This window comes from Zingiber officinale, chromosome 8B (genome assembly GCF_018446385.1).
Source record: "Zingiber officinale cultivar Zhangliang chromosome 8B, Zo_v1.1, whole genome shotgun sequence".
In the NCBI taxonomy this organism is placed as follows: domain Eukaryota; kingdom Viridiplantae; phylum Streptophyta; class Magnoliopsida; order Zingiberales; family Zingiberaceae; genus Zingiber; species Zingiber officinale.
In genome coordinates, this window is record NC_056001.1 from 948,621 (window position 1) to 1,020,709 (window position 72,089).

At 35.2% G+C, this 72,089-nt stretch overlaps 2 protein-coding genes and 3 pseudogenes across 2 annotated transcripts in view; 1 reads left to right on the top strand and 4 right to left on the bottom strand.

The window, feature by feature from the left end:
- Positions 1–3,223: 3,223 nt before the first annotated feature.
- Positions 3,224–5,266, bottom strand: LOC122015578 (equilibrative nucleotide transporter 3-like). Its single transcript, XM_042572553.1, has 9 exons — positions 5,225–5,266; positions 5,039–5,143; positions 4,811–4,966; positions 4,582–4,725; positions 4,377–4,482; positions 4,113–4,291; positions 3,855–4,015; positions 3,522–3,780; positions 3,224–3,445 (listed from the first exon to the last, which is right to left on the bottom strand). Exons 1-9 carry the CDS (start codon positions 5,264–5,266, stop codon positions 3,338–3,340), a joined length of 1,260 nt encoding a protein of 419 aa, XP_042428487.1. The 3' UTR covers positions 3,224–3,337.
- Positions 5,267–7,685: 2,419 nt separating this feature from the next.
- LOC122015579 lies at positions 7,686–27,423 on the bottom strand (annotated as a pseudogene).
- A 1,382-nt stretch (positions 27,424–28,805) lies between these two features.
- On the bottom strand, positions 28,806–33,243 carry LOC122015583 (annotated as a pseudogene).
- Positions 33,244–36,611: 3,368 nt separating this feature from the next.
- Positions 36,612–41,531, bottom strand: LOC122015585 (annotated as a pseudogene).
- A 21,507-nt stretch (positions 41,532–63,038) lies between these two features.
- LOC122016416 overlaps positions 63,039–72,089 on the top strand; it is a 17,130-nt gene continuing 8,079 nt past the window's right edge. Inside the window, exons 1-4 of the mRNA XM_042573712.1 lie at positions 63,039–63,477; positions 65,610–65,783; positions 65,897–65,989; positions 66,095–66,163. Coding sequence (XP_042429646.1) covers positions 63,223–63,477; positions 65,610–65,783; positions 65,897–65,989; positions 66,095–66,163 — 591 coding nt within the window. The 5' untranslated portion in view covers positions 63,039–63,222. The remainder of the gene's footprint in view (positions 63,478–65,609; positions 65,784–65,896; positions 65,990–66,094; positions 66,164–72,089) is intronic.

Consider the following 72,089-nt stretch of genomic DNA (forward strand, 5'->3'; position numbering starts at 1 on the left):
TTTTAAATAAAAATTAATTCGATTCATTTTTATCAGTCGATTGATTATGAATAAAACATAAAATTGTACATAATTTAATCATTTTAAAATAATTTTATAATTTTACCTTGATTATAAAAAAGCTGACCTACAAATATATAAAAAAAATCTAAACAGAAAATAAAATATATTCTCTCTAAACAAGCGAATATTTCAGCTAATCAGACAGTAAAGTTATTCTCTTTTCCTGAAACAATATCACAAAAACCTGATGGGTCTAGGCACGAAAGTATTTACAAATAATAAGATTGATTAGCCATATAAAAATAAAGGTGACTGATCTCTTTATGCTGAAACTAAGAACGCCGCACTTTAATCCTAAACCCTAAAACAAAATGACCAAAAGGAAAGAACTTTCAATTTGAAAGAGAAAGACAAAGCAGTAAAGTGAGACCTTCAAAACGTGTGTAGAGGAGGACAAAATAATCTTCCAGGAATTCAAACCGAAGTGAGGATTCAAGAAGAAGATACGAATAGAGATGAGCAAAAGTTCGGTTAAACCGAATAAATCGATTAAATTGATCAAATTTAAAAATTCAGTTCGGTTTATTCAGAAATTCGGTTTTTTTCTATAAAAAATCGGTTAATTCGGTTCGGGTTCGATTTTAATTTTTTTATTCGGTTAAACCGAATAGACTGAATTTTTGAAATAAATCAGTTTTTTACATCATAAATTTTTGACCGAATCAAATTTTTATTAAGCCAAACCAAATTTTTATAAAAAATCGATTTATTCGGTTCGGTTTGTTCGATTTTATTGAAAATTCAGTTCGATTCAATTTGATTTTTATCAAAAATCGGTTTGGTTCGATTTGTTTGAAAAAAAATTAGTTCGATTTAGTTCGGTTAATTCGATTCAGTTCGATTTGATTTTAACCGATACTCACATGATTAATGCAATTGTCTTGTTGCTACACGTTAACCATCCAACAGCTGGTTTATTTCATTGTAAATTTTCTTCGGATATGAATTAACAACACTAGTGTTTATTGTAATATCTTGCCAATGAGGATGCCCTGGCTTTATCAATCCCAGGCACAATTAGCGGGCTTGATCTTTAAAATCAAACCCGATCCATGGCACAATTAGTTCTTGCATGCTCAGCCAATCTTATGATGAATCCAATCGATTAACATGCATGATGGCTGGGTCGTATCGGAGAGCAGCGACAAGTGTCGATCAGCAGTACTTGCTCTCCTCTGCATCGTCCATCCGTTCATAAATTTCATGCAGGCATAGATTCCCTCTCCATTCACTTATGTGTAGGCTACCTGTTCGACATGCTATGATGCCTGCAAGAGCTACATATGAAAATTAAAGCTAGCTTGCACTAGTGTTCCTCTCGTTCCATCTATATATCTGTCTTAATTTTGCATCTTTAAACATGCCAAGCTCCTTTTTGTATTCACCGTAAGTCAAACATAGCATTTCCCAGACAAAATCCACTGCTCCCATATTTATTCCTGCCCATGCTCATCAATTCCACCTCTCTACTGTTTCCATTACAACGTGCGCCATGCGCCTCACTTTGTAATATTTTTTATAACGTTGAGTGTGCCCAAGACATAGCATAGACGGTAAACGCATGACATTTCTCACGTAATAGTCAAGAATCGATTTTCAAGAACTGATGACCTGAAATTTATTCCACCATGCGCCTAATGTCTATGTATCTGTATGTATCTCCCTCTATATATGTGATCGTTAATATAACGGATCTACATTTATAACGTTGACTGTGGTAGTTTAGTAAATTGCGATAATTTATTAATGTCTTTTAATCTGATTGTCACTTGGTTTAATTGGAAAACATAAACTTGTTATTTCAATAAAAACTTTACTGAGAAAGGATTTATTTTATCATTATTTTACAATTTTTGTATTCAAATTAAATAAAACCAAAATTAAATTGCCAATTACTATTCAACTTAAAATTTAACTAAAATGATTTCTCCTATTTGATGCACTAATGTTCATCTCTTAAAAGGAATCTTATGATCATTTAATTATTATTATTATTTTAAAAAACTATTGTGTTCAAATTTTTTCCATTTCTGTTCTTCCTTTGTTTCAAAGAAGAAAGTACAACTCATCCTCATCTTCTCACTCAACCATCATACCTTTGGGCCTTCCTTCACTTCGTATCTAGGGGCAGTATTGACAGAACAACTTTTACTTTAGAAAAGATAACAGACCAATTTTACAAGTGGTACAAAAGATCATGTATAATATATGTCGAGCCAGCTGAATTATAGCAGTCTCTCTGCATCAATTTATAACGAGCATTAGCAACTAGTAAAGATGATTATGTCTGAAATGAAGGTTAAGGAATTTGCAGAAAAAATCAAATAAAAGCAATAATTCTATGGTGCAGCTAAGTCTAGAAAGTTACACATAGACAAGATGAACATCTTTTCAAAATTCTTGTTTTGTTCGACATAGTTACCACTGATAAGGAACATAAATGAACCTAAAATTCCGAGTCTCATGGTCATATAAAGAAACTTCCTACAGTAAGGACTGCACACACAATTCATTTTATGCTTGCGATGCTCCTGGGCTATGGAAGAAGCCAGGTTTTCCAGGGGTTGTTGCAATCTCTAGAGACTGCCAGTTGCATCAAAAAATGCTTTTAATTGTGCAGCTATCATTCAAAGTCTGGTAGGAAATTTAAATAAAATACCATCTGACTCAGTTAGTTGATTTGGTGAAAATCTGGCACTTCAGTCTTGGTGAAAATCTTTCAAGCCTTCTGTGACATGATTTTCTATGATGAGTGTGTTTCAGTCTGGCACATGAACTAGCCTGCTTCTTAAGCTGCAAAAAGTTATGAGATATGACAAAGTTAAAAAGTATTTTTCAGTAAAATTTGGTCTTCATAATGAGTGAGGCTTGCGGACGTACAGGTTCAGTTTCAAATGTTATTCTTGTGCCTCTAATGAGTACTTCTCAGAAGTATCTAAAATAATTTATTTCTTTAGGAAGGAAAAAAAAACATGCTGGTTTTAATAATACTTTTATAATTTAAAATAATAGAAATTTAACCTAAAAAATCTCTAGATCACTGCTTTGTAAATTTTATTTGCTCGTATTATTTTTCCATTCAATCGTAAGAATTCCTTTCTAGACATGAATGAAACTGGAAATGGCATATGACGTACATAACCAAGATACGAATCATCGCTAATCAAATGTTTAAACATCCACATAACATCACTACAGAATTTCTAGGTAGGATAATGTACTCCGCTACAAAATTTTTAGGTAGGATAATATTGGTACTTCACTATAGAATTTATTACAAACCTTTGCCAATTAGCCATAACCAGCTGAGTCCAATGCCTAAGAAAATACCTGCAGTCAGAACTGCAGACAACAAATTCCCCAATGCATTTTGTTCCGGACCCTGCATTATCACAAGGAACAACAAATAAGAATTCATGAATGTATATGTATAATGATCTTGATTGACTAGTAATTACCTTGTATCCTTTTGGTGCTTCTGAAAAAATACAAACACTAAGGTAGCCATGGCTAAGTCCCAAGACGGACGTCAACATTATCATCCACCCTTGATCTCCATGCTTCGCTGTGAAATAGAATGCTGGGATGAAGAGGAAACGCGAGAGACTAGCAAATATGAGGCCTTTCCTTGATACCAACTTGACCGGCTTTAGAAGAGGTACATATCCACCCACAAGGTCCCAAACATGGTACATGGTAATCAAAACGAGTGTATACCTGGGTCGAATTAAATTTATCATTTTATTTTTATGATAAATTCTTCTCTGAATAGATGATGCTCAAGTACTTACCATGATCCCAAGCTATGTGATCTTGTATCTTCGGCTATGAAACCAGGGAAAATTGACAGTGTCAAGACATATATTAGGAAGATGTCAAGCACGTAATCGATATTTTGAAGTAGAAGCTCTTTGTTACTTAAGCGCTCAAACTGATTCGGATCCTCCATCGCCTGCAAATGCAAGGATGTATTCACATCCGAGACAAACTAAACTGCTTACTGGAGACTGAAGTTAAGCAATGTCATAATTTTATTTTATGAATCTTACAGCTGCAACGTTTGTCGATAATTGAATACCAGCAGCAGCAAGGTCAGCAGTAACCGTCTTTGATCCCTCAGAAGCAGCTTTTGCTCGGTAGTATTTGACCATCGGTAATTTAGGAAATATAAATGCGTAAAGAAAGACGCAAATCAGCTCAAAGGATGTTGAGATTGTAAGAAACAACACTGAAAAAGGAGGATTTATATCTCTATTTAGGATAAAATAGATCTTAACGTATTAATCTACTTAGCTTGTAAATATTCTACGTACTTGCCCCCTTGCGAAGGCCATCATCTGAACTCTCAAATGCTGATTTTGTGACTAATCTTAAAGTAGCCGTCAGAGTCCCAGCAGCTGCAAACCCAGCCATGAAGGACTACAATAGTTGTTTTCAGAAAAAAAAAAAAGTTTATATTATTAACTAATCCTACACTCTGCTAGTGAACTAAAAAAATCAGATGACAAAGATACTCACAATAATAAGCTCTGGGCACATCAAAGATATATCACCAACCATTCCTCCTGCAACATAACCGCCGGCAACACCAAACACTGCACTCGCTATGCAGACACCAATGAAGATGCCCAACCCACCTTTACCCATCGTCGCTAAGTCTAACTGCGCCCAATCAAGAATTGAATTGAATAAAACATGCAGTTTGAAAAAAAGAATGTTTTAGAAAAAGTCCATTCCTGATACTAACCACAATTAGGCCAAGTGAGCTTGAGAAGAAGAGTGAGTAGCCTAACAGATTTCGACATCTAGTATTAAGTCTTGCTTCGTGATATGCTAGTATGGCTGTTGTTACCAGGGCAAAAGATTGGTAGACAAACGTGAGTGCTTTCATTGGATGGTACATCTGAAATAAAATTAAGGAATAATTAAACAACATATGTAAGAAGTCATTCTGGATGAAAAAGTGATTGCTTACTGGAAAGAGAGAAGCATAGTAATCCCCAATGGTTATTATGCTGTTCCAGGCGAAAAGAGTTCCATTTCCAAGCAGCCAGATTGTAAACAACGCAGTAAATCTTCCCTGTTTCAAATAAGAGTTTGGTGAAGTGATCGAATAAACACAATTATGGATCTGGTGGAAACTATATTTGTAAGGAAGAACCTTCGTTTTGTCGAATTCCAAGTTTTGCATGTGGTTACTCATGGCCGCTCCACTTCAGCCGTTTTAATTCGCGTGTTAAGCAAGCCCCATTTAGATATAAGAATTTTGGGAAAGCGTAAAACAGATAAAAGTAATCTCAACTTTATTAATTGGAAGGTGAAATATGTACATGAACTAATCTATCTCAAAATTACTCGGTAAACAAATAACTAACTATCAGAAGAATTTGTATATAAATTTTGTTACTTTATCTTAACTAAATTTAAAATACAAGTTCCAACTTAAAATCATCATTTTACTGACCGCATAGATAAAGTATAGAATTTATCAAATCACGTAGGATAGTTTTAAAATGACAAAATCATGTACTCATTTTCCGTTTTATCCCTAATCAGTCGAATCGATTTCTCTCTGTGCTGAAATTTTGAGTAAATCTTGACTGATTTGCTTTTGTATCAAAATCGATTTTGGACAAATCGGTTGATGGACCAAAGATCTCGAATTGATATGAAACTAATTTCTATCTATTTATCTAATTTTCTTGATTATATTCACGCTCTCAAACATCAATTTAACTTAATATACTAAGGAACATGAATGTGTTCAAAATTTTTTTTAATTCATATTAAAAAAATCTCTTAATATATTGAGTCAAATTGAAATTTGAAAGCATAAATATAATAAGGAAAATTAGATGAACATATAAGAATTTGTTTTTGTCAATATGAGATTATTTGGTTTATTAGTCGATTTTAGACAAAATTGACTATGGATCAAACGATCTCGGATTAATATGAAACAAATTTTTATGTGTTCGGCTAGTTCTCCTGGTTATATCCATACTCTCAAATTTCAATTTGACCCAATATATTAAAAACAATGATTTTTTAACATGAATTATATTTTTCAAACATATTCATGTTTAAAAAAATCAATACTCTCAATATATTGGGTCAACTTGACGTTTGTAGGCATGAATATAATTAGGAGAATTAGTCGAAAACATAAGAACGTGTTTATGTCAATCTGAGATCATTTGGTCAATCAACTAATTTTATTCAAAATTGACTTAGTTAAAAAGTAAATTAGTCGAGTTTTTTTCAGTCGACTGATTTGTTCTGATCTTTAAACAAAAATTAATTCGATTTATTGATTAGAAATAAAACATAAAATTGGTACATAATTTAGTCATTTAAAAATAATTTTATAATTTTACCTTATAAAAAAACTGGCTTACAAATATATATAAAAAATCTAAACAGAAAAACAAATATTCTCTCTGAACAAGCTAATATTTTAGTTAATCAGACAGCAAGGTGTTCTCTTTTCCCGAAACAATATCACATATACCTGACGGGTCCAGGTACGAAAGGATTTACAAAGAGTAAGATTGATCAACCATATAAAAAAAAGGAGACTGATCTCCTAATCTTATTATCTAAGAGCTTATATGCTGATACTAACAACGCCGCACATTAATCCTAAACGCTAAAACAAAATGCCCAAAAGGAAACAACTTTCAATTTGAAAGAGAGACAAAGCAGTGAAAATGATACCTTCAAAGTGTGTGTGTAGAGGAGGATAAAATAATCTTCAAGGAATTCAAACCGAACTGAGGATTCAAGAAGAAGATACGAAGAGAAGGAAGGCCCAAAGGTACGGATGAGAAATAGTTGAGTGAGAAGATGAGGATGAGTTGTACTTTCTTCTTTCAGGAAATAAACGAAGAACAGAAATAGAAAAAATTTAAACACAATAGTTTTTTAAAATAATAATAATAATTAAATGATCATAAGATTCCTTTTAAAAACATATGTACAAGTTATTTTTCTATAGAATTCTAAATTAAAATTTACCCCATAATCTTTCTATAATTCCGGCAGATTTATATTCTTTCTATAATTCCGTCTGAATCAGAATTGGTAAATATATATATATAGTAAATGGAAAATGGAAAATTAATGTCTAGTTTTTAAAATAAAATATGCAAATCCCACTAATAAAACTAATAGGGCATTAAGACCAGATGCAACATTAATGCATCAAATAAAGAGAAATCATTTTAGTTAAATTTTAAGTTGAAATTTAATTTTGATTTTATTTAATTTGAATACAAAAATTGTAAAATAATGATAAAATAAAACCTTTCTCAGTAAAGTTTTTATTGAAATAACAAGTTTATATTTTCCAATTAATCCAAAGGACATACTTTCCACTGATAAGAAACATAAATGAACCTAAAATTCCGAATATCATGGTCATATAAAGAAACTTCCTATAGTAGGAACCGCACACACAATTCATTTTATGCTTGCGATGTCCTGTGATATAGAAGAAGCCAGGCTTTCCTGGGGTTGTTGCGACCTCTAGAGACTGCCAGTTGCATCAAAATGTGCTTTGAATTTTGCAGCTATCATTCAAAGTCTAGTAAGAAATTTAAATAAAATACCATCTGACTCAGCTAGTTGATTTGGTGAAAATTTGGCACTTCAGTCTTCGGAGGTGCACTCATTTTGACAAGCACTTCATCTGGGAGGGCAACAAAAACCTGTTTAAAAGAAACGCTCATAGTAGAACCAAAAAATTCATTTAGAATTATGTCAATTAAAAAAAAAAAGATTAATCAGGTTGGATAACGTCGAATCTGGGGTGACCGGTCCGGTCTCACGGAAGTTTCCTACCGACCACCAGGATAAATCGGGAAGCGCTCGCAGCGGGCAGTTCAGAAACTCAGCATCCTTTAATTGCGTGTCCCATTTGGAGGAAAAATTTCTGCAAATTTATCATAGCTGGGGCTCGAACCGCGGGTGTCTGGGTGACAATCTGAATACCCTGCCACTTTACCATAGCTCCGGGGATGAATTCTGTCAATTAAAGCACTTAAGCCTAAAGGTTTGATTCAAAATAATATGTTTAGTTGGGACATTACTTGCATCTTCTGCCTTTTAATACCTTAAGTTCTGGCCTTCTGCACCTTGAGCAAAGTTTTAGACACTATACCCCAGTTTAGCTTAAGGTATTGTCTCTCAACAAAGAGATGGTTAACTGAGGTGATGAAGAAATAGAAAACATGGGGAGGTGGAGGGAGGAATGACAAGAAAATTATACTTTATCAACATGTGTTAATTAACTTAATTTTTCCGTCTGATTTTGGGTGGATGAGTTACAAAGGATGAATGCTTAAATTTATTTTCTCAAATATCTATATTCCCTCTTTGTTTGTTAAGGGAAATGAGAAATAGACAAGGCTTTATCACCTCAAGGTAGAATAGAGAAAATGAGTTTCAGATAAGGGGAAGACATTTTTTTGGTGAAGGAAGACAGAATTCAGAATTCAAGAGGAGTTCCACTCTCGATCAGTCAAAGCAACATAGTGAAGTGAAAAAAAAACATAAAAGAAAGTTCCTTATGGACAAAATATTACATGTGTGGCAAAATTACCATAATTCTTTTGAGTGTTATATGATAAAAAAAAAAAAATCAATTTTCTGTTAAAAGAAAAACCTGATATCATACGCTTTCTACAATATAAATTGTAAATATATATATATATATTCACCAAAATATAGAGAACATTTTGATGGCCAACTATGCAAAAAAAAAAAAAAAAAAAAAAAAAACTCGTAAAATGTGGACAAAAGATAAGGAATTTAACTTTTTTTTAAAACTTATATATATATATATATATAAGTGAATTTGCATTTCCAACAAGTGAATTTGCATTTCCAACAATAATTCCAAGCAAACTTGTGATTCCAAAAAGTTTAGTTCCCACAAATCAATTTACATTTAGTTTCAAAAAATCAATCAAAATTTTACTAAACTTTTGTTATCTTTGTTAAAGTTGATTGGTTGTCACTAACCCTAAAATCTCAAGCTAATAAAAATAGGATCAATTTATACATTAAAAAAAGATAGCTTGTGCGGTACATAAAACTCCCGTCAAAGTCCCGAACATCAATTTTATTTTTAAAATTTAATGCTTAACATAATTCGCAGCCCAATATTTAATTTGCTTAGTCTTGAAATAGGATTGAGAATAATGATAAATTAATTTTTTTTTTAATTCAATGCACAACACTGTGATCCTTCACTAAATCTTTTCCCTTTTGGATAGTGGGCGTTCCAATAATTGTGCTCTGCCCAAACATACATTCAAATGTCTCGTGAATGTTAATGCGTTTGATGAATTTGAATGTTGTGGATGTGAATATGTATTGGTTTGTTTATCTAAAAAAAGTGGTAGCAAAAATTTTTAGAAAAATAATGATGGAAATAGTATTTCAGTCGCTAATGTTAGCAATGGAGATCAATTTCCGTTGTTATATTTAGGGACCAGATTTTAATGTCGTCGTTAATTTTAGCAATGAAAATTAGATTCCATCGCTAATGAGTAACGAAAACAAATTTTGCTCTTAATGTAGCTAAGTATCCTTTTAATATATGTTACGTGTGACTCTTTTGCACATGATTGGTATCTTGCGCACATACCTACTGCAAATAAAATATTGGGTCGACTTGCAGTTAGGTAGAGTAAACTACCTATTATACTTCTATAGTACTTTGGGTCTACTGGTTTTCCTTCTGGGTCGGAATCAATGTTGCTATTTGTTACCATTAGAGTGTTTATAATTTTTGAGTTTTCCATGCCAAATTTTTTAATTAGTTCTTTAGCATATTTGGTTTGATAAATATAGATTCCATCTTTGGTTTGTTTAATTTGTAAGCCTAAGAAAAAATTGAGTTCCCCTACCAAACTCATCTCAAATTCGTTTTCCATCAAATTAACAAATTCTTTTAAAAGTTTAGTGTTAGTTGAGCCAAAAATTATGTCGTCAACATATATTTGGGCAATAAAAATGTCTTTTTCTATGGTTTTGACAAATAGGGTCTGATCTAGGGCTGTAATCGAGCCGAGCCGAGCCGAGCCGAACTCTTGAATGTTTGAGCTTAACTCGTTTATAATCGAGCCGAGCTCGAGCTTTATTTAATGAATATATTCATGGCTCACGAGCTTATTCGAGCTTTTATCGAGCCTAAACGAGCTTAATAAATATAAATCATAAATTTAAATATTCATTAAAAACTAAATTATATATTTAGAGAAAATTATAATAATATTATTAAAATTTATAATTTTATTCTAATAAATAAATTTAATATATTTGTATATATTTTTCATAAGTAGAGTAAAAAATCTATAAATTCAATATCAAAACTATTATTTTTTTTTTAAAGTTGCTTAATGAACTTAACTAATGTGTTCACGAGCTAACGAGCCGAATATTGCGAAGCTTGAGCTTGGTTTGTTTATCTTAACGAGCCTCATTAAACGAGCTCAAGCGAGCTTTTATCGAATCGAGCTTCGAATAGCTCGCGAACGACTTGATTCATTTACACCCCTAGTCTGATCTATTTGACCTTGGTTAAAACCCTTGGATATTAGGTAATTAGATAACCGTTCATACCATGCCCTAGGTGCTTGTTTTAGTCCATATAAGGCATTTTTTAGTCTAAATACATGGTTTGGATGATCTAAGTCCTCAAAACCTGAGGGTTTACCTACATATACCTCTTCCTTAATAAATCCATTCAAAAAGGCTGACTTGACATCCATTTGGAATAATCTAAATCCTTTATGTGCTGCATAAGCCAGCAACATCCTAATAGATTCGAGTCTAGCTACTGGTGCATAGGTTTCGTCATAATCTAAACCTTCAACCTGACTGAAACCTTTTGGCTACTAGTCTGACCTTGTTTCTAACTATTTCCCCCTGATCATCCAATTTGTTCCTAAATACCTATTTGGTGTCAATTATGGACTTATCTATGGGTTTAGGTACAAGTTCCCAGACTTGGTTTCTATCAGATTGGGTTAGCTCTTCCTGCATAGCAATGATCCAGTCTGGGTTAGGTAGGACTTCTTCTATCGTTTTAGGCTCAATCTTAGAAATAAGGGCAATTTGACTCAGGTTTCTATAAGAGGATCTAGTTCTAACTCCTAGGTTTGGGTCACCCAAAATTTGGTCAGGTGGGTGAGAAATACTTATTCTCGTTGGTCTTATATTTGTGTTAGGAGTTAGTTCCTCTGGTTTACTAGTATTAAGTTGAATTTCATCGTCTTCTATAATTCTTGGATTAATGTCTGCATTTTTACCTATATTTGGTAGATGGTTTTCTTCATCAAATATTACATTAGTTGTTTTTTCAACTTTTAGTGTATTTTGGTTGTAGACTCTATAGGCCCTACTGGTTGTAGAATGTCCTAAAAAGATTCCTTGGTTTGATTTGACTGTAAATTTTCCTAAGTAGTCTTTGGTGTTTAAAATATGAACTTTACATGCAAATACTTTTAAGTAGTTTAAGTTGGGAATTTTATTATAATATATTTCATAAGGGGTTTTATTATAAAGTTTGTTAATTAGAATTCGATTTTGAATATAGTTTGTCGTATTTATTGCTTCAGCCCAAAATTGATGATTTAAATTATATTCGTTTAGCATGGTTCTAGCGGCTTCTTGTAAGGTTCTATTTTTTCGTTCTACTAGCACGTTCTGTTGGGGGGTTCTAGGGCATGAAAATTCATGTTTGTATCCGTTGATGTTACAAAATTGGATAAATTTATGATTTTCAAATCTCCCCCCCTGATCACTTCTAATCCTTTTAATTTTAGTATCTTTTTCATTTTCTGTTAATTTACAAAAAATTACTAAAGACTTTAAAGGTTTCATCTTTTGTTTTTAGAAATTTTACCCAGGTGAACCTGGAGTAGTCATCAATTATAACTAAGCAATACTAGTTCTTGCTTAGTGACTTGGCCCCATGTGAATCAAATAGGTCTAGATGAAGGAGCTCAAGTAAAGAGTTAGTTCTATCTTGACTGGTTGATTTGTGGGTTGACTTGGTTTGTTTTCCTTGTTGACGGGATGACAAATTGTGTTTGCTAGGTTTCTTAATTTGGGCAATCCTCTAACTAAGCCGTTTTGACTCATTTTTGAAATGACTCTACTATGAGTGTGACCCAGTCTTCTGTGTCACAAGTTGGTTTCCTCTTGTTGTGTCAAGAGGCACTTTATTGAGGGTAGGTCAATTGTATAGATGTTATTTTTCCTAAGTCCTTTAAATCTGATTTCGGGGTTGTCGACGTTTTCAATTAAGCATCCAGAATTATCAAAGGTAACTAAGTATCCACTATCATATAATTGGCTAATACTCAATAGGTTAAAATTAAAATTTTCAACTAATAGCACTTTTTGAATGACAAAATTGGAGTTAAGTTCGATATTACCTCTTCCGATTACCTTAAGTTTATCGTCGTTGCCGAACGCAATTGACCCTAGATTCTTCAGTTTAAGCTTAGTGAACTTTAACCTATCTCCAGTCATATGTCTGGAGCATCCACTATCTATTATCCATTGATCCAATTCCTACACATAAAGTAGTTGATTTGGATTCTTTTAATGAATTAAAAGATAGTTTGATTGAAATAAGCTCTCTATTTTTTCATTTCACCCATACTAGGTTTCAATAGTTATTAGGTTAGTTAATTTGAAAAATATTTTAAGTTGATACAATTATTTATTTATTTATTATTATTATTAAGTTGATTTGTTTTAAAAGTTAGGTTAATTAAGAAATAAGTTAGTTAAATTTTGAAAAATATTTTATCAGTTAAATTTTTTTAAAAAATAATTTTAAGTTAATTAATTTTTGAAAGATGATTTTAAGTTAATTAAATTTGAAAAATGATTTTAAGTTAATTAATTTTTGAAAGATAATTTTAAGTTAATTAATTTTTAAGTTAATTAAAATTTTAAAAAATAATTTTAAGTTAATTAATTTTTGAAAAATGATTTTAAGTTAATTAATTTTTGAAAAATGATTTTAAGTTAATTAATTTTTGAAAAATGATTTTAAGTTAATTAACTTTGAATTTGAATTAATTTTAATTATGAATTTAATTTTGAATTTGAATTAAATTTCGAATTTAATTTTGAATTTGAATTAATATTAATTTCTATTCCTTAGTCATCTCACCCGATCTAAATTTTCAATCAGGGAATCCTATAATTTTTGTGAGATGAATTAGATTCAATTTTAGGATTTTATTTAACTTTGTGTTAGATTCAGGTTCAGCTTTGGGTTCAACAAGTAGGCGTTCTTCGGATAAACTTCTGGGCTATGGTGAGTCACAAGGACCTCATTAAAGTAACCATGCCTTCGAGATTTTCCAAATAATACTACACATTGAACTTAGTACAAAACCTTGGTCTAACTGGTTAGGATCCATAAAGGGTAGCTTCGGTCAGTTCCACTTAGCCAAATGCACCAGGTCGAAGCCATATCTTCCTAGACATGCGATGACTAAGCTTCCCCAACGTACTATCATCCAATACTTCACCAGTACCGTGGGTCAAGTTAAACCTATCCCATTTTGATCTAACCTTAATTACCCTGCCAGGTAGTCTACTCTTGGTTACCCTTATCGGGTGGATTAAGTTCGGAGGTGCCAGCTATTCTGGAGCCTCTTTCTATTTTGAATTTTTGTTTACTTTTGATTTGATTTTGATTTAATTTTACATTTGAATTTATCTTTTAATTTTAATGGTTTTTGTGTTTACTCCCCCTGGATCATAGCCTCGATATGGTCTATCGAGATAATATATTTGATCCTTGGGAACCCAATATTGTCCAAGTCCAACTTGATTGATCATGTTGGACTTGGGGACCCATGCTTGGACCATTTTTCTATTTGTTCTTTGTATAAGTGATAAATATGACTTATATTTCTTTTTTGATTTGAATCCTAGTCCAGTTCTATTGTAGATTGCCCTTTGTGTTCCAAGAATTAGGTCAAGGTTCTTGGAACCCAAAGAGAATCATTCTAATGTTTTCTCCAGATCCTTGACCTGAGTTTTCAGGCTGGAATTCTCTTCCTCAAGTTTTTGGACTTGAGTCGAGTTTCTAGTCTGAACTGGTTCAGTCAAAGATTCGGGGTTAGTCACTTCTTTAAGGACAGCTACTTCCTTTAGAAGTGACTTAATTCTAAGATTAGACTTAGCTAATTTTTGTAACAAGTAATTGACTAGATTGTTTAGTCGAGGGATACTTACAGAGGGATCGGGCCCTTCGGAAACGGATACGGATCCATGGCTTCTTTTCGATTCTGCTTCCGACTCGCTCTCGTTCTCGGACACATTGATTTGGTCTCGGGCCATCAGGGCAAGAAGGCTCATCTGTTCGAGCTCGTCGTCGGTATCCTCTTCTGAAGATTCTTCAAAGGTTGCTTTTAGCACCTTCTTCTTCCTCTGCTTCTTTGCATCCTTCTGATTGGGGCAGTTGGCTTTGATGTGCCCCTTCTGGTTGCACCCATAATAGATCACCTCAAACTTGACCTTTGAGCTGGGTTGAACCTCCTTTGATTGTACGACTTTCTTTAGGTCTCTCTTGTTGAATCCCTTCTTCTTCTTGTAGAGCTTCTTCACAATATTCACGAGTTCGGAGGTCAATTCGTCGTCTTCATCGTCTGAGTCGGGTTCGACTTCCGATTCAGGTTTAGTTCTTCACCGTGATCTTGGTTCCTGTGTTCGACTGGTACCTGCAACCAAAGCAATAGCTTTCTCGATTGGTTGTGTATTAGTTTGTTCATGCAATTCGAATTCTGAAAATAATTCATCTAGTCTAATGGAAGTTAAATCCTTGGAGACTTTGTAGGCATTTACCATCGATGCCCCCAATGTGTTATTCGGAAAAGCATTAAGTGTGTACCTTATAATGTCCATGTTCTCGACCTTTTGCCCGATAGGGCGGAGGGAGTTGAGGATGTCTTGAATCCGTGCATGGAGTTGACTTGCTGTCTCTCCTTCCTGCATTTTCAGATTATATTATTTATTGAACAAGAGATCTCTCTTGCTTACCTTGGTATCGGAGGTGCCCTCGTGGAGTTTGATCAGCTTCTCCCAAAGCTCTTTTGCGCTGGAGAATGGTCCAACTCTGTTGAGTTCCTCCTTGGTCAGTCCGCACTGGAGGGTGCAGGTCGCTCTGGCATCAGCTTCTACCTTCTTGATTAGGGTCGGTTCCCATTTTTCGTAGGGTGTCGGCTTGCCATCTTCGTCGGTTGGCAGTTGTATTCCAGTCTTGATAATCATCCACGTGTCGAACTGTGTCTTGAGAAAGGTTTCCATTCGCCCCTTCCAATATCCGAAGTCTTCTCCGGAAAAAAGTGGGGGGCGAACGGTGCTGAAACCCTCTTGTTGGGCCATTAGCGATATGCAAAAACAACGACAAAGTAGAAATGTCCCAAGACTAGGTCTTGGATTAGCAGTGCGGGAAATAAACTTAAGAAATAACGAACTCGAGTGGTGGTGCACCGGCCTCGAGCAAAACGGATTCGAAAAAAAATTAGAATATAGCTATTAAGCTAATTCTAATTGACTCCGTAAAACTGAAAATACCACGAAAAATTACGTGATTGGTGGTTGCACCAGATTAACGCGACCCCGCTCTGATACCAATTGTTGGATCGAGACGCGCTAGAGAGGGGGGTGAATAGCGCTCGTGACTTTCACTTTTCGTTTCGGAAATCTTACGAGTAACGCAGCGGAAATAAATAAAACAACCAACACACAGAAGACTCCAAGATTTACTTGGTTCGGAGCCTAGGGCGACTCCTACTCCAAGGCCCGCGATCGTTGATCGCTTACTGTGGGCAACAACTATATCGCGCAAAAGTTTGTACAACTGAGAATTAAAATAAGTGCAATAATTAAATTAAACTTATACCGACGATAAAATCTTAAAATCGCGGAGCTCCGGGTCGTCAGAAACTTGTAGCAGCACTTCAGGGTGTTTTTGAGGCAGCGCGTTGTAGCTTGATCGCTTGGAAGATGTTTTTTTAAGCCTCTGCCTTGAACCCCCCTTTTAAACAATGCTGGAGGCGGCTCCAAGCCTGTCTGAGGCGCCTCTAGGCCGCTGAGTCGCACGTGTGGATCAACTCTGATCTGGTCGCGCCTTATCCCACTGAAGGTGCCTCCAAATTGCTCCAAGGCGCCTCCAACGCCTGGTCCAAGGCGCCTCTAGTGACCTCCGATGCGCCTCCAGCGTCTCTGGACAGCTGGCTTCGGCTAGCACTCGAGGCGCCTCCAAGCCCCATGGAGGCGCCTCAGACACTGTTCATCCGAGGTCTAAATTGCTTCTTTGTTCCTGCAAAATGTGTTAGTCCTAAACACAAACCCTGTAAAACAAAGTTAGCACAGAAACAATATGATAGATATAATTGACAGTCGTCGGACTGTCCGGATCTGACTTCGGATTTCCAACCGGAAACCCTAGGTCGACTTGACGCCTACTGTTTCCTCTACGGGGAACGCGTCCTCACCTACTCCACTCAGGAGATTTACCTGTTGCCAGTGCGATCCTCCAGATCGACTGGACTTTTGCTCAGCGTTCGAAGCTTCCGGACTTTCTGCTGGACTTCCTCTTCCCGGCTCGTCCAGTCTTTCACCTGGTTCGCGACACGAGGACTTTCCACCTAGGGTTACCTCCCCTTGGACTTTTGCCTGAAACTCTCGACCCGCCAAGTCTTTCCGCATAGGGTTACCACCCCCTAGGGTTACCACCCCCTAGGGTTTTCCACCTGCCTAACCGCAGCTAGGACTTTCTTGAAACACTCAATTAAGTATGTTAAATCACAAAACAACTTAACTTTGAATTCCTTTGACATTATCAAAATAATGATCGATCGTCGGATGCTTCTCGCACCAACAGATTAGCTAATTAGTTTTTAGAAATCTAGATAATAGTTCTCGGTATCTTTCAAATCTTCTGTGACATGATTTGATTTTCTATGATGAGTGTGTTTCAGTCCGACACATGAACTAGCATGTTTCTCAAGCCGCAAAAAGTTAAGAGATATGGCAAAGTTAAAAGTATTTTCCAGTAAAATTTGGTCTTATGAGGCTTGCGGAATGTGTACAGGTTCATTTTCAAATGCATGTGATTCTTGTGCCTCTAATGAGTACTTCTCAGAAGTATCTAAAATAATTTATTTCTTTAGGAAGAAAAATAAAATAAACACCTTTCATAAATTTAATAATACTTTATAATTTAAAATAATACATTTATTGAAAAAAAACGTGACAAAACCTTTAAGTTGTAGTCATCTGTCACTCTTTCATTATGTTTCAATATATGAGCCTCTAGATTAGTTCTGTCAAAATCTTTAAGTTGACTATGTTTGACAAAACAAATTTAATAGACTCATGCTGCTCGCATGATGACTCGGTCAAGTTTCTTTACCACATGATTTAAAGTATATAAAATGTGCACCGCAGACCTTAATTTACTCCTGACAATTCTATGTTTCTTGATGAATTGTTGATGCATTATGTTGCCATTCAAATTGATGGAAAATGGAACCTTCTAGTTACTTCTCCAACCTTTGCCCAGACCATTGATATTTAGTAAGAGATGTTCCTTGCATTCCTAAAAGACAAGTTCCATGAATGGAAGTGACACATTAGTTATGGAAGTACCTAATAAGGAGATGTATATGAATAAGACCGGCTCTTGTTTGTCATAATATTTTGTCCAAACTTATTTTACTCTCTTTATTAAATTTGTATTCTACACCTCAACTTGTTTGATCAATTTTGTTAACAATCTGACTTTTGAGAGAAAAAAAAAAGATTAATGTCAATGAATACATAAACTATGATTATCATTTCAAGATCAGACATCAACTTTTTAAAGAAAAAGTTATACATAAACTCTCTTATTGTTACTATTAATATTAGCCCTAGTATCAATTATGAGATGATTGTAAAGGACTCATTTTGTATCATATATTATTATTAATAAAAGGTAAAGTTAGTTATTATATTTATTTCAGTTCAGTGTCAATTGAATAAGTATAATAATATCCTTGGATAGTAGGTTATTATCTACAGTATATCAATTGGTTGAATTGATAGTGAGATATTGTAGAGAACACTACTCTTAACTGTTCCTAGTCAAACATTAATATACAATGACAATATTAATGCGTTGAGACTAGCATGTAGGTCAACGGATGACTTGATCTCACAAGTCATAGATATGAGATATCAGGTTGACACATGAGTATATATTAGAGAATTATATACTGAATGACCCGCCATGAAAATATTTCATGGATCGTTATATGAGTGTCATAAACATTCTCATGTGACTATTGGTATGAATAATCCTTTGACCTGAAGTCACTACGGTTCCCTACATAAGGAGTTGTGTACTTTGGTATCGACAAACATCACCCGTAACAAGGTGGGCAATAAAGTCGATCACTGGGTATGCAATGAATTATGCGGAGGGATGTGAGTGATGTAGATGAGATCTATCCCTTCCATATGACGGAAGCGATATCTGTGGACCCCTTGATTAGTAGGACACAAAAAAAGCATGGTCATGCTCAAATGAGTCAATATGAGATATTGAGCTTATTTGATTGAGTGTGTCTACTTAGAGATCAAGAAACACAAAGGTTGATAAGAGGATGACACGGTCTATGCCTCATTGATCAATCTAGATATCAATGATAGAGGGACCAAGTCATACAAGATAATAGCCACGGACAGGTTAGGTCGGATCTTGACCTTCTCGTCACTTGGATAGCAATGATGTCTTGCTAGATGTCACTCATTGCTTATGTATCTAAATGTTGATTTGGGTACATTGCCAACGTTACGAGAACCTATTGGGTCACACACAAAGAATAAGTAGATTTGGAGATGAGTTCATATGATGAATCATTGGATTAAGTCTAATCCAAATTGGACTTATTGAGTTGGACTCAATTGGATCTAATTGTTGGATTAAGTCCAATTCAAATTAGACTCAAGGAGACAATTTGAATTAATGAAATAGTCATTCATTGAATTTGAATTGCATTAGGATTAATTGAGTAAGACTCGATTGAATTAGACTTGAGTTAGACTCAAGTGAGTTAGACTTGAGTTAGACTCAAGTGAGTTATACTTGAGTTAGACTTAAGTGAGGATAAATGAGAAGACATTCATTGAATTTTCGAAATTCAATGAATCATTACATTCAATTTTTGAAATTGAATGAAAAATGAGGAGTTTCAAAATGGCCCTTAATGGAGAGTAAATACTCATTAAGGCTCATTAATGGAATTAATGTTATTAAGTGTTTTCATTGGATAAAAAATACTTAAGCCATTTTACTCTCATTTTTCGTTACTTTTCATTATCCTTCCTCTTCTTCTTCCTCTCTTGGCCGAAATCACTCTTGGTTGCTAGCACAACCATAAGTGTTTTTCTTCTCCATCTTTGTGAGTTTATGAGACAAACGAGGAACACTTGTTCGTGTGGATACTGAAAGAGGCACAGACGTTTGATCGTGTTGAGATTTGAGCTGTCGGGAGATCGTGTGTACGCTACAAAGGTATAATCTCTCATGCTATAGAAAACTTAGTATATTTAGAAATTTCTCTTTCCCTTCGCATGGATCTTCTAGAGGAAATATGTTTTTCCGTTGTGTGTTTGCGTGTTTAAGCAACATATTTCCTTACGGTTACAAACTTAATCATTCATTCAAATCTAGATAAGGATAATTGTATAAGGCTAGTGGATTTTTGACTACGTAACACATCTGTTTGCCACGTTAACAAATCAAACTAAAAACTGAAATCAGAATGCGAATATATTAATCCTTTAGTTTCTAAAATTAAGAAATGGTTAGATAGCATAACAATTGTACATGGCAAGTGGAATCTTGGCTAGATAACACATCTCGATGCCATGTTAACAAAATCAAACTAATAAATAATATTTGCATATGAATATATTTGGATGTTACCATTTTTAATTCTTTCATCTAAATTATATTCTTTTAGTTTATATAGTCAACACATCGTTAGCTAGCATCCTTAATTAAGTGCAGACTCCTCCTACTTGAGTGTCAAGAGGCATTACAAGTTCAATAAGGGTGGTTCGATACAGTATAACAAACTCTAAATAACATATTGTAAACTGTATCAAAAATTTTGATATAAAAAAAATTATATCGATATTGTATTGAAAATTCAGTTTATCGAAAATTCAATATACCAAAAATTCAATATACCAAATTTTGAAATGATATAAATTCTATACTATTTATAATAATATTGGTACTCCACTATAGAATTTCTTACAAACCTTTGCCAATTAGCCAAAACCAGCTGAGTCCAACCCTTAAAAAAATACCTATAGTCAAAACTGCAGACAACAAGTTTTCCAATGCATTTTGCTCCGGACCCTACACTATACATACAACAAATAAAAATTCATGAACAGAATGTATATGTATAATGATCTTGATTGATTAGTAATTACCTTGTATCCTTTTGGCGCTTTTGACAAAATGCAAACACTAAGGTAGCCATAGCTGAGTCCGTCTTCTCCATGTAGCACTGTGAAATAGAATGCTAGGATGAAGAGGAAACACGAGCGACAAGCAAATATGAGGTCTTTCCTTAATACCAACTTGATCAGCTTTAGAAGAGGTACATACCCACGCATAAGGTCCAGAGGTGGTAAATGACAATCAAAACGAGTGTATACCTGGGTCAAATTAAATTTATCATTTTATTTTTATGATAAATTCTTCTCTGAATAGATAATGCTCGAGCACTTACCATGATCCCAAGCTATGAGGTCTTGTATCTTTGGCTATGAAACTAGGGAAATTTGATAGTGTCAAGACATATATCAGGAAGATGTCAAGCGCGTAGGGGTGACCGGTGAACATTCGATTAATTCAATTAGTTCGGTTAATTCGGTACTAATTTTGTATAAATTCTTTTTATTATTTTTAAATAAATTCGGTTAATTCAGTGTTAACCGAAATAACAAATTTTTTATTTGATTCGGTTAATTCAATTTTCGTAAAACTTTGATTCAATCCAGTTAGCCAAGATTAAATCGATTTTCGATTAATTCGGTTAATTTATGAATCGATTTAACCGAATGCTCACCCCTACAAGCGCGCAATCGATATTTTGAACTAGAAGTTCTTTGTTACTTAAGCGCTCAAACTGATTCGGATCCTCTATCACCTGCAACTGCAACGAATTATTCACATCCAAGACAAACTAAACTGCTTATTGAAAACTGAAATTAAGCAATGCCATAATGTTATTTTATGAATCTTACAGCTACATAGTTTATGGATAATTGAATACCAACAGCAGCAAGATCAGCAGTAACTGTCATTGATCACTCAGAAGTAGCCTTTGCTCGGTAGTATTTGACAATTGGTAATTTAGGAAATATAAATGAGTAGAGAAAGACGGCAAGCAACTCAAAGAATGTTGAGATTGCAAGAAACAACACTAAAAAAGGAGGATTTATATCTCTATGTAGGATAAAGTAGATCTTAACTTATTAATCTACTTAGTGTGTAAATATTCTACGTACTTGCCCCCTTGTGAAGGCCCTCATCTGAACTCTCAAAAGTTGCTTTCGTGATTAATCTCAAAGTAGCTGTCAGAATCCTAGCAGCTGTAAACTCAGCCATGAGAGACTGCAATAGTTGTTTTCAGAAAAAAAAAAAAAGGTTTCTATTATTAGCTAATCTTACACGCTGCCAATGAACTAAAAAAATTAGATAGGCAAAGATCCTCACTATAATAAGCTCTGGGCACATCAAAGATATATCACCTACCATTCCTCCTGCAACGTAACCACCGACGACACCAAATATTGCACTCGTTATACAGACACCAATGAAGATCCCCAACCCACCTCTACTCGTTAGCCCTAAGTCTAGCTGTGCTCAATCAAGAATGAAATTGAATATATAAACATGCAATTTGACAAAAAAAAGTTGCTTTAGAAAAAGTCCATTCTTGATACTAACCATAATTAGGCCAAGTGAGCTTAAGAAGAAGAGTGAATAGCCTAACAGGTTTCGACATGTAGTATTAAGGTGACGTTTGGTTCTCTCCTATGAATCGGAATGGGAATGAGTATCATAGTATTGTGGAATGAGAATCGGTATGAGCTTGGGCATCATTCTTAAAAATAATATTTGGTTAGTTGAATATTTTCAATCGGAATGAACCTAAATTTCCTTTTTTACCCTTAGAGAAAAATAAGAGAAAAAATTAGATGGAATAGAAAGTTGAAAGTGAGAGAAACATATGATGAGAGAGAACGATGAGAGAAAAAGTGTGATGTGAGAGAAAGTATGATGAAAGAGAAAATATGATGGGAAAAAATGAAAAAATGGAAAGTGTGATGAGAGAAAATGAGGAGAGAGAGCGTGATAGGAGAGATTGAGAAGAGAAAAAGTATGATAAGAGAAAGTGTGCTGAGAGAGAAAGAGTGATGGGAAAAAATGAAGAGAGAGAAAGTGGATGAGAGAAAATGAGAGATTGAGGAGAGAAAGTATGATGAGAAAATGTGATGAGAGAGAAAGTGATGAGAGAAAATGAGAGATTGAGAAGATAAAGTATGATGAGAAAATGTGATGAGAGAGAAAGTGTGATGGAAAAAAATGAAGAGAGGAAAAATGTGATGAGAGAAAATGAGGAGAGAGAGTGTAATGGAAGAGAATGAAAAGAGAGAAAATGTAATAAGAGAAAATGTGCATAGAGAGTATGGTAAGAGAGATTAAGGAGAGAGAAAGTATAATGAGAGAAAATGTATGATGAAAAAATGAAGAGAGAATGAAGAAAGAGTGTGTGTGTGATGAGAGAGAATATAGAGAGAAAATGGTAGAGAATGTGTGATGAGAGAGAATGAAGAGAGGGAAAGTATGTTGAGAGAGAAAATGTGATGATAGAATGAGGAGAGAGAAAGTATGATGAAAGAAAATAAGGAGAGAGAGTGAAATGAAAGAAAAATTAAACAGATATACTAAGGATATATTCGTCCAAAACTTAATTCTCATTCTCATTCCATCAAAACCCAAGAAGGGGGTGAGTTTCATCCATACCCAAGGTTTTGAGTTTCATTCAAAAATCTTGATTCCATTCCCATCAACCGAATACAAGGTTTGAGAATGAATCCATTCTCTCATTCCCAAACCTCTAAACCAAACGCCACCTAAGTCTTGCTTCGTGATACGCTAGTATGACTGTTGTTACCGGAGCAAAAGATTGGTAAACAAATGTGAGTGCTTCATTTGATGGTACATCTGAAATAAAATTAAAGAAGGAATAACTAAAGGACATATCAAAAGGTAAGAAGTCATTCTTATCGAAATATGGAAAAAATATTTAAAATTCAGTATATTGCATTTATCATACCAAAATATACCGATTTTATGGTATATCAAAAATTTTGATTTGGTATTATACCGTATCAAATTTTTTGATATCAGTATAAGATTTATATTGAAATTTTAGATATACCATAATAATACCGAAATTTTATTATAAATGGTATGAAATTGATATCATACCGGAATTTTGGTATACCAAAATTTCAGAAAGGTATTGGTATGAAATTTTTTAATATCAAATTTTTAGGTACGATAATAACATACGAGTTGATGGTACCGAACCACCCCTACATATAGACAAGAACTAATCTATCTCCAAATTACTGGGTAAACATGTAACTAACTATCAAAAAAGAATTTATCCTACTCATATAAATTAAGCTACTTTGTCTTAACTAATTTGAAAAATATAAGTTCCAACTTAAAAAATATATAAAAAATCAAAACAGACATAAATATAATATATTCTCCTTGAACAAACAGATACTTTAGTTAATCTAGTTTGCAAAGTTCTCTTTTCAAAGTGAAACAATATGACAAATACCTTGTGGGTCCTGGTAAGACAGTACTTACAAGGAGCAAGATTGATCAATATAAACTATAGCACTCTTATTGTTAGGTGAAATCTTCATAATCTATCTGCTTGATGGATCGTTCTGAAGGCTGTTGAGATGAGATTGATTAATATAAATTGAAGTAATCAAAGCCATATAAAAATAAAGGAGATGGATCTACTTATGTTTTTACACATAGAGGCTATATGCGAATGAAACGAAGGATGTCACACTTTAACCCTAAACCCTACCCTAAAACAAAATGCCCAATAGGAAACAACTTTCGATTCGAAAGAGGACATGAAAGCAGTAAAAGTGATACCTTCAAAGCATGTGTGTAGAAGGACAAAAGATTCTTCTAGGAATTCAAACCAATAAAAATACTGAATTTTTAATATATCACACTTATCGTACTGAAATATATCGATATTTCAGTAGATTATAAATTTTGATATATTAAAAATTTTAGTACGATATTAGATCTTACTAAAATTTTTATTATTGATATAGATATGAGATTTAGTATTTTGACATGAAATTTATAATATACCTAAATTTTGGTATACAGAAAATTCGGTTTATCGAAATTTTGATATGGTATCGATATGAATCTTCTTATTCTTTCAGTATAGTATACCGTAAATAGAACAATATTTTTTAAATAATAATAATAATAATAATAAAATGATTATAATATTCATTTTAAAAAATATGTATAGATTATTTTTAATCCTTTCATTTAAATTATAATCTTTTAGTTTATGGAGTCAAGAAAAAGTTAACTAGCATCCTTAATTAAGGGTAGACTCCTCCTACTTGAGTGCCAAGAGTCACTACGAGGTCACCAGTAAGTGGTTCAATATGATATAACAAACTCTATTGCATATTGTATACTGTATCAAAAAGTTCTATAAAAAAATTCATATCAATATCACATTGAAAATTCGGTATACTGAAAATTCGGTATATCGAAAATTCAATATACCAAATTTTGGTATGATATAAATTATATATTATTTATAGTAATATTGGTACTCCACTATAGAATTTCTTACAAACCTTTGCCAATTAGCCATAACCAACTGAGTCCAACGCCTAAGAAAATACCTACAGTCAGAGCTGCAGACAATAAGTTTCCCAATGTATTTTCTTCTAGACCTTGTATTATACATACAATAAATAAGAATTCACGAAACAGAATGTATATGTATAATGATCTTAATTGATTAGTGAAAAAAAAACAAAAAAGAAAGTTCCTTTGGACAAAATATTACATGTGTGGAAAATTTACCATAAGTCTTTTGAGTGTTCTATGAAGATAAAAAAGAAAATCAATTTTATGTTAAAAGAAGACCATATATATATATATATATATATATATATATATATAAAAGAACTTGATCGCTTCGGACGCAAATATTTTGATCGCTTAGAGAATATCTCATTATGTTCAACTCAAAAGTACCATCTAGACCCTTATTTATACATTGGAAAATTTCCAATAAATTATAATTTTATTTAGTTTCCAACAAAATGTAGTCCAAGAAAGTGTACATCCAAAAAGTCAACTTGCATTTCCAACAAAATTTAGTTCCACGAAGCCAACTTGAGTTTTAAACATGCTGTAATTCCAAAAAGGGAATTTGCATTTCCAACAATAATTCCAAGCAAACTTGTGATTCCAAAAAGTTTAGTTCCCACAAGTCAATTTACATTTAGTTTAAAAAAATCAATCAAAATTTTACTAAACTTTTGTTATCTTTGTTAAAGTTGATTGACCGTCACTAACCCTAAAACCTCATGCTAATAAAAATAGGATCAATTTATATATTACAAAAAAGATAGCTCGTGCGGTACATGAAACTCCAGCCAATGTAAATCTCGGGGATCAATTTTATTTTTTAAAATTCAATACTTAACCTAATTAGCTGCCCAATATTTAATTTGCTTAGTCTTGAAATATGATTGAGTATAATGATAAATTAATTCTTTTGTTTTTTTTCCAATGTACCGTGAAATGCATGTGTTTGATGAGTTTGAATGTTTTGGATGTGAATGTGTATTAATTTGTTTATGATGTATCATGTAAACAGGATTAAATCTTTCGAAAATTTTCAGAAAAATAATGATGGAAATAGTATTTCAATCATTAATGTTAGCAATGGAGATCAACTTTCGTTGTTATATTTAGCGACCAAATTTTAATGTTGTCGCTAATCTTAGCAACGAAAATTAAATTCCATCACTAAATAGTAACGACAACAAATTTTGGTTGCTAAAATGACGTCGGCGATGGAAATTGGTGTGACCAAAATATTCGATCACTAAGTGTACTTAGCAATTGTATATTTATTATGTCAAGATTGGTTCCGAGCGCAGCCATTGATGGCTACCAAAGTATCTATTGTGTAAGCCCTCAAATCCTTTCTTCTACCTCTCCTTACCTACTCTCCCTCCAACCTCTGGTTACTTGTCAATCGATATAAATTAGCCATTATTTTGCACACAATTAAACTCTACCCTAACTCTAGACTCTACCCTAAAACAAAATGCCCAATAGGAAACAAAATGCCCAAAGGCTGTCGAGATGAGATTGATCAATATAAATTGAAGTAACTAAAGACATATAAAACAAAGGAGATGGATCTACTAATGTTTTTATACATAGAGACTATATGTGAAGGAAATGAAGAACGCCACACTTTAACTCTAAACCCTACCCTAAAACAAAATGCCCAATAGAAAACAGCTTTCAATTCGAAAGAGGACATGAAAGCAGTAAAAGTGATACCTTCAAAGCGTGTGTGTAGGAGGACAAAAGATTCTTCTAGGAATTCAAACCAAGTGAGAATTCAAGAATATCTTCTGTTGTACGAGGTAAGTACGGGATGAGAAGAAGAGAACGATTGAGTGAGAAGATACGATGAGTTATTTTAATTTAAAACAAATGAAAAATAGGAATGGAAAAAATTGAACACAACTAGAGGAGAAAAAATATTGAATTTTTAGTATGTCGCACTTATTGTACTGAATATACTGATATTTCGGTAGATTATAAATTTTGATATATTAAAAATTCCAGTACGATATTATACTTATTAAATTTTTTAGTATTGATATAGATATGAGATTTAGTATTTTGACATGAAATTTATAATATACCGAAATTTTGGTATACAGAAAATTCGATTTACCAAAATTTTGATACGATATCAATATGAATTTTCTTATACTAAATTTTTCAGTACAATATATGGTAAATATAATAGTATTTTTTTTAAAATAATAATAATAATAATAATAAAATGATCATAATATTCGTTTAAAAAATGTACACATTATTTTTCTATAGATTTCTAAATCAAAATTCACCGCCATATTCTTTTTATAATTCTAACAAATTTACATTTGATCAGAGTTAGAATCGGTAAAAAAAAATTATATATATAATTTGTTTAGACATCCCTTAGTCTCTCATTATGTTTCAAAATATGAGCATCTGGGTTAGTTCTGTCAAAATTTTGAACTGACTATGTTTGACTAAACAAATTTAACAACTCACGGAAGGACACAAATCATATGCTACTTGCATAATGACTTGGTCAAGTTTCTTTACCACATGATTTGAATTATATAAAATGTGTGCAGAACTTGATTTACTCCTGACAATTCTATGTTTATTAATGAAGTCTTGATGTATTATGTTGTCATTCAAATTATTTGAAAACGGAACCTTGTAGTTACTTCTCCAGCCTTTGCCAAGACCATTAATATTTAGTAAGAGATGTTCATTGCATTCCTAAAGGATAAGTCGGATAAATGACAGTGATGCATTAGTTATGGAAGTAATTAATTAGTAAGAAGATGTTTATGAATGAGATCAATAGAAGACTATTTTAATAGCGGCTCTTGTTTGCCATAATATTTTTTATCCAAAATTATTTTACTCTCTTTATTAAATTTGTATGCCACACCTCAACTTGTTTGATCAGTTTTGTTAGGAATCTGACTTTTGGGAGAGAAAAAAATGGTTAATGACAATGCATACATAAACTATGATTATCATTTAAAGTTCAGACATCAACTTTTTAAAGAAAAGTTATACATAAACTCATTGATTGTTACAAACTTAATCATTCCTTCAAATCTAGGTAAGGATAATTTTATAAGACTAGTGGATTTTTGACCACGTAACATATCTGTGTGCCACGTTAACTAATCAAACTAAATTAGAATGTGAATATAGTTGTATATTACCCTTTCTGATCCACCATTACTTTGTAAAGTAATCCTTTAGTTTCTAAAATTAAGAAATAGTTAGATAGCATAACAATTGTACATGGCAAGTGAAATCTTGACTACACAACACATCTCGATGCCATGTTAACACAATCAAACTAATAAATAACATTTGCTTGTGAACATATTTGTACGTTACCATTTTTAATCCTTTCATCTAAATTATAATCTTTTAATTTATAGAGTCAAGACAACGTTAGCTAGCATCCTTAATTAAGGGTAGACTCTTCCAACACACTACGAGGTCACCAGTAAAGGTGGTTTGATACGATATAACAAACTCTAAATCGTATATCGTATACTGTATTGAAAAGTTCTATAAAAAAAAAATCATATCGATATCACATTGAAAATTTGGTATACCAAAAATTCAGTATACTGAAAATTCAATATACCGAATTTTAATATGATATAAATTATACATTATTTATAGTAATATTGGTACTCCACTATAGAATTTCTTATAAACCTTTTCCAATTAGCCATAACCAGCTGAGTCCAACGCTTAAGAAAATACCTATAGTCAGAACTGCAGACAACAAGTTTCCCAATGCATTTTGTTCCAGACCCTACATTATACATACAACAAATAAGAATTCATGAACAGAATGTATATGTATAATCATCTTGATTGATTAGTAATTATCTTGTATCCTTCTGGTGCTTCTGAAAAAAATGCAAACATTGAGGTAGCCATGGCTGAGTCCCAAGACGGGCGTCAGCATTATCATCCACCCTTGATCTCCATGCTTCGTTGTGAAATAGAATGCTGGGATGAAGGGGAAACACGAGAGACAAGCAAATATAAAACCTTTTCTTGATACCAACTTGATCGGCTTTAGAAGAGGTACATATGCACCCACAAGGCCCCATACATGGTACATGACATTCAAAATGAGTGCATATCTAGGTCGAATTAAATTTATCATTTTATTTTATGATAAATTCTTCTTTAAATAGATGATGCTCGAGCACTTTAACATGATCCCAAGCTGTGAGATCTTGTATCTTTGGCTATGAAACCAAGGAAAATTGACAATGTCAGACATATATCAGAAAGACGCAAAGTAGCTCAAAGAATGTTGAGATTGCAAGAAACGACACTGAAAAAGGAGGATTTATTTCTTTGTTCACTACAAAAAAAACAGTATTACCGACGGGCGTACCGACAAAATATTTATTCCGTCGGTGAAAATGGAATATTGATTCAGTGTAGGCAACCATGTCAGTTTTCTGGCCCTGAAAGCCACATTGTTGTCGGCGGGCAACTTTCCCTGCCCCCAACAACAACTCGGTCGTGCAAACCAGCAGCCACTGCCCCACCAAGCAGTGACGCCGCCGTGCAACTGTGCAGTTAGCGTGCGTTGCTAGCGTTGAGCGGCAACGTCGCTAGCGTCATCATTTGAACAGTTGCACGGCTGCCAGCGGTATCGCCATTTTAATAGGAAAAATAAGTTTAGGGACATAGGGATTAGGGTTACCTTTGACTTTGAGCTTTTGGCTTGCTTCGGAGTGTGGAGCAGTCAGCGGAGGGCTTACTTGCTCTTGCTGCGGTCCTGTGGAGTGCCGGCGGTGGGAGTGCAGAGAGGCCAAGAGGGAAAGGGGGAGGCGAATGGAAAAAGTTGTTGCGTTTTTTTGTTTGGGCTTAATGAGATTTTTTGTCTGGCCCACACCAGCTCCGCCCCAGTCTGTACAAAATTTATCTAACGAAATCTGTCAATATACTCATTGTAGACATCCCTCACTCTCTCATTATGTTTCAATATATGAGCCTCTAGGTTAGTTCTGTCAAAATCTTTAACTTGACTATATTTGACTAAATAAATTTAACAGACTCATACAAGGACGCAAATCATATGCTACTCGCATAATGACTCGGTCAAGTTTCTTTACCACATGATTTGAAGTTTATAAAATGTGCACTGCAGACCTTAATTTACTCCTGACATTTCTATGTTTCTTGATGAAGTCTTGATGTATTATGTTGCCATTCAAATTGATGGAAAATGGAACCTTATAGTTACTTCTCCGGCCTTTGTCAAAACCATTAATATTTAGTAAGAGATGTTCATTGAATTTCTAAAGGACAAGTCGGATAAATGAAAGTGACACATTAGTTATGGAAGTACCTAGTAAGGAAATGTTTATGAATGAGACTGGCTCTTGTTTGCCATAATATTTTTTGTCCAAATTTATTTTACTCTACTAAATTTGTATGCCACACCTCAACTTGTTTGATCAGTTTTGTTAGGAATCTGACTTTTGGGAGAAAAAAAATGGTTAATGACAATGCATACATAAACTATGATTATCATTTCAAGATCAAGTTATACATAAACTCTCTGATTGTTATAAACTTAATCATTCCTTCAAATCTAGGTAAGGATAATTGTATAAGGCTAGTGGATTTTTGACTACGTAACACATCTTTTGCCAAGTTAACAAATCAAACTAAAAACTGAAATCAGAATCTGAATATATTTGTATATTACCCCTTCTAATCCACCAATACTTTGTAAAGTAATCCTTTAGTTTCTAAAATCAAGAAATGGTTAGATAGCATAACAATTGTACATGGCAAGTGGAATCTTGACTAGATAACACATTTCGCTGCCATGTTAACACAATGAAACTAATAAATAATATTTGCATGTGAATATATTTGGACGTTACCATTTTTAATCCTTCCATCTAAATTATATTCTTTTAGTTTATATAGTCAAGACCTTGTTAGCTAGCATCCTTAATTAAGTACAAACTCCTACTTGAGTGTCAAGAGGCACTACAAGGTCACTAGTAAGAGTGGTTTGATACGATATAACAAACTCTAAATCACAAATTGTAAACTGTATCAAAAAATTTGATATAAAAATTCATATCGATATCATACTGAAAATTCAGGATATCGAAAATTCAGTATACCGAAAATTCAGTATACCAAAAATTCAATATACCAATTTTTGATATGATATAAATTCTATACTATTTGTAATAATATTGGTACTCCACTATAGAATTTCTTACAAACCTTTGCCAATTAGCCATAACCAGCTGAGTCCAACGCCAAAGAAAAATACCTACAGTCAGAGCTGTAGATAACAAGTTCGCCAATGCATTTTGCTCCGGACCCTACACTATACATACAATAAATAAAAATTCATGAACAGAATGTATATGTATAATGACCTTGATTGATTAGTAATTACCTTGTATCCTTTTGGTGCTTTTAACAAAATGCAAACACCGAGGTAGCCATGGCTGAGTCCCAAGACGAGCGTTAACATTATCATCTACCCTTGATCTCCGTGATTCACTGTGAAATAGAATGTTGGGATGAAGAGGAAACATGAGAGACAAGAAAATATGAGGCCTTTCCATGATACCAACTTGATTAGCTTTAGAAGAGGTACATACCCACCCACAAGGTCCCAGACGTGGTCAATGGCAATCAAAATGAGTGTATACCTGGGTCAAATTAAATTTATCATTTTATTTTTATGATAAATTCTTTTCTGAATAGATGATGCTTGAGCACTTACCATGATTCCAAGCTGTTAGATCTCGTGTCTTCGGCTATGAAACTAAGGAAATTTGATAGTGTCAAAACCTATATCAAGAAGATGTCAAGTGCATAGGGGTGACTGATGAGTATTCGGTTAATTTAATTAGTTCAATTAATTTGGTACTAATTTTATATAAATTCTTTTTATTTTTTTTAAATAAATTCGATTAATTCGGTATTAATCGAAATAATAGATTTTTAATTTGATTTGGTTAATTCGGTTTTAGTAAAACTTTGATTCGATTCGGTTAGCCAAGATTAAATCGATTTTCAGTTAATTCGGTTAATTTATGAATTGAATTAACAGAATGTCTACTCTTATAAGTGCGTAATCGATATTTTGAACTAGAAATTCTTTGTTACTTAAGCACTCAAACTGATTCAGATCCTCCATCACTTGCAACTGCAACGATTTATTCACATCCGAGACAAACTAAACTATTTACTGAAAACTGAAGTTAAGCAATGACATAATGTTATTTTATGAATCTTAGTTGCATCATTTATGGATAATTGAATACCAATAGGAGCAAGAACTGTCATTGATCCCTCAGAAGCAGCCTTTGCTCGGTAGTATTTGACGATTGATAATTTATAAAATATAAATGCATAGAGAATGACGCCAAGCAACTTAAAAAATATTGAGATTGCAAGAAACAACACTAAAAATGGAGGATTTATGTCTCTATTTAGGATAAAGTAGATCTTAACTTATTAATCTACTTAGCGTGTAAATATTCTACGTATTTGCCCCCTTGCGAAGACCATCATCTAAACTCTCAAATGCTGCTTTCGTGATTAATCCCAAAGTAGCTATCAGAGTCCCAGTAGTTGCAAACCTGACCATGAAAGATTGCAATAGTTTTCAGAAAAAAAAAGTTTGTATTATTAACTAATCCTACACGCTGCCAATGAATTAAAAAAATTAGATGGGCAAAGATCCTCACTATAATAAGCTCTGGGCACATCAAAGACATATCACCTATCATTCCTCCTGTAACGTAACTGCTGGCAACACCAAATACTACACTCGCTATACAAACACCAATGAAGATGCTCAACCCACCTTTACCCGTTGTCGCTAAGTCTAACTACACCCAATCAAAGATGGAATTGAATATATAAACATGCAATTTTTAAAAAAAAAGATACTTCAGAAAAAGTCCATTCTTGATACTAACCATAATTAGGCCAAGTGAGCTTATGAAGAAGAGTGAGTACCCTAACAGGTTTCGACATCTAGTGTTAAGTCTTGCTTCATGATACGCTTGTATGGCTATTATTACCAGGGCAAAAGATTGGTAAACAAATGTGAGTGCTTTCATTTGATGGTACATCTGAAATAAAATTAAAGAAGGAATAATTAAAGCACATATCAAAACGTAAGAAGTCATTTTTATCAAAATATGGAAAAAATATAAAAAATTCAATATATTGTATTTATCGTACCAAAATATACCAATTTTATGGTATATTAAAAATATTGGTACGGTATTATATCGTACCAAAATTTTCGATATTAGTATAAGATTTATATTGAAATTTAGCTATACCGTACGAAACCAAAATTTTATTATAAATGGTATGAAATTGAAATTATACTGGAATTTCGGTATACTAAAATTTTGGAAAGGTATTGGTATTAAATTTTTTATACCGAATTTTTAGTCGATAAACGGTATATGAGTTGATGATTCGGTATACTGAACCACCCCTAAATATGGACAAGGACTAATCTATCTCCAAATTACTCAGTAAACACGTAACTAACTATCAAAAAAGAATTTATCCTACTCGTATAAATTAAGCTACTTAGTCTTAACTAATTTGAAAATATAAGTTCCAAATTAAAAAATATATATAAAATCTAAATAAGAAAATATAATATATCTGTTGGATCGATATGCACGTGAGAGGGGGGGGGGGGTGAATCACGTGATTTTTGAAAACTCATCTTTTTCATTTTTAAAAACTCAGTACGCAGCAGAAAACTATGAAAAAAGTTGGAAATAGAAAAGCAAGTAAAATAACACGTATTTGGTTTTACTTGATTCGGAGTCTTTGGCGACTCCTACTCCAAGACTCAGGTCCCGCGGACCTATCAATGGGCAATCCACTAAAAGACCTTTTTGGGTACCTCCGGAAAAGGGAATCGAGTACAAAAAGATGGAACAAGTGCAACACCCTGCACTTGTCCTATTGCAAATACTTGAGTACACAAATTACAACTCGTTACCCAACACCTTTGAAGGTTGTTAGCTTAGGCTCGGTGTTGGTCAGTTCCTCGGCAGTAGTCGAGCGCAACAGCGTCGTAGCAGAGTCACAGCAGTAGGCCGGAGCAATCGGAACCTCAATCGGATGTGTAGAAGCTTGTATGTGAGTTACATTAGAAGCCTTGGGCGAGCCGTCTTAAATAGAGCATGGAAGGCGCCTTCCATAGGCATTGAAGGTGCCTCTAATGGGTCAAATTTGATCCCGAGTTATTTTGGAGCTTATCACCGAAGAGTTTAATTTTTATCCTCTGGAAGACGCTTTCTATGAATAGTACGAAGCACCATCCATCAAGCTTGAAGGTGCCTTCGGACACTGTTCATCCGAAGGCAAATGTGCTCCTTTGTCCTGCAAAACAACATTAGTCCAAAAGACAAAATAATAACCTACAAGACAAATGTTAGTACAATAATGATGAGTGGTATTAATTAGTTCCTGTTCTTCCAGGACCAGGAACTAGTCAAGGTCTCAAATTAGGAATCTGAAATGGACCTAACTTGGACCGATGCCTACTATCCTCTTAACCGGGAGGCGTTCTCATAAGGTCACTCTCCTCCAGTGACTTACCTTAACTTACCAACTTGCGAGTTGTCCGGTCCGCAGACCCAACTTGACTTCCTGCTAGATATCTGGTCGGCCCGTTGACCTATCTAGACTTCTCGCTAGATATTTGGTCGGTCCATTGACCTATAGGACTTCCTCAGACCTGTCAACTCCTGCACACTGGGTTAGTACAATAGATAAAGTAATAAACTAAAACAGTGTCAACATATTTTAGTATTCGCTGGTCCGGTCTATCGTGCGCGGTCGATTGGAAACCAGTCGGTCACACATTACCTAGGGTCACCTCCCTAGGGTTGCCAAGCTTCACTCACTAGGATTTTCATTCCCTGGCTTCAGTCACCAGGACTTCCACTATCTAGCTTCACTCACTAGGACTTGACTTCACTCACCAGGACTTCCACCGCTCCACTCACTAGGGCCCGACTTCACTCACCAAGACTTCCACCACCTAGCTTCACTCACTAGGGCCCGACTTCACTCACCACTCACCAGGGTTTCCACTTGCCTAATCTCTAGTTAGGACTTCTCACTTGCTAGTCATCTAGTCCTGACTAGACTACTCTCTTCCAAACATCAAGTCCTGTTTGGATTAACCCTTGGCCAAATTGACCAGACTTGGGTGCATTGTCAAACATCGAAACCCTAGAGATCAATTACACTAACAATATCCTCCTTGAACAAATAGATACTTTTATTAATCTAGTTTGCAGAGTTCTCTTTTCAAAGTGAAACAATATAACAAATACCTGGTGGGTCCTGGTAAGACTAGATTGATCAATATAAACCATAGCACTCTTATTGTTAGGCGAAATCTTCATAATCGATCTCCCTGGTGGATCATTTTGAAGGGATTGTCAAGATGATATTGATCCATATAAATTGAAGTAACCAAAGCCATATAAAAACAAAGGAGATGGATTGACTAATGTTTTTACACATAGAGATTATATGCGAAGGAAACTAAGAACGCCACATTTTAACCCTAAACCCTACCCTAAAACAAAATGCTCAATAGGAAACAACTTTCAATTCAAAAGAGGATATGAAAATAGTAAAAGTGATACCTTCAAAGCGTGTGTGTAAGAGGACAAAAGATTCTTCTAGGAATTCAAACCAAGTGAGGATTCAAGAATATCTTCCGCTGTGCGAGGCAAGTATGGGATGAGAAGAAGAGAAAGATTGAGTGAGAAGATGGCGATGAGTTGTTTTTATTTTAAAACAAATGAAAAATATAAATGGAAAAAATTGAACACAGCTAGAGGGGAAAAATATTAAATTTTTAGTATATCGCACTTATCGTACGGAAATATACTGATATTTTGGTAGATTGTAAATTTTGATATATTAAAAATTTCGGATATTATACCTTACTAAATTTTTTAGTATTGATATAGATATGAGATTTAGTATTTTGGCATGAAATTTATAATATATCTAAATTTTGGTATATTTAAAATTTAGTTTATCAAAATTTTGATACTGTATCGATATGAATTTTTTGTCTATTGAATTTTTCAGTATGGTATACGGTAAATAGAACAGTATTTTAATAATAATAATAATAATAATAATAATAATAAAATGATAATAATATTCGTTTAAAAAATGTACGGATTATTTTCTATAGATTTCTAAATTAAAATTTACCGCCATATTCTTTCTATAATTCTGACAAATTTATATTTGATCAGAGTTAGAATCATTAAAAAAAAAGTCATATGAAACAGAATTGGTATATATATATATACAAAATTTGTTTATACATCCCTTACTCTTTCTAATCCACCTACTCCACTACAAAATTTCTAGATAGGATAATATTGGTACTCAACTATAGAATTTATTACAAACCTTTGCCAATTAGCCATAATCAGTTGAGTCCAACGCCTAAGAAAATACCTGCAGTTAGAACTGCAGATAACAAGTTCCCCAATCTATTTTGTTCCGGACCCTGCATTATCACAAGGAACAACAAATAAGAATTCATGAATGTATATGTATAATGATCTTGATTGACTAGTAATTACCTTGTATCCTTTTGGTGCTTCTAAAAAAATACAAACACTGAGGTAGCCATGGCTGAGTCCCAAGACGGACGTCAACATTATCATCCATCCTTAATCTCCATGCTTCGCTGTGAAATAGAATGCTGGGATGAAGAGGAAACACGAGAGACAAGCAAATATGAGGCCTTTCCTTGATACCAACTTGATCGGCTTTAGAAGAGGTACATATCCACCCACAAGATCCCAAACATGGTATATGACAATCAAAACGAGTGTATACCTAGGTTGAATTATGTTTATCATTTTATTTTTATGATAAATTCTTGAATAGATGATGCTCGAGTCCTTATCATTATCCCAAGATATGTGATCTTGTATCTTCGGCTATGAAACCAAGGAAAATTGACAATGTCAAGACATATATTAGGAAGATGTCAAGCGCATAATCGATATTTTGAAGTAGAAGTTCTTTGTTACTTAAGCGCTCAAACTGATTCGGATCCTCCATCGCCTGCAAATGCAAGGATTTATTTACATCAGAGACAAACTAAACTGCTTACTGAAGACTGAAGTTAAGCAATGCCATAATTTTATTTTATGAATCTTATAGCTGCATCGTTTGCGGATAATTGAATACCAGCAGCAGCAAGCTCAGTAGTAACCGTCTTTGATCCCTCAGAAGTAGCTTTTGCTCGGTAGTATTTGACAATCGGTAATTTAGGAAATATAAATGCGTAGAGAAAAATGCAAATCAACTCAAAGAATGTTGAGATTGCAAGAAACAACACTGAAAAGGAAGGATTTATATCTCTGTTTAGGATAAAGTAGATTTTAACGTATTAATCTACTTAGCTTGTAAATATTCTACGTACTTGTCCCCTTGCGAAGGCCATCATCTGAACTCTCAAATGCTGCTTTTGTGATTAATCTCAAAGTAGCCGTCAGAGTCCCAGTTGTAAAATACCGGAAAATGGCGAATAATGATAAGGGAATTTTTCGGAATTTTTGGGAATTTTTGGGGAATTTTTCCGAGCTCGTACGGACGAGTTATCGGGGATAAAAACGGGGTCCGTGAAAACCTGTTTGGGCTACCCCGTTTTAACGAGGAAAAGTTGAATTTATTTGTTTCTTTCTTTTTTTTTTCTTTTTCTTTTGTTTTTGCCGAACTTCTTCTGTTTCCCCAACCCGGCGATTTCTCTCCTCAAACCGCCACCCGATCCCTTCTCCTCCTCCGCCGATTGTCTTCTTCCTCTTCACAGCACCTCCGCCGGCCTCCAGTTTTGACCTAGTGCCACCTCGCTTGTGCCCTAGCACCGCCGGGTGACGATTCTCCTCTGCCCTAGCGCCGTCCTCCGTCCTTTTCTCTGACGCCGCAGGGCAGATCGCCGGCGATTTGAGCCCGACTTTCCAGATCCCGTGCCCCTCTCCTCTGTCGATCCCAACATCTTCTCCTCACGCCAACAATGAACGCTGTTGGATCGGGCCAGATCCAGTGATCGCCGGTGGGAAGAAAGGTCGTTAGGGTTCTGGAGGTGAGCAATTGATTTCCTCTTCCTCTTGGTTCTTCTCGGCACCGATCAACGCTCGAGCGCCGGCCGCCGGCATCCGAGACCCCCAGCCGATCTCTCACTTTCAGTAGCATCGGGTCTACTTCCATCATTGTTCACCGAAGCTTGGAGAGATGCCCTAGATTCTGTTCACTTTCCGACACCACCAGTGAGATGCACCAACACCTGTATCTGTCGTCGGGGGTTGTGGTCGCCGGAGAAGGATCGATGCTAGAACTTCCTCTTCATGATCCGATTTGTAAGTGTGAGGTAGGTGGTTTTTAGCAAGTATGGTGAGACTCTTTTGTCTTTGTTTTCCTTCCTACCTGATCGATGGTTGTACTCATCTGATTTGCAGTGGGTTTGCAGATCCATTTAGTAGCATTATGGACCTATTGAATGCCGACCAACAATTGATGATTTTGGGTATTTGATTGGGAAGACAACAATCACCATCTTGCTTGATCGTATGGCGGCAAGTATCTTCGAGTGAGTCAACAGCAAAGTCGATTGGATTTGGGTAAGTTAGTTTAAAGGTTATTTGAATTCAGGTTTGAATTTGATATATGTGTTGAATCAGGGCTAAATTGGGTCAATTACTATGATTGGTTATGCTTATTGCAAGTCCAAATTCGAATGGATTAGTTAAGTCAATTGAGGAGTTAGATGATCCAATTAGGGTTTATAATTGGATCTGAATTTATGATAGTTTCTCGAGGATTTGATTTAGCTAATTTATTTATATGAAATTAGCTAAATCTGGATATTATGTATTACAGGACTCTGATTCGAGACGAGCATCTTGACGTTGGATTGGACTAGATTGGACCTGCTATTGGAGGCGGATACCTTGACTTATCTTTTTGATATGTCTTGTTGATATGTCTAGTAGGTTATAGCCTTTAGTAATAATTATGTTCGTCCTTGTTTCGGTACGTCACTACGGGATACCTGTTTCATGCTTGTTTGCTCACCTGATATGCATTTTATGCTAGTACCCACATGATTATATATATATATGCTCAGAGAGATAGTGACATACCATGCTTGTTATGTTCAGGACCTAGGTTTTTGATATCCTATCTGACCTGTGTACTTTAGATCTTCGTATTTGACCATCGATATTATGATACTCATTTTATGTATATGGATATGGTTATGCTGATCAGTTTATTGCCATGCTTAGTGTCATGCATCATGATTGCATGCTGCGCGATTGTCGGCTCCACTATGGTTGAGTACATCGCCAGTTACATGTACTGCACACACCACCACTCATGGGTTAGTGGTATATCAAACAGGTGTGTGGCGGTTCTGCTGTTTGGCTCCGTTGGTCTGAGGACTCAGCGTGGTAGCCGGCAGACAGTTCCGCTCTGTTTGGCTCCGCTGGCATTTAGTGTAGCAGCGTGGTGGACTCTGTTTGGCTCCGTTGGTCAGGTGACTCAGCGTGGTAGCCGGCAGAGATACCTCCCCGTCGTCGTGTACCGGGAGATGAGAGCATTGAGCTCCCCCATTTATGATTTGGGGTCAGAGGACAGGAGTACTCCGACAGCATCCCGTCCACTCACTCACTCATCAGGTGTAGTGATAGTAGAGTGCACGGTTGTCACAGCCCTACCCACTCGGTCTCACCATTGTGTGTGAGATGACTGACTGGCGTCAGGGGTGACCAGGACGCATCATTGGCATCATACGCATTTTTGCATTTACTGCTTGTGTTTGCTACACTTATATGCTGCATTTGGATGGATGCATATGTTTGACATGCATACAGGATTTATGACACTTCCGGTCTGACGACCTGATTATTCTGATAGGTGGCCCTGGTGAGTGCAGTACTCTTCAGCCTTTTCGATTATGCATTACCTTCTTTCGTTCAGGAGACTGTACTCCATAGTTATTACTATTTGATATAGTTTACTATACATGTCAACTAGGTATCTGCTGAGTTGTTGAACTCACCCCCGTTGACACTATCTTTTTCAGGTACCAGGTTATTTATGGTGTCGCTTGGAGCATCCTGTCTGCTAGTCCCCACGTCACATCAGAAGACTTATCGGTTCACGTATGTTTTGTTTGTTTTATGTATCAGTTTGTTTAGCTCTGTACTCTGGTTTTATTTTTGGAGTGTTGACGTTGTTATGTGGTATTTTGTATTTATGTTATTGGTTGTGTAAGTCTAGCCGGCTAGCAGTTTTGGTTTTGGTACAGCCGAGTGAGCTGCTTTATTTTTTTTTACTGCGTGGTTGTGTCAGCCAGAGGCTGAATTTGATATTAACTGCGTGGTGTTTGTTTTCTTTTATTGTTATTATTCCAGCCGCATGTGGCTGAGGTATATAGTGCTTGTAGAAAAGTTTCAGATTGTCCGCCGTACAGGGGAGATGCTGCCGAAATTTCTTCGGACAGAGACTCCTCTGGGGCGTGACACCAGTAGCTGCAAACCCAGCCATAAAGGACTGCAATAGTTGTTTTCAGAAAAAAAAAAAGTTTGTATTATTAACTAATCCTACACTCTTCTAGTGAACTAAAAAAATCAGATGGCAAAGATACTCACAATAATAAGCTCGGGGCACATAAAAAATATATCACCTACCATTCCTCCTGCAACATAACCGCCGACAACACCAAATACTGCACTCGCTATGCAGACACCAATGAAGATGCCCAACCCACCTTTACCCATCGTCGCTAAGTCTAACTGTGCCCAATTAAGGATTGAATTGAATAAAACATGCCGTTTGAAAAAAGGATGCTTTAGAAAAAGTCTATTCCTGATACTAACCACAATTAGGCCAAGTGAGCTTGAGAAGAAGAGTGAGTAGCCTAACAGATTTCCGCATCTAGTATTAAGTCTTGCTTCGTGATATGCTAGTATGGTTGTTGTTACCAGGCAAAAGATTGATATACAAACGTGAGTGCTTTCATTGGATGGTACATCTGAAATAAAATTAAGGAATAATTAAAGCACATATGTAAGAAGTCATTCTCGATGAAAAAGTGGTTTCTCACCGGAAAAAGAGAAGCATAGTAATCCCCAATGGTTATTATGCTGTTCAATGCGAAAAGAGTTCCATTTCCAAGCAGCTAGATTGTAAACAACGCAGTAAATCTTCCCTATTTCAAATAAGAGTTTGGTGAAGTGATCGAATAAACACAATTATGGATATGGTGGAAACTATATTTGTAAGGAAGAACCTTTCTTTTTTCGAGCTCCAAGTTTCGCATGTGGATACTCATGGCAGCTCCACTTCAGCCGTTTTAATTCGCGTTTTAAGCAAGCCCCATTTAGATATAAGAATTCTGGGAAAGCGTAAAACAGATAAAAGTAATCTCAACTTTATTAATTGGAAGGTGAAATATGGACCAGAGCTAATCTATCTCCTCGGTAAACAAATAACTAACTATCCGAAGAATTTGTATATAAATTTTGCTACTTTATCTTAACTAATTTTAAAATACAATTACGTTCCAACTTAAAATCATCTTTTTACCGAACCGTAGATAAAATTTTTAAATTATCAAATCACGCAGGATAATTTTAAAATGACCAAATCATATACTCATTTTCCGTTTTTTCCCTAATAAGTCGAATTGATTTCTATTTAAAAATCAGTTAATATTAGTCGAACAATTTCTCTTTGTGCTGAAATTTTATGTAAATCAGTCGACTGATTTATTTTTGTATAAAAATCGATTTTGGGCAAAATCGGTTGATGGACCAAAGATCTCGGATTGACATGAAACTAATTTATATCTATTTGTCTATTTTTTTTATATTATATTCATGTCCTCAAATTTCAATTTATGGAACATGAATATGTTCAAAAAAATTTAATTCATTTTCAAAAAATTACTGCTCTTAATATATTGTGTCCAATTGTGATTTGTAAGCATTGATATAATCAGGAGAATTAGATAAACACATAGGAACTAATTTTATGTTAATTCGAGGTCATTTGGCCTATTAGTCGATTTTGGGTAAAATCGACTATGGACCAAACAACCTAGGATTGATATAAAACAAACTCCTATGTATTTGACTAGTTTTACTGATTATATTCATACATTCAAAAGTCAAATCTCAATTTGAGTGAATATATTAAAAATAATGATTTTTTAAACATGAATTATATTTTTCAAACATATTAATGTTTTAAAAATCATTGCTCTCAATATATTGGATCAAATTGATGTTTAAGGGCATGAATATAATTAGGAGAATTAGCCGAACATATAGGAGTTTGTTTCATATCAATCTGAGATCATTTGGTCAATCAACGAATTTTATGTAAAATTAAAAAATAGTACATAATTTAATTATTTTAAAATTATTTTATAATTTTAAATTTTTACATACATGGGTTGATAAAAAAGCCAACTTACAAATATATATATATAAAATCTAAACACAGAAATAAAATATATTCTCTCTGAACGAGCGAATATTTTAACTTGATAGCAAAGTTATTCTCTTTTCCTGAAACAATATCACAAATACCTGATGGGCTCAAGTACGAAAGTATATACAAAGAGTAAGATCAGCCATATAAAAATAAAAGAGCTAATCTTTTTACCTAAGAGCTTATATGTTCAAACTAAGAACGCCGTACTTTAACCCTAAACCCTAAAATAAAATGCCCAAAAGGAAACGACTTTCAATTTGAAAGAGAAAGACAAAGCAGAAACCTTCAAAGTGTGAGTGGAGGAGGACAAAATGATGTTCCAGGAATAATGATGTTCCAGGAATTCAAACTGAAGTGCGGATTCAAGAAGAAGATGATAAGAAAAGAAGGAAGGCCCAAGGGTACGGGATGAGAAGAGGGTTGAGTGAGAAGATGAGGATGAGTTGTACATTCATCTTTTACAAAATAAACGAAGAACAGAAATGGAAAAAATTTGAACACAATAGTTTTTTTAAATAATAATAATAATTAAATAATCATAAGATTCCTTTAAAAAAAATATGTACTATAGATTTCTAAATTAAAATTTAATGCCATGATCTTTCTATAATTCGACAGATTTATATTCTTTCTATAATTCCGATCAGAATTGGTAAAAATATATATATTTATATAAAAAATAAATGGAAAATAGAAAATTAGTGTCTAATTTTTAAAACAAAATATGAAAATCCCACTAATAAAACTAATAGGACATTAGATGATTAAGACGAGATGCAACATTAGTGCATCAATTAAGAGAAATCATTTTAGTTAAATTTTAAGTTGAATAGTAATTGTTAATTTAATTTTGGTTTTATTTAATTTGAATACAAAAATTGTAAAATAATGATAAAATAAAACCTTTCTCAGTAAAGTTTTTATTGAAATAACAAGTTTATGTTTTCCAATTAAACCAAAGGACAATAAGATTGCAATACATTAATAAACTACCGCAATTGACCAAACTACCACACTCAACGTTATAAAAAATATTACAAAGTGGGTCCAATTTTTATATTTATTAAAGGACGCACTCAAAATACCCTCATAATCACCCTTTGACTATGATTTAATATTTAAGTTGAGTTTAGTTAGATATTATCATGATAACTTTAATTATCCATCTAAAGTTATCAATAAAAATTTTATTTGATTTAGGTAATCGATAATTCTCGAATAATATTTCATATCCGAAACGTCAGCAAAAAGGACATACAACTTAGAATCAGAAAACTGAGATTTTTCTTGATTCGAGGTTAACGATTTTATTTTACCAAAAATATTCTTCGATAAGAGAAAAATATAAAAAAAAATAGAAAACTTAAAAATAATAATAAAAAACATTAATTTTTTTTTTAGAAAAATAAAAAATAAAAAACGTTGAGTGTGGTAAAAAATAAAAAATAAAATAAGATTGATCAGCCATATAAAAAATAGAAAAAATCTAAAAAATAAAAACATAAAAAAATAAAAATAATAAAAAAACGTTAAAAAATAAAAAACATAAAATACTAAAAATAGAAAAAATTTAAAAAACTTAAAAAAAAAATGTAAAAAAAAAAATGTTAAAAAAAGTAAAAAAAAAAACACCTAAAAAAAGAAAAATATGAAAAATGAAGAAGTAATAAAATATTTTAAAAATATAGAGTTTAAAATAATAATAATATTATATATAGTTGGTTTTGTAACTGAGGATAATACAGTAAAATATTAAACTAAATTATTTTTTAAAACCTTCCAATAACAAGTTTTTTGTTGCAAGTTCAACCAAACAATATTTGATTATGTTTTATTCCTCTTAATTTTGGTTATATGATTATATAATAATCACATAACTAAGGTTATACATGATAACTTGAACTAAATGTTCCCTTAAAAGGTCATGATAAAATGTGATTAGGAGATCATGGCCAACAGTCGCAATGACCAATTGCCTATCACAACTAGGTTGTCAAATCGCGTCGGCCATGACTAGGCTACAACTAACCTCATGAGTTGTGACCTCCTAGTTGCAAAATCGCAACCAAGTTGAGGCTGCACTAGGAGGTGGCAATGGTCGCAATTTCATGACTAAATTAAAAGAGGTAGCTAGCAATTCACGTATAAGAGGTCGGTCGTTGCCTGACCTCAATTTCACAGCCAGGAGATTGCAATCAACTACATCCCTATTCCCTTAGTCACGATTTTGCGGCCGTCAATAGTGCCAACTGGGTGATAAGAGGACTTTATATATATATCAAGGATATGAAAATTAAGTGGGTTTTTTAGGTATTTTTGAAAGTTGAATGCATCTTTCCATAAATTGTCCAATATAATAAACTTACTCCAAGATATATAAACCATTACACTTGCACATGCATACATGCTCTACCTGAAGGAGATGTTAATGGTCTGGCAATAGTATAACCTGCATATAGAGTTCAATGGCAACTTAAATTCATGGAATTGGCCTCAAATACTTGAGATATTGTTTTCCTCCCGTCATATGTCGACTACTATATTTTTTGAAATTTTCTAAAATATACTTTATACATTGATTAACTAGATGGTGCCTTAATAGGAAGGTCATCAGTTAATTGTATCTTATTAATCTATGTTTCTCAATGTTCTGTTCTAATATAGTTTGCAGATTGAAATTTGATTTAGGTGACCTGAATAAGGGGAATCAGTTTGGATCATATTGTTTTTAGTGATGTCTATTGACTCCTTTTATTTTTTTTTGGCTTGATTGAATTTTGTGCATTTCTGTTGAATGCAAATAGTCTTCTCAACTATGACAAACACTTTGAAGTGTTGCATTTTAATTTTTCTCTCCAAATTTCTTTGAAAAGAAAGACATGTTTTATACATGAGGCTCATGCACTGTTCTCTTTCAAAATTATGCTTTTGACTAGATTCTGTGCATCCTTTCTCTTTACCACTTTTCTGAATTTGGTTCAGGCAATATAATGTTTTTTCTAAGAAAAGTGTGGATTAGGAGTATGAAATTTCTTTTTGTTCATTTTCTTCTTCTCTCTTCTCTCTTCTCTCTTCTCCATTTTATCAAAGAGCCTTCAGAGTTTTCATCTTTTCTTTCTCAAAATCATCAATTTTAATTCTTTTTTTGGTTTTTTTTCTTTGCTAAATTCCTTGAAATAGACTTAATATTTTGATCCATCTTGTTTGAAAGAAAAAACAATGCAAAGTTATTTCTCCTAAGTTCTAAGACTATTGGGGTTAACTTCTGTTTGTGAGAATTATCATAAGATCACTGTTCAACTACTAAAGTGAAAATTCTATTAATACTAGGAAATGATAGTAGCCAGCTCCAAGTTTGGTGTACCAAGGGTAAGCTTTTTTATTTGGCTGGCTAAAGCATCATATAATTCCTTTTCTAGCATACTTTCACGTTCTACCCAGAGTTCAAAAGAGAAGCAATTTCTCTATGACATTGTTGCTAATGGTCGCAATGGATTTGATGTTGACAAGTAACTTTTGCACTAGATAAAAAGTTATTACTCTGCATTGATAAAACTACTAATTTTTCAAGTTCTGGAATCACAATGCTTGCAGGTTTGATTATATTGGTCGTGACTGCAGAGCTTGTGGCCTTGGCTGTAATTTTCAATTTCAAAGGCAAGTCACATTATAATTGATTGTTATATTTTGTTATTTTTGATATGATACAAATGCAATATCTTATTTAACATTGTTAAAAATATAACTGCATAGATGGGCCTAATCAACCTGATGGTCTTAGATAGTTCCGCTCCCCTTTGGCCTTTGCCAAATCATACATGAAGAAGTTGTTTGAGTATATATAATATATCGATTGATCCCTTTCTTAACAAACTGTAGCTTTTGGGTAAGTGGTTAACCCATCAATTTAAATAAATGTAACCTCCTTAGTTGTTAGTTGAGATGTTCTTATTTAAGCAGTAGTTGCCTGTTGGATAAATTTAAGATGGTATGGAGCTCACTTTAAATTAAGATGATTTGACCTGAATCCATATGACTTGTATAGTAATATAACATGCTTTTGTTTGATATTGAGGATCTATGCTTTCACTCTCTCATTTAGAATCCTCTTGCAATATAACATTAAGTTATATGAAGACAGTATTGACATTGTAATTGTCTGACTAATACAAATTGCTAACTGTTATTTCATTTTAGATTATTGCTATTGGATAGTTGGCCATTATTGCATTTTTTTTCTATCCCGGGAGAATCATATATTCAATTATCTGACTTGAACATGACAAAGGATATTATTATTATAACAATGTCGAATAATTGCATAGTTTAGCTAGGATGCTTATGTTTCAGATATGTTGGCATATATAGTTGATGCAAATAAAAAATAGACCACTTTATGTCCAATAAATAAAACCTGTTCAAGGTCTAAAATAAATTTCTTTGTTTTTTTTTACTTCTACTATCTTTGATACATCATTTATTTTGCCGAGTCTTATGTTATTAGGCAACTGTGGAAGGATATAAAATAGACTCTCATCCTCTTATTTTATTGTTTATGGAATAATGCAGCTCTAATAATATTCTCTTATCTTTCACAAGATTGCATGCTGAGACATGTAATGTGAAATTGCTATTTGAAGTTGTCCTGACCTGAGGGGACTAGGGCTGTAAATAAGTCGAGCCGAGCTGAGTTTTGGGGTGTTCAAACTTGTTTGATAAGATAGCCGAGCCGAGCCGAGCTTAAAATGAACTAAGCTTTTGAAATAAGTGTTCAAGCTTGGTTTGGTTTATTTTTTATGTGCTTGAGCTTGTTTGAAGCTTGGTTTGAGCTTGGTTTGTTTAGATGTTATCAAGCTCTCAATTCAAGCTTGGCTTGAGGTTTGTTTGAGCTTGGTTCGTTTAGATGTTATCAAGCTCTCAATTCAAGCTTGGCTATCCTTTTGTAAGCATTATAGAAATGCGTGATGCACAAAAGACTGGGATTATGTAGTTTAAAAGAATTATTCATTTTGTTAAAGAAAAATAGTAAATTTGTGTATAAGCAAGAACATGTCATGTAAGGAAAGAATTATTTTGTATAAGAAGAATATATTGACTATGTGAATGTAAAAACCTGCGAAGTAAAATATAAGAATGAAAAATATCGATTTACAAAATCAATTTTCAGCATAGCTAGGAATCCTTTGAGCGCTATCCTTAAATGAAGTCAATTAGAATCTATATTACTTGTCCTTCTGCAAATCTAGAGAGGTCAAAGAAAACATGAAGTGAACACAAAATTGAAAATTTGGTAGAGGATATGAATGAACTGTACTTTTATTAAGGAATTCAAAGGCATTAAGAATTACGATTCACATTTAATCTTTAAAGATTCACATAATTAAGTATATATTTAGCTTTCAAACTTTGTGTATCACTTATTATGTCACTCCCCGTACGAGCTAGGCTTGTCACAACGCTAGCTTCACTTGCCGCACATAAACTATAACAATACCAGAGCAAAGTATAAACCAAAACTAATTATTAAATTGATTATATGTATACTTTTGAAGTGACTCCACTAATGTTATGTACATATTTCAACAATTGACCTAGAGATCAAAGGAAAAAAGAGAGTGAGCACAGAGTGCAAAGAGGAGATATAAGAATGTGCATGATAATATAATCAAATAGAGCAACAACATAATTTACACTTTATATTTCCATGTCATTCGTCTTTTATTCTTTCTCTTTTTTTTTTAAAAAAAATCATCATTTCTCCTAAATTTCCCATTTTCAATATTACACATATTATAGTCTTACTCTATCCGACAACTCAACATAATTTATTAAGTGGGTGAAGGGCAAACAATACATCCATCAAAGATGTGTCATACACATAAAGGTGAATGACTAGCAATCCACCTAATACACACACATACATCATATATAAATGTAAACATAAAGTTGAGCGACCCGCAACTCATCCAAGAAAGATGCATTGTATATGAGAGGGAATGACCTGCAATCCACTTGTAACGAAATACATCATTTGTATATACAAATACACATGCAATCCATCTAAGAGTTGTATCGTATATACATGAGGTGAACGACTTGCAATCTACTCGATACAAAATACATCATGTGTATGTACATAAACAAACACATATATAGGGTGAATGACCCACAATCTGTTGGACCCGATGCGACCAGCAAGAGGGAGGTGAATTGCCTGTAAAAAAAAATCCTTTCTCAATTTTTCAACTCAGATTAGTAGCACAATTATAATAAATTAATTGAACAACTAAAAATAAAAGAGGTAGAAGAATTACTTGGTTATAACCTACGTGGTTGTTAATCTAAGACAAATGAAAAACTCTACTGAAGTCTCCTTCGTTGAAGGCGAAGAAACCTCTTATACTCGTTGAATGTTCAAAAATATGCTAGAGCCAAAGCTCTCTTGTATTTTTTAATTATAGGAACTATATTAACATAATCATTTAATGATGCTAGTCCACTCTTTATTTCCGGTTTTCCCTTCTAAATTTCATTAATAAATTTTGAAAGAGTAAACAACTGATAGGATATGAAAAGAACAAGCATAAGACAAGATCAAGTAAAATAGAGATATATAAGAGCATGCAATTTATTATTTACTTATTATCGTAAGCCCTTAGATGACTTGCAACAGTAATAAAATAAAGTTCTAATCTACTTCCTAATCAAGCCGAAAGGAACTTTGAATTGAATCAGAATCAAGCTTAAGTGAGTCATTTCTTAAGTAAATTAGCACGGTATATATTCTCCTTGAATGGAAACTACACTTGCGACCCTGAATAATCTCTTATTAATCTAGCCCCAAACTCAACATTGAGTCTTTTATTTGAATAGCATTGCTACTCTAATATGGTCCAAGTCAATAGTGAGTGTTATTCACTATTGTTATATCATGCTGAGGTAGGTAATTGATACTAATATCACAAACTTATCCCCATTCAAAAACTGGCCTATTACAGTAGAGAGATTAAGCAAGAGGATCTATTTTATTTTACACTACAGGGGAAGAAAAGAGAGTAGCAAATCATGCACGAAGGTGATCAAAAGGAATCAAGCAAGAAAAACTCCACCTGAGTAAAGGGTCCAATTTACTTTAGTTGAGGTTCCCTTTTGTTGAACAATTCAAGCCACATCGCGGAGTTGCTTGCAACAATGTTAGCGTGCGACAGTGACGGCAACAACACAGCATCATGAGTGATGGCAACAACACAGCTTCATGTTGGCAGGAACGACAGCAACACAACAAGACGTCGCATTGGCAACTGGTGGGCGGCGGTTAGTTGGCCGTGGCGATCACATATTGGCCGCGACAGCGGCTAATAGGGTGATGACAACCGCGGATGGCAGCATCTATGCGGCACTATGAGGGCGACGAAGCCTGCAAGAGTAACTCTGTAACTCTGGGTGTTTACGACAAAAAGGAGATTAGAGTTTTACCCTCTGTTTGGGAGGAGGTGAGTAAAGGGGAGGGAAATGTAAACATGGGTAAAATGAATTTTTACCCTTGTTTGGGAGAGAGTGAGCTATGAAGGGTAAAGCCTCCCCTTGCATGCTCGGGAATAAGCGAAATTCCTTACACTCCAAATTGGGGTATAAGGAAGGGTAAGGAGAAATTATTACAATTATATTCTTATTTATTTTTTTACATGCAGATTTATTAAAAAAATAAGAGGATATTTTTATAAATTTGTATATTTAACTTTCATTCCATCCCTTTCCTCTCACATAAACTTTCCCTCCCTTCCAAACAAGGGTAAGATAAATATATTACTTTCCTTTCCTCCCCCCCCCCCCCCCCCCCTTCCCCTTCCCCTTCCATCCCCTTCCATTAATGAACCTTACTTCACCCCATCCAAACAGAGGCTTATGAGAGCTCAAGAGAAGAAGACGGCGATGGTTCATGGGTGGAAGAAAACTAGGGTTGGGAAAAAAAAATAATGACCAGTTAATTTCAGACTATCTCTGGGTGACCGGTCATGAACAACTAAGGTTAAGGGAGAAAATATAGAAAGTGGAGAGCCGGGTTGGGTTTCTCTTTGATTGCACTTTTGCAAAAAAATCTATAAAATTTTTGAATTTACAACTAGCTGTTTTAAATGTTCCAATACTATAACATATTAGCTATTAAACTTAGAGCCGTGAAACGGACCAATTTGTAACAGGGCGGGTGGCTCGTGGCGGATCGGCTCGTGGCGGGGCAGGACGAGGCGGGGCGGGCAGACCCATCTACTTGGCGGATTGGAAAATCTCCAACTCAACCCAATCTAAGATGAGTTACAGATTAGGTGGGTCAACCCATTAAAATAAAAACACAAAAAAAAAATCATGTTTTCAACGTTTTACTTAGGATAGGTATCATCAATTAAATATATCTATAAAAAATATTTTAAATATAAATAGATACAAGTATTTATGTCTTGATGAAAAGTATTAATTTTATTTCAAAATTATAAAATAATAATAATAAATTGACATAAAACTTGACTTATATGTGTTTTTAACTCGCAAACCAACCCAAGGCCGTCACGGGCCTACCTATGTGGATCAATAGTGTTTAATCAACAGCCCATGTGGATCAATAATCATTTTATTATTTGATGACGTTTCCATGCACTTGTGGATTTGTAACAGGTTTTTATGATGTGTATAGGTTAAATATACATTTAGACCATTATTAATACACATTCACTTGCATTTCTTATATTTGATTTATGATTATCACACTCATTTTTATTATTTTATCAGCATACTATTTGTTTTGTTCAGAGATTTGCTCCTCTTTTTATTTTCATTGACAAGATACATTTAGAGCAAAAATGAAGCATTGGAGCAAGTTTAGAAGAGATTCAATAAGGCATGGATATGTCTTTTACCTCATAGGGTCATGCTAGGGCCATACATGGCAATGTCTACCTCATAGGGCAAGGAGACATGGTCATGTGACCTCCAAGGGGCAAGCCATGTCTTGAGGCACGACAGTGCCTCTCTTCCCGGCAAGCCACAAGGCCAAGTCATTCCCAGAGGCACGACCATGTCCCCTCAGAGCAGTAGGTCACACAGTCGTGCCCCCTCCGAGCAATAGGTCACAAGGCCTGGCCGTGCCAAGAGGCACAACCGTGCCAAACAGGCACGACCATGCCTCATTTTCTCAGCCAAGCACATGCCCTGGTCGTGCAATTCACAATCACCTTTTTCTCCTTCGCATTTTTCCCCGACGCAAGCCGTCGGGCATTCGTGTTTTCCCCGACGGCAACCTTCTCCATTTTCCCCGACGCAAACCCTTCGTGTTGAGACGCCTTCACTTCCTCTCCTCTCTGCACGCTAGGTTTTCTCCCTCTCCACCCCCTTCTTCCCTTTCCTCTCTACCGTGCCATTAGTGTTCTTCCCCTCTGCAGCGGCGCCAGGGAATTGAAGTGAAGTGAGGGAGAAAAGTCACTATGTCATCAAGGATATAAAACTACAAATGATCTAAAACTACAACATCCAACAATAGACACATAAGTATTACAATCTATAACAGAGGGAAAGGAGGATTTCCGATGAGGGATATCAAAACATCTTTTTCTATGGCACTTGTTCTAGCTATTCTATGGTTTGCATCTTTGGCAGGTATATGGACATGGATTAATTGTTTTCATTATCCACTTTGGTTCTTGCTATCTTTTTTATATGAAAATTGACTTTAGCACTATCTGTCTTCTAATACTTATAAGATGTCTTAGCAGTATTGATGAACTCTAGTATTTTCAACATGCTTTGCTTTGTTTACAATATTTGTTCACATGGTTTGCTTTGGTTTACATGGGGTAAATTTAGATTTGACCTTAATTTTTCTTAAAGACGATTATTATAGAGAAGGATGATAATGCTTGATGTTAGATATTTTTGCTAATAGATGTTGTTACAAACTAATGTAGGGTTATGAATATTCCTATACCCATCATCTATGGTATTTTGTTTTTTATGTTTACCTCATATGCTCAAGTTTTATGATGATGATTATGGTTATCTTGTATGTTCTATCATTTGTTTTGCCAGTACCTTGCAATTACTTACCTTTACAAAATATATTTAGGCATCAATTAATAATTCTTATTATTTATATTGTGACTAATTGCATTATATTTTCAATTTTATTAGGGTAATCTAAAACAAATTGGTGGTGTTGAATGTGAATATTGTATAATGCGGTACATGAAAGAGATAGTCTTAGATGAAGATCCACAATTGGAGAGGAAGGTGAATTTGTTCTTTATGAAATATCTTCTTTATGAAATATTGAGTTATTTTACATTAACCCTTAAACTTCTATTAATGCTTCAGTTTGCAGCATCCAAAAGCAAATCATATTACAATCTCAATATGATGAAGTCAAAAGTGAATGGAGTGAATTCGTCTAGTTCTATGTGGGTGCCTAAGTGTAGGCTGTGATATAAATTTTGGATTGCAATTAGAGATTTATGGATACAAAAGCTTTGGGGTGGAGTTGATCAAACTTATCTTTTGTGAATATATTTTTGGGTTATATTTAGATATTTATGAATACAAAAGGCTTTGGGTGAAGTTGGTTATATGGCTTTTATGAATACACTTTTGGATTGTATTTTATAAATATTTGTGATATATTTGTTCAATTTTGGTAGTGAAAAATATTGTGTTGTAGTAAAATATTATGATATACGCTTTTGTCAATTAAAATTGTATTGTAGTAAAATATGGACAATTACTTCAATACTATGAATAAATGGTGGAGTAATACAACACAAAAGATTTCAATAAATTTAAATAGTGGTGTAGTTAAAGAAACTATTTACTTGGTCACTGATTAAATTTGTGAAGTTATTTGTATAAATTACTTCGCTAAATTAAATTTTTTGTTATAGTAAAATATGCTCTATTACGTATACACTATGATGAAGTAATACAACCCAAAATACTTCGATCAAGCCAAATTATGTAGAAGTAAAATTAAATATTTACTGCACTAGAATACAAAAATTATGAAGTCGTATACATATTTTACTTCTTCAATCAATGTAACCTATGAAGTAATATATCATCAATCACTTCGGTACTTTTACTGATCTCGATGAAGTAATAGATCTTTTTGACTTCAAAAATGGTCTGATTTTGAACCGATTTTGGACCGGTGATAGACTTCAGTAATTGTGTGGTGAAGTAATAAATTGACCCTTTTACTTCACGTGCGTCTACTTCGGTAATTATCTGTATATTACTTCGGATAATATCCGAAGTCTATTGCTGATTTTCACATAGTGGCTTGCCCTTATTATAAAATTCTAGCACATTTATTCTTCACTCATATGTTTAATCCTTAGTGTTGGCGCAGTGGGGCGGGCAAGAGGGAAGCGGTGAATTGCCTACAAATCAAAGATACCCTCCTCAAACTTTTCAACTCTAAAATAATAGCAACAATAATAACAAGAAAGTAAAATGAAGAAAAGCAGGGAGACTCAGCGAGTTGACTTGGTTACAATCAAGAAGGTTGTTAATCCAAGGTGGTTGTAAAAACGCACTAAAAAAGTTTCATTCTCTAAAGGCGGAGAAGCCTTTTACACACTTGAAGCTCAGACAATTGCTTAGAAGTTGAATACAGAGTTGATTCAAGAGATTATTCAAACTTCTGGACCAAGGCTATATTTATAGCCTTGGTCGGGGCACCCTAAGAGTTCCGGGCGCCCTGGGGGGGATACAACTTTATCCCCTACGCACGGATCACGGTTTGACCGCGATCTGGATTAAATTTGGGTCCGAGCGCCCGAAAGGGTTCCGGGCGCCCGGGCCCATAAAGTCAATTCCGTTTGACTTTTTCGTCTGGGACCTCTGCTCCGATTCAGCTCGCCTTGGTCCGGGTCTTCTGCTCCGGCTCCGCTCGCTTGGGTGATCTCGACCAACCGGAATAGGGCTCACCCGAACCCAACTTCCGGCCTTCTCCTCGAGCAGGCTTCCGTCCCGGCTTCTCATCTCTCGAACGTCGCACACGTTCTTTTCGTCCACCGGTGTACTCTTCCGTAACTTTTTCGTCCTTCAGACGCATCGAGCCCGTCGGCTCCCTGCGCATGTCGTCCTTCTCGCTGGCTACGTCTTCCGCTCGACTTCCTGCGCTCTTGCACACTTAGACACAGGAATCAAATAACAAGCAAGACCTAACCTAACTTGGTTGATCACATCAAAACAACCATGGTGTCCAACACTCAGTACTAGTATGCTTAGTAATAGTTTTTCTCTATCTTTAGAAGCATGAAATGAGCATTGCTTTTATTGAAAGCATTCGAGTGTTAGCCTAGTTTTATAATCTCTCTCCACTTTGTCAAGTTTGGATAGTAGATAACTTTGTAAATAGTCATGATTCATAGAACTTGTTAGTACTTGTGTCCTAAGGTGATCTCTCAACTATATTTTTGTTACTTAATAGAGCTCAGATCAATTAAACTCATTTGGAAAAATGGAATCTCTACAATTACATGTATATACACTTGTATTTGTGTTAGTGTTTCACTCTTAAGAGCACCAAAAAAACATTTGAATTGAATAAAGGATAAAAAAAATAGTTGTCGTGAGTGAAATTTAATAATTTAGATTCTATTCATTTCAAGCACGCCTTTGAGATCTTTGGATAGTTTGAGAGGAATGGACTGTTATAATATTATTAGTGGATAATTTCCCAACAATAGTTGTGCCAGATAATGAACCACTAAAAGGTTCAATTGGTTCATGCAAATAAGTTCTTGACAGTACCAATTATAATAATTTGACACAAAATCATTGTTACGTTTATGTACTTTCACGGTATCCTTATCACGTAAGGCTTTATTTTTACATTTGGAATGATTACACAAATACCGTAACTCGACTTAGTAAAGTTCACAAACTGTTTAACTTCAACAATAATATTTAATAAATCTATTTTCTAATCGATTGTACATCTAAGCTTTGCTTATAAACATTGTCACCTAATAATAATACCATTTCATATAATATGTTACAAAGTATATGACATGATTTTCATAAAATAATAAACTATACTATCTTTCATGTTCTAACCAAAGATAATCAGGTCTAAAATTATCTTAGATGTAAATATATACACACTAAAATAACAAAATGACTATATCATATTATAAATCTAAATACTAACTTAACATAGGTACTGTTTAATAAATAATGTTTGAAAATGAGTAGTCTATCTAGAGAAGAGCAGCAAATGCAGTAACCTATAAAAAAATTAGCTAAAATTAATAACAAAGAATGATAAGCTAGGGCAAATTCACAGTAGAACCAAGCTTACGGCCAATGGCTGGTGGCCAGCCAAGTTGCGACCACCCATGCTTCCGACTGTAAGCTCGCGGCTGGCCAAGTCGCCAAACGCGACCGACCATGCTAGCAATGACGACCTAGCTAACAATGATGACCGACATAGCCGCCAGCACGCGTGCGCGTGTTGGCGGTGACACAATAGCTAGCCACGTGTCAGTAGCCAAGTGAGTTCTGGCTGTTGTGCCGCTAGGCGCATGCTAGCGGTCGACATTGGTCATGTTGGCGGTCGGCATAGCCGCCAGCATGACCATATGCATGCTGGCAGTCGTCACAGCTGTAAGACCGTTGGGCCGGCTAGAGGGGTTGGTAAATAACCTGTCAATTACGGTCAGCCCGTCGACCCGCTTGGACTTCTCGCCAGCTATCCGGTCAGCCCGTCGACCTAGCTGGACTTCTCGCCAAGCGTCCGGTCAGCCCGTCGATCCGCTTGGACTTCTCGCCAGACATCTGGTCAGCCCGTCGACCTGTCTGGACTTTTCCTGCACTATTGTTGGGGTTGCAAGGTTGCAAACATAGTCCCATATTGGAAACACATGGGAAAGATCATGAGTTTATCAGAGAAAAGATATCTCCATTGACATGAGGCCTTTTGGGTAGAGCCCAAGAGAAAAACCATGAGGGCTTAGGCCCAAAGTGGACAATATCATGTCATTGTGAAGATATCTAAATTCTTTTCGATCCTACAATTGGTATCAGAGCCCGGACTGCCAGAAGGTTTAACCACCGACTGTGCACAAGAGCTATGGTCTGATTGAGCCATGTGGGTACAATATTGACATCGAACAAAGAAAATGGGGGCTCCTATGTTCGGATCAAGAGTACCAGACACCAGGCAGGAAGCCCTAGTTGCGCGACTAGGCATGGAAGTCCTAGTAGGTCGGGTGGACCGAGGGGCAGGAAGACCTGGTGGGTCGAGGATCGGACATGGGAAGCCTATGGTCCTTTGTTTGAGGGGGGGATTGTTGGGGTTGCAAGGTTGCAAACATAGTCCCATATTGGAAACACATGGGAAAGATCATGAGTTTATCAGAGAAAAGATATCTCCATTGACATGAGGCCTTTTGGGTAGAACCCAAGAGCAAAACCATGAGGGTCTAGGCTCAAAGTGGACAATATCATGCTATTGTGGAGATATCTAAATTCTTTTCGATCCTACAATTTATCACACCAAAACAACCTTGGGGTTCCAACAACAGCCGCCAACACATCCAGGTGTCGTCCGCTAGAACGACAAGGCGCGTGGTAGTAGATAGTGATGGTGCAGCAGGGCCGGCAAGAGGGGAGGGGTGAATTGTCAGCAATACGAAAATACCCTCCTCGTTCTTTCAACTCTAAAAATAGCAACAATTATAAAATAAAATAACAGAAATAAAAGTAAGAGAAGAGTCACAATAATTTGACTTGGTTACAACCTAAATGGTTGATAATCCAAGGCGGTTGAAAAAGCGCACTACGAATCTTCTTCTCTGAAGGCAGAGAAGACTTTTACACACTTAGAGAGCTCAAGAGTTGCTAGGAAATTAGTACAAGAGTTAATTGAATAATTCCTAACTTCATGGGCTTTTATATAGCTCCTGGAAATCCTATCTTGAGTCTTGAGGGCGCCTCGAAAGGGGTTGAGGACGCCTCCAAGGGGATAAACGGATAAAACTTTATCCGCTCGCCAACGATTGTTTGACCTAGTTGAGGGCGCTCTCAAGGACATTGAGGGCACCCTCGATGCTGTTGAGGGCGCCCTCAAGCTAATGAGGGCGGAGGCGCCTCCAACGACTGTTGAGGGTGGCTCCAACTGCTTTTCCAACACTTCTTCATCTTCACTTTAACTTCCGAAGTTCCATTCGCTTGGGTGATTGCGATCAACCGAAATAGGGCTCACCCGAACCCAATTTATGACATTCTCCTCGAGCAGGCTTTCACCTCGGCTTCTCATCCCTCGAACGTCGCGCACGCTCTTCTCGTCCACCGATGTACTTTTTCGCAGCTCTTTCGTCCTTCGGACACACCGAGCCCGTCGACTCATTTCCCGTGCCATCCTTCTCGCTAACTGCATCTTCCGCTCGACTTCCTGTGCTTCTAAGCTCCTGCACACTTAGACACAGAGATCAAAACCAAACAGGACCTAACCTAACTTGGTTGATCACATCAAAACAACCACGGGGTCCAACAGATAGCACGACCAAGCATGTGTTGGTGGTCGACATAGCCTCCAACACGGCCAAGCACGTGATGGCGGCCGACACAGCATGCGCGACCAAGCGCATGTGTGTCGACCGCTAGTCATTGCCGGCGTCGGGAAGAGGGAGAGAGGGGGCGGAGAGAACTCAGCTAAATCGCCAGAGTAAATGGGGAAGAGCATGCGCACGTAAGAAAAAAATCAGAACCGTGCCCTAGAATTTTATGCAGACTTATTGACAGAAATAATTCTATCGATAATACGTCGGTAAATACTGATGGAATTTTACATCCGTCGGTAATCTATATTTGATATTACCAAGGGAACACAGTTTTCGTCGGTATTTACCGACGGAACAACCGTTCTGTCAGTAATGTTATTTGGTAATATCGACGGAATATTATTTCCATCGATAAATACCGATAGAATATAGATTCTGTCAGTAATCCTATCGGTAAGCTATGATTTTTCGGCTTGTGACTTACCTTGTGATGAAAATAATATTCTATCGATAATTATCGGTAAAAATTTATTCCGTGATAACTTTATCACTATTCTAAAATATTTTTGTAATTTCCCGTTCTTCGTGCCCCAGCATAATTAATCGTCCAAGTCATAATTAAAGTACAAGCATGAAAAATAACTTAATTTAACGTGCATTGTACTAACGGTGTTTTTTTCAACCTGCATCAATTAAAAAAAGCCAACATTTGTTGTTGTGGTTGAATTTCTTGTAACAGAAATGAGCATGAAAATAAAGCATGCATCAAATATTTAATCATGCATCAAATGAGAAGAAAAAAATATTTCCGTTTCAGATTCGATTTCAGTTTCAATTTCGGTTTGAAATAATCCCATGGGCCTTAGTTGATACATCCTCCTATCCGTAACTTTTAATTCTCTCTTAGTTCTTTTCATAATTTGTACTATAAATTGGGACTATGTAAATTATAGTTTAGATCGAAATAGATAATTAAAGATTGTTGATAATAGACAATTCATATGATGTGAAGTAAAGGGCGTCTCGATCATTGACAACAACCTCCGATGTAAAAGATCAAGAGAAATCAGTTTGATCTGAATTTATACTAGAGAATTTGAACTCTAACACGCTTCTTCTCCTCCGCCGCCTGTCGCCAATAACGCCGCTCTTTCGCTCTCCAACCAGAGATCGAATTTTGGATAGTATTAATATAGTTTACCAAATATTTTTTCATGTATTTATAAATCAAATTAAAACAAAATTATTTTGCATTTTGATTTATTTCTTAAGGACTTACAATTTACTAGAAATTAAGTGGTCAACTTAAGACTTTTCATAGAAATTCTCTCTCCCGATCGAGTTTACATGTGCTATAATTTTTTATTTAGACATATATATTTATTTCTTCCTTATCCGTAGAATCAATTTGGAGGTGCGACGGTTCCATATTTTTCATAGGACTATAGCAAACTTTGATATACACTTTTTTTTTTAATTGGTTATTCTTTTTCAATGGAGATAAATTCAGTGGCACTCCGATAATTGACTTTGTAAGTAATTAATCAATATCTCATACAGTCAGACTGCAAGTTGAGCTTCACCTGGTTTGTATCTGAGAAAGAAATACAATAAATGAAAAAGAATATACAACATAATTGAGTTGTAAGATGGGCCGCTTTGGGCCAAGCTGTCGAGGCTGCGGGCCGCATGTTGATCTGCATGCGGCCCAGTTGATTGTTGCTCCCCAATGGAAGAAAGGCTACATTAAAGTGAGTTAAGTTGCGATTTGCCACCGCTTTTAACGGAATTGCAGCATCCGAAGGTGGAGCATCCGAAGGTGAGGGTGTTTTATTTCGAGTTCTTTATGGTCACCTATCAATTTTGAGAATGAGAGGGTGCATTAAATTAGTAAAATTAGAAGATTACATAATATCTAATTTAATATTATTTTAAATTTTCTAAATATATCTGTCAATTTTGCAACATAAAATTAAATATCTAATTTTATATCTATATCTTACAATATCTCAAGCAATCGATTAGAATAATATTAGATAATAATTTTATAATTTTAAAAATAAGATACATAATTTAAGTATTTCCAATAGTTTCATGCGTGGTTCGATTAAAAAGCTGAAAAAATAATCTCTAATTTCTCACAAATAACTCTTTTTAATTGATTTTCTTCTCTCGAGTAAATATGATTTAATAAATAGAATACGCGTAGGCAGTATATCTCCATATCACTTTTCATCATTTTAACGGATTCAGAAATTCAAGCATGGAGAGACGATTGTTACGTGAAACAAGGGACAGTATTCTTTATTTCTATTGGTGGAACCCCATAATACTAAGGTTCCACTGCCGATAAGGGAGGCGACCGCCCTTGGTTTTAATCACCGGGACATTCTCTATTCTTTTTTCTTAAAAAATAAAATAAAATAAATCTATTGATTTTTTTTCTCTCGACTCGAGTAAATATCATTTAACAGGTAAGTAAATATAATACACGCAAACAGTATATCTCCATCTCACTTTTCATCGTTTTAACGGATTCAGAAATTCAAGCATGGAGGGACGATTGTTATGTGAAACAAGGGACAATATTCTTTATCTCTATCGGTGGAACCCCATAATACTAGGGTTCCATTGCCGATAAGGGGGGCGACTGCCCCTGGTTTTAATACGCGCAGACAGTATATCTCCATCTCACTTTTCATCGTTTTAACGGATCTAGAAATTCAAGCATGGAGGGGCGATTGTTACGTGAAACAAGAGACAATATTCTTTATCTCCATCGGTGGAACCCCATAATACTAGGGTTCCACTGCCGATAAGGGGGGCGACCGCCCTTGGTTTTAGTCATCGAGACGTTCTCTATTTTTTTTCTTAAAAAATAAAATAAAATAAATCTATTGATTTTTTTTTTCTCTCGACTCGAGTAAATATGATTTAACAGGTAAGTAAATAGAATACGCGTAGGCAGTATATCTCCATATCACTTTTCATCATTTTAATGGATTCAGAAATTAAAGCATGGAGAGACAATTGTTACGTGAAACAAGAGACAGTATTCTTTATCTCTATTGGTGGAACCCCATAATACTAAGGTTCCACTGCCGATAAGGGAGGCGACCGCCCTTGGTTTTAATCATCGGGACATTCTCTATTCTTTTTTCTTAAAAAATAAAATAAAATAAATCTATTGATTTTTTTTTCTCTCGACTCGAGTAAATATGATTTAACAGGTAAGTAAATAGAATATGCGCAAGCAGTATATCTCCATCTCACTTTTCATCATTTTAATGGATCTAGAAATTCAAGCATGGAGGGACGATTGTTAAACAAGGGACAATATTCTTTATCTCTATCGGTGGAACCCCATAATACTAGGGTTCCACTATCGATAAGGGGGGCGACTGCCCCTGATTTTAATACGCGTAGACAGTATATCTCCATCTCACTTTTCATCGTTTTAATGGATCTAGAAATTCAAGCATGGAGGGACGATTGTTACGTGAAACAAGAGACAATATTCTTTATTTCCATCGGTGAAACCCCATAATACCAGGGTTCCACTGCCGATAAGGGGGGCGACCACCCTTGGTTTTAGTCATCGGGACGTTCTCTATTCTTTTTTCTTAAAAAATAAAATAAAATAAAATAAATCTATTAATATTTTTTCTCTTGACTCGAGTAAATATGATTTAACAAGTAAGTAAATAGAATACGCGTAGGCAGTATATCTCCATCTCACTTTTCATCATTTTAACGGATCCAAAAATTCAAGCATAGAGAGACGATTGTTACGTGAAACAAGGGACAATATTTTTTTATCTCTATTGATGGAATCCCATAATACTAGGGTTCCACTACCGATAAGGGAGGCGACCGCCCTTGGTTTTAATCATCGGGATGTTCTCTATTATTTTTTCTTAAAAAATAAAATAAAATAAATCTATTGATTTTTTTTCTCTCGACTCTGAGTAAATATGATTTAACAGGTAAGTAAATAGAATACGGCAGTATATCTCCATCTCACTTTTCATCATTTGAACGGATCTAAAAATTCAAGTATGGAGGGACGATTGTTACGTGAAACAAGGGACAATATTCTTTATCTCTATCGGTGGAACCTCATAATATTAGGGTTCCATTGCCGATAAGGAGGGCGACCGCCCTTGGTTTTAATCATCGGGACGTTCTCTATTTTTTTTTTCTTAAAAAATAAAATAAAATAAATCTATTGATTTTTTTTCTCTCGACTCGAGTAAATATGATTTAACATGTAAGTAAATAGAATACGCTCAGGCAGTATAACTTCATCTCACTTTTCATCATTTTAACGGATCCAGAAATTCAAGTATGGAGGGATGATTATTACGTGAAACAAGAGACAATATTCTTTATCTCTATCGGTGGAATCCAATAATACTAGGATTTCATTGTAGATAAAGAGGACGACCGCCCTTCGTTTTAATCATCGGACATTCTCTATTATTTTTTCTTAAAAAATAAAATAAAATAAATCTATTATTTTTTTTTTCTCTTGCTTGAGTAAGGCAGTATATTTATTAAGTGTCCGTTTTGAACATCCCAATTTGACTTGCTGGGGTTGTCTTTCTTACAAATCATATTGCGGGTAAACTATCGAGTGTTTGTTATATTTCACTGAAACTAACCGTTTCGGGGTTGGTCGAGACTTCTCATCTTCCTCTCGAAGGTGTTGTTTCCTTTTCCCGATGTTTCGTGGGCAGTGGGCTGGAGGACACTACTCAACTTCCTTCTCTATGGCGGTGTTCTTTCCGTTTTCCGATTCCAGTCTTCGATTCGATCCCGATCGTAGCTACTCGCCGCCTCGTTCCATCGTCACACTCCCTTTTCCACGGTTTCCACGTGAGTGCCCGCTCCTCGATCGCGCTTCGTCGGTTCTCCTCGCCTTCGAGAACTCCTCCTTCATCCCTTGCCGTCACAGCTGGCCTGGCGTCAGCAATGGACCTCCTTGTGGTCGACCTTTCCCGATACCGGGAAATCTCCGCCGGGAGCGGCGGAACTGATTTTTCCGAGGAGCTTAGGGAGTTATGTGCGGCAGTGAGCGGAAGTCTCAAGGACAACGGTGCGCTCTTAGTGAAGGACTCGCGCTGTACAGCTGAGGACAATGATCGGTTCCTTGATATGATGGAGCGGTACTTTGAGCAATCCGAGGAATTCAAGCTCCAACAAACTCGCCCTTACTTATCTTTCCAGGTGCCCCTTTTTCTTAGTTTCTGTACACAGGGAGCTGGAATATTGATTCAGTGTAGGCAACCATGTCAGTTTTCCGGCCCTGAAAGCCACATTGTTGTCGGCGGGCAGCTTTCGCTGCCCCCAACAACAACTCGGCCGTGCAAACCAGCAGCCACTGCCCCACCAAGCAGCGACGCCGCCGTGCAACTGTGCAGTTAGCGTGCGTTGCTAGCGTTGAGCGGCAGCGTCGCTAGCGTCGTCATTTGAACAGTTGCACGGCTGCCAGCGGCATCGCCATTTTAATAGGGAAAAATAAGTTTAGGGACATAGGGATTAGGGTTACCTTTGACTTTGAGCTTTTGGCTTGCTTCGGAGTGTGGAGCAGTCAGCGGAGGACTTACTTGCTCTTGCTGCGGTCCTGTGGAGTGCCGGCGGTGGGAGTGCAGAGAGGCCAAGAGGGAAAGCGGGAGGCGAATGGAAAAAGTTGCTGCGGTTTTTTTAACCTGCTGCGTTTTTTTTGTTTGGGCTTAATGAGATTTTTTGTCTGGTCCACACCAGCTCCGCCCCTGTCTGTACAAAATTTATCTAACGAAATCTGTCAATATACTCATTGTAGGCATCCCTCACTCTCTCGTTATGTTTCAATATATTAACCTTTAGTTTAGTTCTCTCAAACAATCTTTAACTTGATTATATTTGACTAAACAAATTTAACAGACTCATTGTGGTCAAGTTTCTTTACCACATGATTTGAAGTATATAAAATGTGCACTTCAGACCTTGATTTACTCCCGGCAATTCTATCTTTCTTGATGAAGTCTTGATGTATTATGTTGCCATCCAAATTAATGGAAAATGGAACCTTGTAGTTATTTCTCCAGCCTTTGCCAAGACCATTAACATTTAGTAAGAGATGACCATTGCATTCCAAAGGGACAAGTCAGATAAAAGATAATGCCAAGTACCTAGTATGGAGATGTTTATGAATGAGACCAGGAGAAGACTATTTTCATAGTGCCTCTTGTTTGCCATAATATTTTGGTCCAAACTTCTTTTACTCTCTTTCTTAAATTTGTGTGCCACTAGTACTGTACCTCAACTTGTTTGATCAGTTTCATTAACAATCTGACTTTTGGAAGAACACAAATGGTTAATGACGAAATTCATACATAAACTATGTGTATCATTGCAAGTTCAGACATCAACTTTTTAAAGCTAGTGGATTCTTGACTACGTAACACATCTGTGTGTCACATTAACAGAATCAAACTAATGACTCAAATCAGAATGACAATATAGTTGTATGTGACCCTTTCTAATCCACCATTGCTTTGTAAAGTAATCCTTTAGTTTCGAAAAACAAGATATGGTTAGCTAGCACAACAATTGTACAAGGCAAATGGAATCTTGACTAGACAACACATCTCGGTGCCATGTTAACACAATCAATCTAATAACTAATATTTGCATGTGAATGTATTTGTACGTTACCATTTCTAATCCTCCGTCACCTTGTAAATTATAATCTTTTAGTTTCTAGAGTCGAGACATTGTTAGTTAGCATCCTTAATTAAAGATAGCTCCTCCTACCTGAGGCACTACAAGGTCACCAGGTTAGTGAATATTAGTTAGTTTATTATTTCTTTAGATTAGATATCATTTCACAGAATAATTTGACAACTGAATACTCTTATGGCATGATTTGCATTGATTCTTCTCCTAGACCATAAGCATCTAGCTTTTGATTAGTATAATAAATACTACTGAGTGCATGTTTTGAGTGGAATGGTTTATTCCTCTTTCAGACTGTAAATTCTTTTTTCAAAAAATGTTCCAAGTTATACTCAGTACATGTATGTATTGTCTAGAGGGGTTCAGTTGGGTCTGGCGAGGTGTATCACGGGAGAAAATAAATTCAGGACAAACAAATTCAAAAATGTTTTGGACGTGCATAATCAATTTAATGGGTAACAACATTGTATCCATCCATCCATGATTATTGCTATTTGCCACCCTAAACTTGTTTATTTCTCATGCTTGTTATCCTTAATTGGAAAAAGTGACATCATAATATATGTCTGCCATTCTATGTTTTCTTAGTGGAATAAATGGAATTAAACTATCAAACTAATTGAGTGAATGCAACTGATTAGGGTGGTGCAACTCCTGAGGGTGTGGAGATACCGCGCTGTCTGGTTGATGAAGATATGCAAGCAAGGATTAAATCTATGCCAAAGGAGGTTCAGCCTGCTATTTTTTCTGGTCCAGACCCTAAATGGCGATACACATGGAGAATAGACCCTCGACCAGAAAACACTCATTTTAAGGTCTCAACATTTTGTATATGTGTATTCTGCATAATCTCGTTTTTAATTCATCTATTAATAATATAAATCTTTGATTAAATATATGTTGTGGTAAATTATCTTTTTGGATGAAGGAACTGAACCCAGAATCTATTATACCTGATGGATTTCCTGATTGGAAAGAAACAATGGATCTTTGGGGATCAAAAATGATAGCTACTATCGAGGTACTTCATTATTAGTAATCTGGTATAGGTTTATAGCTGTTTGTTTGTCTTTTGTTGCTACTCATTGCTACACCATGTTTGTTTCTAAGAGTTTACTTGTCATAGGTTGTTGCTGAGATGGCTGCTATTGGATTTGGCTTGGACAAGGATGCATTTACTTCTTTAATGGACCATGTAATACTTCTTATTTAGCTTTATATGTTGGCACTTCTACTAGGCTTCCTTCACTATATCCTACACATTCTTCTATTTTCTTGCATACTTAACTAGGGCCAAACCTACAAGATTACTTCTTTATGATTTCATGCTTAACTAGGAAGTTAGCTAAATTCAATGTCCAAGTCAAGTTACTTAAGGAGGTAAAAGCCTATAAGGAGAAAATCAATCCTAGTCCCTCAATCGATCAAGTTCAAGAAGGAATCTCAACTCAAGTTCAAAAACTTGAGGAAAAGAATTTCCTCTTGAAAAGTTAAGTTCATGTTTGTTGGAATTGTTAACATCGAGGGCCAAGTACTTGAACATGATACTTAGAACTCAACAAGTTATGTACAATAAATCTGGAATTGGACTCAAAGCTAATACTAATTATAAATCATACGTGTCATTAGTCAATCAAAATATTAGAAAATGAGTCCAACTATGAGTCCTAATGTCACGTCCCAGGGGAGTCCCTCTCAGAAGAAATTCCGACAACATCTCCCCTGCACGGGAGACAATCTAAAACTTATCTACAAGCCTTCAGGGCCTCTTAATTCTCGGCTAACACGGCCGGAACAATAAAATAAACAAATATCAACGCAGTTTATACAGTACAGCCTTCGGCTGACAATCACAACCACGCAATTTAATAAAAACCTACACCACTACAACGAAAAACCTTCGCAACGGAAAACATGGGCATTATACTCGAATCATGATATAAAATCCAAGAGTGCAAAACACACACATCACAAGTATGTAGTTCACTAATAAGGAAACACAAGTCCGAAAATAGATAACCATCTCGACTCTTAGTGGAGACTAGCGACTGGAACCTCCTGACGGCTTGAACCTGAAATAGGAAAATAAAGCAACGGTGTGAGTTCAACGACTCGGTTATATTTTACTATGCATGTCAGACTGATACCTGCTGAGTCGTTGAACTCACAACAGTAATAATCATGCAGTATAGTCTCCTGAACAATAATTGGAAAAGCAAAACTGAAAGACAAGAGAATAACTGTACTCACCTGGGCCTTCTATCCCGACATAAAAGTCATTAGACCAAACCCATCAGGTCTCCTGTATGCATGTCAATCATATGCAACCACAGAAATGCAGCATCCAATATGTAACAATCACAAGCAATAAATACAATCCATGCACATGATGCAAATGACATGGTCACCATTGACGTTAGTCAACCATCTCACACACGATGTGAGACCGAGTGGGTAGGGATATGACAACTGTGCACTCTGCCATCACTACTCCTGAGTGATCGAGTGGACAGAATGCTGTCGGAGTACACCTATCCTCCTACCCCAAATCATAAGTGGGAGAGCCCAATGCTCTCATCTCCCTGTGTCATAGTCAAGGGGAGGAATTCCTGTCCTGCTACCATGCTGCAATCACACTACCCATGAGCGGACCAGCGGAGCCCTTGACAGAGTAACCTGCTGCAACACACCCTGTCTGATATACCACTAACCCATGAGTGGTTGTGTGTGCAGATCCATGTAACTGGATATGTGCTCAACAATAATGGAACCAACAATCGCTCAGCATGCAATAGTGTAAGATGGTGCATGTCACTAAGCATGTAAATCCTGAACATATCCACCTCCATAAAGTATGTACTAAAAGGTAAATAGATCCAAACAAATGATCTAGGTACACCTGACCGGTATAGCAAATAACTAGTCCTGTACACAATACGGCATGGTAGGTCACTACCTCGATGAACACAAAATACACATGGCAATAATCAAGAGGGTATAGGCATGAATGTATAACAGACAACAAATAAAGCATGCTATAGGTATCAAGTAAAGACCTGACCTACCAATGCAGATATAGACATAACCATTACTACTTGTTATAATCTACTACGCATATCAAATGACAATATCAAAAAGATAAGTCAAGGTACCCGATTCAAAAAATGGAGATCGTATCCGAAATAGATCCCACGTCGAGACGCTCATCTCGAATCAAAGTCTTGCAAATCAAACGTATAATTTAGCTACGTTAATATGTATCTAGTAGCTAAATCAAATTCCTATTAAACCAAGAAACCCAAAGCCGTCATTTAATCTCGGTTAGCTCGATAAACCGGATCCAACCCGAACCCTAGTTTAAAATCCAACATCTAATCTCAATGAAAAATGATATGCTCAAGGAAAAAAACTCAAGGAAAAACTCAAGGATAGACACATAAAGTGATGGGGCCCACAAAAAGTGAAATGGTGGGTCATGACTTTATGTGTCTATGCTTGAGCTTTTCCTTGAATTTTTTTCCTTGAGCATATCATTGCTCAATCTCAATATCCAGAAATGAACCAATCCTTTGCTCACAATTAACACTTCAAATTTTCAAGACTGGAATCAATCTCATACAACAACCAAAACAATGGATTTAAATTTGGTATTAATCCATTTCTATACAATTCTTACCTCAATCTCACAACCACTCTTGTTGATCCACAGCCAGGGATAGTTACTACCGGAAGAGTAGTTGCTAGAAACCACCTCACTGTTCGGATCAAGGAGATCAAAAGAAAAATCAACATACCAATTCCACAACCTAATTCCAGAACAATTTGTGCACCTTACCTCTTCCTCCCTAACTGTCTGTGATAATCGAGGATCCGACGATGCAGACTTCCGGCTAACAGGGATGTGGTGGCTGGAAATCAATTGCTGCTGGAACCTTGTGGCTTATGTGGCAGCAGTGCAAATGATTGCTAATGTTAGATCAGCAAGCACCGGGATGGGATCAAGTGCTCCCAGTGAGCACTTGGTGTGCACGGCCAAGAATCTAAAGCCGATGACCAAAATTCTCCTCTGATGATGGCACTAGGGCATCGGCTGAGGATAGCACTGCACAGAGGGTGATGCGATCAGAAGAGGGGTAGTGGATCCAAAGTAGGGCACACCTCAACGATGGATGGCCTCCCTGCGATCGGGAAAATGCTCGATCTAGATCTGCGCCGGAGATGAAGAGAGGAGGTGGCTCTTGTGATCGCTGGCGACGAGCGACGGCCTGTGATGGCCGGCGGCAACACAGAGAGGGGAAAAGGGAGGAGTCGGCGTGAGGTGGAGAAGGATGGAAGAGGGAGGAGTTGTGCCCGATCTCCCTTGGCCGACGGGTTTTGTTCGTGAGGGAAGAGGAAGCGCGAGGCGTCGGGAGGGCGGCGTCGATTGGGGAAGCCGAAAAGGGCCGGCGTTGCGAGAGGGGAGGAGACGTCGGGAGGAAAGGGTTCGGCATGGCTTGGGTGGGGTGAGAAACGGAAGAAAATAAAAAGAAATAAAATATAGACTTATGTATTTTAATTAAACCTAAGGTTCAATTCCTAATCAACTCCATCTTTGAGTATTCCAAACATGCCTTTCCCAAGTCTATAAATGCATTCTTGCAAACTCGTCATACGAGATCCGAATAGTTCTCAAATTTTTTAAAAAAAATTTCTAAAAATTTCGTTATGGTTATTTGTCATTTTTGGTATTTTACACCTAAAATCGAGTCTAATAAATAAAGTATGACATAACCAATATTGGATTCCTAAGAATCAAATTCACTACTTAGATAAACGGTATCAAAATCATGATCTAAGGGAGCCAATTAGACAATTATTGCTCTACTTAATTAAAGTGCATGCTTGATTGTTTATTTTTTTGCATAATTTAGAACGGCTAGATAGGACTAGAATGGCTAGATAGGAAAAAGGGTTTTCTAATCTAGATAATATAGCATCAGGATGTGGTGAGCTCATAGTACGTTAGGGACATTTATAATAAATGTGTCAGGGATGGATGAGAAGTATCCTATTTGATGCACTCAACTAAAAGGAACTTACTGAAGCTAACTCACCATATCCTAAACTAGTTAGATCAGGATTTTGTACTAAGTTGGTTAAGTATTTAATTTCTGGAATTGACTTTGTCTAACAAAGTGGCCATTGATCCAATTAAGAAGCCAAGTCTAGAAATAACCACTTAATTGATTGAAGGCTAAATTTGAATCTAACCCAGGGAAAGAATCCTCCCAATTCAAACTTAATTTTAAATTAAATAAAATTGAAAATTATCTCACAAAACCTATAAGGATAATATAAACGGGGTGAGATGAAAAATAAAGTCAAACCTTGTCAACCCTATAAGACTCCATAAATTAGTTGGTACCAAATATGTACTTTATGTGTGGGAACATGAAGGTTTAGGCCAATGAACGTTGGATAGTGGGTGCTCGAGACATATGATGGGAGATCGACAAAAATTTACGAAATTAAAACTCAAAAACCTACGATTGGTAGCCTTCGAAAACAACGGAAAACTTAAGGTAATCCAAACATGTAACACTGAATTAAAATCAAATTTCATTATCTGCAAAGTCTTGCTAGTAGAGAAATTTGATTTCAACCTAATTAGCATTAGTCAATTATGTGAAACCGTTAAATTTTTGTCTTTTGAATGTTTAATAAAAACATTGAGTGTCCTACGATAATACTCAATTATGAAAAACAATATCTACTCAATTAATTTACCAAGATACTCATTCTAGTGTCTTCTAACATAGCAAGAGGAAACATGGTTGTGACATAGGATACTAGGCGACACCCACTTTAGAGACATCAAAATTAAGTCAAAGTGGATTAGTTATAAGCCTACCAAAATTAAGGAACATAGAAAATAAATTTATAATGTTTGTCAACAAGAAAAACAAACTATGTCAACACATAAATTAACTGATTAAAATCAAACTAAATCCATATTTAAACTTCTACACGCGTACCTATTTGATTCACATGGGGCCAAGTCACTAAGAGAAAATCAATACTTCTTAGTCATAATAGATAAATATTTAAGATTTACTTGGGTAAATTTTTAAAAACATAAAGATGAAATATTTAAACAATGTCATAATTTTTGTAAATTAACACAAAATAAAAAAGATATAAAAACAAAAAAATCAGAAGTGACTATGGAGGAGAATTTGAAAATCATAGATTCACTAAATTTGTCAAGATAATGGATATCGTCATAAATTTTTATATTCTAGAACTCCACAAAATGATATAGTAGAAAGAAAAAAATAGAGGCATTTAGAACTAAGTTAAATGAATATGATTTACCTAATCACACATTCAAAAGAACCTTAATTAATAAACTTATAATAAAACCCTTTATGAAATTTACTATAACAAAATATCTAGCTTAAAATATTTAAGAGTATTTAGATGTAAAGTATATATTTTAAATAGAAAAGGTTATTTAGGAAAATTTACCTCAAAATCAATAAATGGTATATTTCTTGAATATTCAACAACTAATAGAGTCTATAGAGTTTATAATAAAGATACATTAAAAATTGGAAAAACAACTAATGTAATATTTGATGAAGATAACAACCTTCAAATGCCTGAATTAAACTTAGAAAACATAAATAAAGAAACAAATATTGAAAATTCAAAAAATTAATTAAGGAAAATTAGACTTGACCAAAATGAAGATTGAACTAGAAGAAGAAAATGTCAATCAAAACATAAGTTCATCAAGAATAAGAGTCATCCCACTTGCTAAATCTTAGGTGACCCAACTCTAGGAGTTCACCTTATCATCCTTTAGGAACACGAGTCAAGTTGCACTTTTATCTAAACTTGAACCCAAAACTCTAGATGAAACACTATCTGATCCCAATTGGGTGATAGCAATGCGAGAATAGCTACCCAATTCGAATGAAACCAAATCTGGGATCTAGTACCCCTACCAAAAGATAAAACTGTAATAGACACTAAATGGTTTTTTCGAAACAAACTTGACGATAACGGAGAAATTGTAAGAAATAAAGCCCGTTTAGTAGCTAAAGGTTTTAGCTTGTTAGAAGGTCTAGACTATGATG

Coding starts and splice junctions, on each gene's coding strand:
- LOC122015578 (XM_042572553.1), bottom strand. CDS start 5,266: ATGAGTAACCACATGCAAAACTTGGAATTCGACAAAACGAAG. Junction 5,144..5,224: donor TGGAATTCGACAAAACGAAG/GTTCTTCCTTAC, acceptor TATTTGAAACAG/GGAAGATTTACTGCGTTGTT. Junction 4,292..4,376: donor TGGCCTTCGCAAGGGGGCAA/GTACGTAGAATA, acceptor CTCCTTTTTCAG/TGTTGTTTCTTACAATCTCA.